The sequence below is a fragment of the Hippichthys cyanospilos genome, chromosome 1, assembly GCF_059441005.1.
Source record: "Hippichthys cyanospilos isolate Australia breed blue-spotted pipefish chromosome 1, RoL_Hcya_1.0, whole genome shotgun sequence".
Lineage (NCBI taxonomy): Eukaryota > Metazoa > Chordata > Actinopteri > Syngnathiformes > Syngnathidae > Hippichthys > Hippichthys cyanospilos.
Genome location: NC_142369.1, coordinates 7,078,100 through 7,145,658, shown reverse-complemented (window position 1 = coordinate 7,145,658; position 67,559 = coordinate 7,078,100). Strand labels below are relative to the sequence as shown.

Genomic DNA, 67,559 nt, shown 5'->3' with positions numbered 1-67,559 from the left:
ACACTCGGCCGAGCTGAAACGCTGTCTTGCTCCGCCAAGATGGCAGCGTTTTCGTCGCTCAGATAGCAGGCGGGACCTACCGGGGAGAGGTTTTTATTATCTATTGGACCTGACTTGCTTCATCTGGTGCAGTACTGAGTCATTCCAGAACAATCCTAAGCTAGTTAAAACTAGTTACCCCCTTTTGACAAATGGTCTAACCATGGGTCAGTTTTGCTTTGGCCACACATCCCTTCTATTTTTTTTTTTTTTTTTTAAAGATCTCTTGTTCTCATTAGTGTCCTGGGTGAGCTGGAATCCGTCCAAGCTGCCTGAGACCAAATGTCGCCATAAAAGGTCACTGTTAACTCATTCAATCCAAAAGATATAAATTAGAAGAATTGTGAAGAATTAACAGCTAAAGTAATAGATTGATTTAGGTACTTCACTCATTCAATGCCAGAGACTTACTGTATTTTCACATTTTTTAAGAGTCCAGACATTCAAATCCAGATAATTCATTCAATGCCTGGGACATATTTTCACTTTTTTTTTTTCCAATCCCTGATACTTACAAAATCGTGAAAATACGTCCCTGGCATTGACTGAGTTAAGTATCGGCAATATAGTAATTGATTACTTAAAGTACTGAATGTATTTTGAAAATTAAGTACTAATCAATTACTTTAGGTAATTAAGTACTGAAGTATTTGCTTTAGTTAACAAGAAGTAAGGTAATCAATTACTTTCGATACTTAAGTACTATTTTAATTGATTATATACAATATTAACTGTACTAATCAACTATCTTAGATAATTAGATAATTTTATCTGTACTCATGTTTTAAATTAATTGAATGCTTTTGCTACTAACATACTCAAGCAATTGATTAGGTGCCTTGGTATCTAAAGTAATTGATTAACGAATAAAAGTCATTGATTAATTCAATTATTACTTAAAGTTCATACTTCATTCATTAAGAACCAGCAATTTTTAGCCACTCCTTTAGCTAAACGCTTTTGGGGGGGGGAGGGTACATGGGATTATTAATGTATAGATTTAAAAAACGTAAAAATATGTTTTGGTGCTTGAATGTGTTAAAAATAATATTTGAACCTAGAAAATTTGCTATTGGTACTGGCATAAGATATTCACATACATAGACCCTCAGATATTTATGCGTTTCTAAAGGCCCGTTCCTCCTCCATCAACCAGGAGGCAGTATCGCGCTCTCAGTTTAATGTGAAAAGGTCACCGCATTTCTCATTTAAAATAAAAATTGGAAGACGGAAGATGAGCCTTTACCACAGAGTTTTTATTGTATGTATATTAAACAGAAGTCGAACATAAAGTCACGTATGACCCTAATTTGTTTCCCTCACGCTTGCTTTCATATGATTTGCTTTCACCCGGAACACACTATTTTTACTCTTTACTTCTCTTTCGATTGAAAAGAAATTCTGATCGCATGTTGATTCCCAGCTTGTGTAGAAGGTCGCATAAAGGCCTTTTTTTTTTTTTTTTCGTTTTCCACTTTTCAATTTAAATTTTTGACCCAGAAACTGGAAACTGCTCGTGTTTGAATTCAACGGGGATCGCAACACCGCCTCCTTGTGGACGGAGGAGGAACGGGCCTATCGACACAGGAATATCTGAAGACCTGTGTGTGTGAATACTTTGCAACACTGTGCTGTTTTCCTCAAAAATAATCTTAGGTCACAAGCAGAACTAAACTTTTACAAATGGCCCGTCATGATAAATGCAAATACATCAACAAGCGAAAATTGTGAATATATTTGAGCCAAATCCCCGCTCATAATCCCCTTCCTCATTCACCCAGTCTTCACCTCCGTTTATTTTGCTTCTCATGTGATACTCTCCCCTCTCTCTTTCCATTCCCTCCGTTGGCCCCACGCTGGCAAAACGCCACCAATCGAGTTAGGGCTTATCGCAGAGCTGATCTGGAAGCGCTGTTATGACATTGGAGCCCCGGTGCGAGCGCACCCGTCGTCTATTCCTGGCTTTTGTTTGGAAAAGGCGCTCTAAACTCGCCGTCGCACTCCCCGAGCACGTTGATGAACGTGGGAAGCGTGTGCACGATTGTTTCGAATTTTTCTTTTGGCCGCCGGAGTGCCACAAGGCTCTATGCTGGGGCACCATTGCTTGTCATGCCTCTGGAAAGTATTCATTGTTAAACTCCTATTCTGCTTCTCCCCTCCCCTCCTCCCCCACCTTGCAGTGCTCAACGGACCCCCCTTGTCTGTCAAGAAAGAGCGAGAAGGAGAGCTGCGACGAGAGCAACGTGGCGGCGAGGTCATCTGTATTGACGACTAGGTTAACGCTCCACTGACACGCACACACACATATTAGTATTCAAGCCACACTGAAAAGAAACAACGTTTATGCGATTAGAATTGAATTGTTCTCGCAAGATGGGTTTTTTTTTCTTTTTTTCTTATCAGTGTTCTTCTGCAGAAATATGAATTCTCTCTACACTTTATTTTCTTGTAAAAAAGAAGTGAATTCTTTTAAATAACGTTGCCTTTAATCCGAAAAACAAAACATGACTTTTGGTCTGGTATCATTACGACAACAAACATTAAGAAACAACTTTCTTCACTTAAATTATGAATTCATTGAAAATTTGTTCAGTCTTATTCTCAGGCTGATGTTTTTCCTAAATACAGTACTTCAAATGAAAAAAAATACATAACTTTTTAGATTAGTACTGTGAAATGCGTTTCTTAAAAAAAAAAAAACAATCTGACTTTATTCTCTTAAAACATGGGATTTTTATTTTTATTTTTTTTTTCTTGTGAAAATCCTACTTTCTTCCTGTAAGGATTTTTTTTTCAAAAACGTTCACTTTGTTCTCAAAAAATTCCAACTTCCCATAAATTAAAGTTCATCAAAATTACATTCAAATTCAATCCCCGTCTATCCTGTAAAAAAAAAAAAAAGCTTTAAAATATCCAATTTACTGTAATTCTGGCAATGTAATAACTTAATTCTGTTAAAATTTTGACTTTTTTTCTGTCATAATTTTTTTTTCACAAAAAATCTGACTATTTTCCCTTAGTTACATTTTTGTTTTTAAAAATACTATTTATATCTCAAAGAAATTCTCAAATTTCGTTTTTTCCAAAAGATTTATTTTTATTTAAAAAATGCTTTTATATTCTCTTGAAATTTGAACTTTATTCCCATAAATAATGACTTCACCCAAAAAAAAAAAATCAATTTTAATCTCTTTAAAAAATATGTTTTCTAAAAAAATGACTTGTATTTTTGGCAAGACGATAAGATCAACCCTGGTAAGACCTGGACTCTTTTTTTCTGCAATTAAAACAACTCTTTTAAGTGTGTGAAGAAAAAAAATCTGACTTTATTCTAAAATTATTTTTTTTCTATAAAAAATATAATTATATTCTCATAAAAAACCCTAACTTTATACTTGTAAAATATTATTTTTCTTCCAAAACAATTTTACAACAAATTTTCTAAAATGAATCCAACTTAATTCTGGAAAAGTCGGACTTTTGTCGTACCCCAAAAATACTCTAGTCTCTATAAAAATGTTGCTTAATTCTCCAAAGATTAAAATTCACTGTGATTCTTGTAAGACTTTCCGAAAAAAAAAAAAAAATCCATTATGTTCTTAATATTCGGACTTTTTCTTGAAATATCCGACTGAGTAATGTTTGTTTTTGCTTCTTTTTAGTGTGGCCCTAACACGCACACAAACACAAACACACACTTGCAGTTCTCCTGACTTCCTGTGCTTGTCTGCCTCAAACCATAATACTCCTCAATGAGCCTCCTCTTACTCTTCGGAGACTTACACTCGCGCACACACACACACACATGCAAACGCACAAACACATACCTCGCAAACACACACCTGTCACTCCAATAACGTCCTCCCGCTCAAAGCCGCATGCAAATTTCTGGCAGCATGCATCACTCATCAAAAACTGTACAGTTGGATCATGCTCTTTTCACCACAATGCTCCTTTCTGAATGTTTTTGATGCTTTTCGCAAACAAATCAGTGTTAGCCTACATTCCCCACACACATACACACTTCTTCGTTCTCCTTCATAGATGTCACCTATTTTTTTTTTTTTCTACGTCGTAATGAGGATCAAACGAAGAAGTTTCCGAGTAACTTCAGAAGTAGCTTTCTCATGCCTCCATTTTAGATTTGAGGCTTGGCGATGTGCGCGCGCACACACTTCTACAGTAGATCTCAAATGTCTACACACCCTGATCAAATGCCAGAGATTTGATGACAAAAAAATGTCATGTTGATCCTACTGGGAAATCGGATCGGAGGTACTTTAAATGGTAGCGCATGATATTGAATGTGATTGGTTAATTCTGAACATCACCTGTTTCAGGGGGTGTGTACACCCCAACCACAGTTATTTTTACTTTTCACAAATTTAATTTAATTGGGTTGTACAGGTTGAAGGTCGCATTAATACTGAGAAAAGCTTTGAAATGATTTATACTGCCCTCATTTTGTATATCACAAAAACCTGGCCTTTAAACGGGTGTGTAGACTTTTTATATCCGCTGTTTATACCGGTGACAAATATATACACCTAACTATAACCATTTGCATTTGGTACACTTCATCGTGGAAAAAGACGACACAAAAAAGGCCTTATTGAAACATACAAAACGGACAAAGTGAATGGGAAAAAATATTCATTTCCATCAAAAATGATCACACTAAAATGTTGCGCCTACCCCCCGCCCCTCCCAAATAAGCACTTTGCTTTGTCTTTTTGTTTTTGTATTTTTTTTTTTTTTTAATCTTTCGTCACTATTCCTATCAAGTGTTGGCCGGCAATGAAAGTATTTACAAAAAATGACGCATCTCCTTATTTTTTGTTTTGTTTGTTTGTTTGTAATAAAACAGAATGAAATAAGATGCATGTTTGCTCTGCGGGTTTTTTTTTGTTTTTTTTTAGTTTGTTTGTTTTACGTGAAATGACAGGACGAGCTGGCACAAGTGCAACCGCTACTTTCATGTCAGTCTAGTAATTCCTCAACTGGAGTGCCACAAGGCTCAATGTTAGGGCCCCATTGCTTGTCGTACATGGAATATATTTAGACAGTTATAATTTTACTGCTTTATTTAAAAAAAAAATCCATCTATTCCTTGGTAATGTGGCATTTAAAAAAATTAATTGCTGTCAGTAATAAAAAGAAAAATAGATTTTCCTGGATATAAAAAATAAATCAATATATGAATCGTTGTGTTAGTTATTAGTAAATTAACTAAAAATGCAATTTAAGCATGACAAAGAAATTTTATTATCAAAATAAAATATTTTACAAACACATCTTTTTTTTTCCTACAAAAAAATCTGACCTGTATAGCCTGTATACAATATCAATACAACTTTAATGCTTTTTTTTGGGCTTTCCAAAAAAATCACCAATTTATTGCATTCAACATTTCTTTTTTGGCATCACCCCCCCCCCCCCCCCCCCAAAAAAAAAAAAAAAAACGCAAAGCATCCAGGCTTTTGCACAAGTACGAGCATGTCAACGCTGACCTTTATCAAAATAGGAATAAGAGCAAGGAAGTGTGCGTGTGCCAACTTAGACATTGCAGCTTCACATTGAGGAAGTGAAAACGGAGATGGCGGATTTTGTGCGAGCGCATGTGCTGACGGGGGGGGGGATATGAGGCGGTGTGCCGGGGGGCTTACTTTCAAATGTTTCAGAGGAGGACGGCAAGGAAATGAAAAGAGGATAAAAACGGTGACACGTTCCTTTTTGCAACATGTTGGGGAGGTTTGGGCCGGCACGCAGCCCGAGTGCCCAGGGCAAAGCCATGCGGCCAGCCCACAAAAACTACTTATAAACAAAGGAAAACCACGGCTGGAAATAACACACTTGTTTGGGTTGTGCAAGACTGGCGGACGGCAACCCGCTCGGGTTCGATTATCCTCCATTAGCGTGCTCGCTGTGGAGAAACATGATTGGAATGTTGCTTTTTTTTGGGGGGGGGTCCACTGTGTTCCAAATTATTAAGCGTAGGGATTTATTGCAACTTGAATCTTATAGGATTATATTTTTTCCATTTGAACAATTCATTGTCGTTAAAAACCTGAACTTTTTTCTATTAAAAATTATTGTCATTAAGTTACGACTTTTTACTTAGAAATCTGCTTTTTTTTTCCGAAAAATAAATCCTCAAAAAATATGACTTCATTTCTGTAGTTCGGGGGAGCTCAATGCATTGACCAATGGGTTATTGTTACTTGATCGCATTATATTGCATTTCATGGGGGGGGGCTCAACAATTTAACATCAATCGAGGGAACAAAAGTCAGTTGGGAGTCGTTGTTTCATTTTAGTTTTTTGTTGTTGTTGTTTTTTAGTGCCTTTAAGTCCCAAGATTAAAAAAAAAAAAAATATATATATATATATATATATATATATATATATATATATATATATATATATATATATATATATATATATATATGCGCATCCCTATTAATTATTGCCTGTGTCATTACTAAACAGTCATATTACTAAACATTGTTTGTGGAGATCCCCTCCTCTTCTGTAGATTGCAGGAGGTTGGTTGCTGGACAAGTAGATCTCGGGACAAAAAAAAAGTTTAGGCTCTGCTGTAGATTAAACACAACATTCGTTAGCTTTAACATTGCTAGTTTTTTCTTTCGAATGTATGACCTAGTTATTGTGGGGTTTTTTTAACCCTCGTAAGACCCAATTTTTATCTTCATAAGCTTACTTTTCAAATTTTATTGAAGTTAAAGAATCTATGCATCATATTAACTCTTATTAACTCATATTAACTCTAATTCTATTCCAAAGACATATTCCTATGTTTTTCAGTACAGGCATTCAATACCGGTTACTACTGTAATTCCCTAAATATAAGACACACTTTTCTTTCCCAAAAACGAAGGCCAAAATTATGACTAACTTTAAAAAACGGTAACTTAAAAATATATATATTTTCTTTAAATTGGACACCATTAAAAGAAAATTGATATGTAGGCCACAAAAGCCGAGTTTTGACGCACAGATTTGCATTATTGTATCGGCCATATTCTTACTTACGATAATTACCATAAACGGGACGAGCGAGAGGGCAAGCGCCAATTGGCTGTTAGCAGCGGGTCCGTGTTGCAGCTAACAGCGGCTCGTGTTGGGTTAGGTTGTTACGGCATTATTTTCAATAAAAGAAGCGAGCAGACTGAACCAACGTCCGAGTCCGTACTTGTTCACATACAGGAAAATAACTAAAACGGAGAGGATCATGTAAAACTCAACTTATGGGATTTATGGAAAGAACCTGAAAAGAAAATATAAAGAGTTTACAAGAGATGAGGTTTATTCTTACATTGTTGCCAAAGTGTTGGTGCGTTTTATAAACAGTAACATAGAAAATACCAGAATTTGACCCTAAAATTATACATGTGTCTTTAAGTAGGTGAATTATGGTATTTTCAAATTTTTTCAAATGTTCGGCTCAAGGAGGGTATAAAATGGCTTGAACTAAATGATTTGATTAATCAATATCTTCATTTAATTAAGTATTGACGTAATCAGTTACTTTAGGGACTTAAATACTAAACTAACCTAAAGGTAGTGCTTAATTACCTAAAGTAATTGTTATTTTTACTTAATTGCCTAAAATAATTGATTACCTTAGTCCATAATTCTTTTGTTACCAGCCGTTTTCAGAACCTCCTTTGGGCAAAAATTGGAAAAAAAAAGTATAAATAAGTACCAGGACCTTAAATTGAATGTCTGTACTCTTGAAAATTGGAGGGATATGTCTTTGAATGAATATGAAGCATACATGACTTAAATTATTTTATTTTTTTATATGTGTGATGGATACCAATGAGGCTTTTGTGGCTTTGCTTGAAAAAGGAGGAAAAACTGCACCCTCCCCTGACCTCAACTCTATTGAGAGTCTATCTTAGAAAATGACCAAAAGTGCATCATCTTAATATTTTGGAACACAGTGTGTTTCACGATTTAAGTGGCCCGATCGTAGCTTAAAAAAAAAAAAAAAAATCCCTTTTGTTCCACAAGCACTCGTGGTTTGATTGATAAAACGGCAGTCAAAAATATCAACAAAAAAAAAATGAAGAGACGTGACGACTCCCAAAAAAAGATTAAACGATCCACTTTGATGTTAGAAAAAAAAGTGGTGGATAAAAATCACATCTGTACGATGTCCAAAATGTTTCCAATTTGTACACAGTCAGTATCCAAAAAAGGAAGTTGCACCAACGGCGTGATCCGACTTCCTGTTTCCCCGTCGGCCACATAGCGAGAGCGCGTCGGCGCGCCTTCGGCTTCCCTCCCCCCCGAAAAAACGAGCGTCCGCGGGAAGAAGCGTCGCCGGGGCCGCACTTGAGGGACTCGGGCCCCTCCCTCGGGAGGCGTCAGTTGACTTTAAAGATGCTGAAGACGTGAGGCGAGGCCGATGGGTTGCCCACCGTGTGTAGCCGGAAGGACGGGCCCGTGACGGCGTGCAGCTGGGTGCCCTTGTCCAGTCGCAGGAGGCCCGACACCTGGCACGGTTTCAGGAAGTGCGACGGGTGCGGCCCGGCCGACGGGGTGGTCCCGTAGCCCTCCATGCATTGCAGCTTTTGGGGCCTCTGCCCGCCCGTCACTACGTCCAGCTTGACGTACTGCGACTCCTGCTCGTTGAACAGAACCTGCGGACCGACGCCATTATGGCACGTTTGAGCCGAACCGCACTTTGGAGTTTATCTATCGCCGCAAAGCATTCTGGGATGACTCCAAATTTGCGCTGCGCCTTCCGCGACTGATCCGATACACTTTGGAGCGGAGGCGAAGCTTCGCGGTGGCCGGGAGTGGCCACGCCCACTTCTCGTCACTCGCCGGCCACCCTCGAAACTTACATATGTGAGGTTTTTTTTGTTTTTTTAACAATAATCGAGAAACTCCTCTCAATTACCAAGCTGACTATAAATAACATTATTATCGATAAAAATTGCGTAAGTATACCTAAGTATCCTTTTGAACATTAACAAAAAAAAACAATATAACTTTCACAGCTGTTATTTTTTACAGCGTTAATACAGGTTACAGCTTAGTCTCAAACAGAAAAAAATAACCAAGTGCAGCATCAAAGTGCCAGAAATTAAGTCAAAAAAGGCAAAATCTTATTTTGTCGCAATTACACTTCACGTGACAAAAACAAAGCCTTTTCCCTGGTGTCATCCACGCCACGCCCCACTATTTGAGAAACACTGGTATAATTGATGCTTATTGAAATGCATTGAGTGGAAAGAGACGGAAATTTATACTTTATAACTTTTTAAAAATTCATCGGTCAATTAATTGGTAATCACTTTTTTTCTGCCAAAAAACATCATCATCGGGCCCTAATTTTTAACTATCTTGAAACCTGGCATTTGTTTTTCTTAACTTCTCCAGGCAGGCGCAGATTTGCAACAATTAAATTCAAACTATTCCGTATTTTTGGAGTCATTTTCTACTCAGAAGTAAAAACAAAAAAAAGTACTAAAATTCCACATAAGCCTGAGAGGGTTAACTTTATATCATTTAAAATTCTGAAATTTTATTTCATAAATTATTTCCTGACTGTGCATGCCACCCTTAACTGAGGTGTCGTAACAACCTGCTCACCCCATAAAAATATTTTGATTTGGAGCTACATTTGGATATGAGCCAATAGAATGGGACCACTTGGTGAAATTTTCGATATTTTTAGTTTGTTGTACACAGAGAAACAACACGCTGAAATCCAAGGTCGAAATCTCGCTTAGTTTTTATAAATTAATTTTTTAAACTCAATAGCTCTGGAAATTTCTGTTTTGAGAAAAACACCAACATTTTTGCAGCATAATATTCCGTTTATTCTGTAATTCATGCTCCAAAACGGTGAATTTTGTAAAAAGTGGCATGAAAAATCAACCGACGACTCTTCACTTGTCTTCGAGATCGCTTCTTAGATTTTCATCCTTTTCTGGCTCTCTTCAAAAATTTGCACTTTCACCAAGTGGTCCCCTCTTATTCACCCGTACCCTTTTTTTAGTGGTATCGCTACGCAAATTTTTCTTTCGCAACTCACATCTCTTTTATATCCGCCTCATCTGTTTGAAAATTACATTATTGAAGGCAATCATCCATTTAAAACCTAAAATAAAAGGAGTCATTGGCACATTGTAACAATAAATTCCTTCACGTTCCAATTGATTTGCTTTCAATTTGAAAAGCCAACCGCACTGTTCCGGGCAAGCCATTATAAAGCATTCAAATAGATTTGCTGATACCTGTAGAAACCTTGTCACAAATATTCCATCTTGGACAGTTTGATTTTTTTTTTTTTTTTTTGTCAAGCTGCTGTTGAGGGAATGTTTCGGGGGTGTTACCTGACAGAAGAGGAAATAGACGCCCGGCCTCTCCACCACAAAGGTGCCTTCCTCCTTGTTGTAGCTGACGGCTTTGCTCATGTTGAGCACGCGTTCCTCCCAGCCTTTGATCACGCCTCCTTCCCCCACTGAGACCACAGCAAGGGCAGTGTCGGACAAGTCGCGCGCAGCCGGTCCCTCCGAGGTACCCCCATTCTTACCTTGCTGAGAGGAGACTTTGGTGACTGTCAGGAAGGAAAAGCAAAGTTAATTAAGATCTTTTTGGAGGGGAATGATTTCTGCAGACGCTAACGTGAGACGAGGCATCTGCCAGGCCACTTACTCTCGAAATGAGACGCCGCTTTCTTGCCGTTTCCGTGCTTCCCGCGCAGCGTCCCCCCTTTTTTGCCGGGGCAGACAGAACGTGAGTGTGACAAAGAAAACACTCCTGCGGTCCCACATGCGAATCTGTCTCCCAACGCCGTTCTCATTTGCCGCCCATCTCGTCGCCTTAACACGCTTAGCAGATGGCCAAAGGATTTCCCGTCACGTGCTTTTGCTATATTTCCTAAAACTGTTCTTTTCATCATCGGAGCGTGCCGGCCGCTCGCGGGGAGTCCAAAAAAAGATGGAGTGGAGGAGACCAAAGCATCCAATGTAAACGGAATAAGAGAGATGAAGTGCTGGAAAAGGGTGTCCAAAAGGCGCTCCGTCGCCAGGCCGTTAATTCACTAAAGCTGGTCACAAAAATACTCAAAAAAAACAAAAAGTACCGATCTAACTCCTCGTCCATTGATTATAGCGTTTCATATTAACGTAGCAACACTCGAGCTACAATTTTATTGTGTGGGGCTAGCAACGCTAATGTTAAAATTACACGTAGTTTTGCTAGCGATTAGCATTAGCGGTCATCAGATGAACTCGCTGGACGCATTCTTGTTTATGTTGTGATTAAAGTTTATATTTGTTTTGGGATTTTACTTAATTAGTTTTAAACTTTAGTTTTTTTAAATTAGTTTAAATTATTAAGAGTAATTTTGTGCAATATTATGAGCCTTTATCTCATTCTGTGCCATGAACCAGAATTTTCATCTTTTAAAATAGTAACAACAAAAAGAAGTAATAAAATTCTGGTCAAACATGTTTTTTTGTGTAGAAGAACTGACACCCTTGACTAATGCTTACCTAATACAGTATAAGCCAATTGAGCACTGTAGTGCTAACTGTGACCATTGGATGGCAGTGTTTCCACACTTACGACACAGCTATTACCTACATCAATTCTAACTGAAGAAGTCAATCTTGCAAATTGCATCACCCATATTTACATAGACATAGCTCACAATATTCAGTTGTACTTGAAAGGTGAGTGAAAATGATAACTATATTGGCCCTCAAAACTTTCCTTTGCCACTGAAAAAGTTAATTGGTTAAGGTTTTTATTAGCTTTAGTATTTATTTTTTTTAATATTTGGAGTATGTGTTGAAGATGAAAAAGGTCACTAAGGATTGTTATAAAGTTCAAATGTGTGTCCACATTACACAATGTCAAAATTACCTTTAAAAGTTGTTCGTATTAGTTGTAGGTTGTTTTTAATATATACTTGTCATAAGTAAGATTTTTTTTTTTTAAATCCTGATAAGCTTTGTGTCAAACAGTAAAGTGCAATTCCAAAAACGTCTGTTTGACCTTGCTTCTTCTGTATGGCCCAATAGTATGAACAAAATAAATTATTTGAAGTAACCCGAGGGGGGTTTATAGCTTCAGTCAAGCTCCTGCAACATTTTGTTTGATATTCCAAAATGGCTTTCTAAATTATTTTCTCAGCTCCCCTTATTTATTAGCCTAGCCCCCCCAGGGATAGAAAAATTCCAAAGCTGTCCCTGAATAAACCCCTAAAGCTCATTTATCATAACAAATGACAAAGATGCAAACAAAGAATATTACAATGTGATGTGTTTTTTTAAAGCAATTTGGGGACTATTTATGCTAACTGCTTGGCTGTCAGTGACGATTTCCATTATATTAGCATTAAGCTAGCTGCAGGCATTTTTACAGCAAGGTGGGGAGTTCTTTTTAAATACACAAAGTGTAATTCTTTTCATGTTTATTTTGTCTGTAAACTGCAACTGGAAGAGGCATTAAAGAGATTGACCTTTTTTTTTTTTTTCACGAATTGCCCACCCCGCGGTGCCAAGGGTTCACTCCCGGACGTAATCATCAAGCCACCCGCAAAACGGCCGCTATAAATACCGCAATGATAGGTCATCAAATATCCCTGCTTTCACAACAAATCATAGCTGTGGGCGTCGCGACAACCCCCCCCCCCCCCCAGAAAAGAAAAATCAATCCGACGGCCCAAAAGCGTGCAACAAGGTCTCGTTCCCGAGCCAGCTGGTTTTCTGGGCTGCGAGGCCGCTCCGGTCAGACCTGTAATTTCTGCCACAGCCGTCCAGCTGCCTACTGCTTCCTGTGTCGACTTTTAGCTGCGGCCCTTGTGGCGCGCGGCCTAAAAAGACGTGTGGATTGTGCGTGCCTGCGTGAGTGCGTGTACCGTCTCGCTTCACTCTCTGGCCGACGAGGAGCTCTCGTTTCTCCAGAATGAGCTGCACGATGGCCTTCCTCTGAGTGTTGACCTGTGCAGACACAGACACGCGCACACACACCAGATGAACAAGTGTGCACCCCTCGCTTCGATATCCCCCCCCCCCATGCACGTATTTTAGTGCCTGGCCTCACTCGCGATGTCTTTCTGGGAAAGAAAGGAGATTTGCGAAGCCAGCAGAGTTAAAAATGCTTGGCGGGGGGGCCTACTGGAGGAAAAGTGTGTGTGTGTGTGTGTGTGTGTGTGTGTGTGTGTGCGTCTGTTTATGCGCGCACGCTGAAACGGAAAGCGACCGTCAATCTCCTTGCGATGAATGTTCCAAGCATCGGCGCTCAGCGTGTCTCGAGCGAGGTGAGCTGCAGGACACAGTTGGCCCCCCATGCTGTGATTTGTACACCCTGACGAGTGTTGCACTGGGTCAAGGGTGTTCAAACTCGGTCCTCGAAGGTCGGCATCTTGCATGTACAACAGGTTCCTTTCCCCGACACACCTGATTCAAATGATCGGTGTCATTATCAGGCTTCTGTTGAGCTTGCAGATGATCTGATCATTTCAATCAGGTGTGCCGGGGAAAGTGGAAAACACGCAGGTTACCAGCCCTCAAGGGCAGAATTTGGACAACCCTGTACTATACTGTAAGTATTCGTTGTAAGAAGCGCTCACATCAACAGAAATCAAAAAGGCTTATTAAGGAAAGTTTTATCACATTTTTTATGCACACTTAATTGTAAATTCTTTTTCTATTGAGCAGAAAAGAAACCAACATTGCCTGAGCATGGTTAGAAAGAGGCTGAGGTGGGGCATCGTTACTGCAGTGAAATGCTGAATCCCTTCTCAGCTTGGCCTGGCATATTAAGGAAAGTTTGTTTGTAGTTGTCACAGATGTTTTAATCTCAATCATTATTGTGAAGCCCAACAAATGGGGAATGGCATGACATGCTTACTGGCTTACAATGTTGAAATATTTAAAAACTTAAAGGCATGTCAAGAAAACAGAAAAAATGTCAAGGCCTCTTGCAAAGGCTCATTAGGAAAAGCAAGAAAGGACAAGCAATTCCAGGCCAGCTTTGGTGGCATAAAACCTGGAATCAAGTTGGAAAATCATATTAAGGAACAAGCAAACAAGGAGCCGGGGCTCCTTGTTTAAGGAATGTTAAAGAAAGAAAGAATAAAAAAAGAAATGTCATCTTAAAACCGTCCAATTGCTTATCAAGGAAACAGCAACAAAAACAAAAATGAGTGCCAGGGCTCCTTACAAAGGTGTATTAAGGAAAAAGCAAGAAAAAACGAGGCAATGCCAGGGCATCCTTAGTGTATAAATTATTGAATCCTTCCAAAAATTGAAAAGGCATGTTAAGAAAACTGGACAAAATAGCCAAGGCCCCTTGGAAAGGTGGCTTAATGAAAGTGCAAGAAAAAAAAGTATTTGCAGGTTACCCTTACTGCATTAAAATATGTATTCTATTCAAATTTTTGAAAGGCATACAAAGGAAAGAGAAAAGAAATACCAGGGTGCCTTGTTAATGCATGTTGGGGGGGAAAGGCAATACCAAGTCATCCTTACTATCGTTAAAACTTTGTGAAACCTTTCCAGAACCTAGAAAGGCGCCTCCAGGAAACAGCAGCAAAAAAAGCACTGCTAGGTCTCCTAGTAAAGGTGCATTATGGAGGAATGCCAGAGCATAAGGTCTTGAATCATTTCAGAACTTGGAAGAAGACATACTAAGAAAAAAAAGCAGAAAAAAGAGACAAGAGCTCCTTGGTAAGGCATGTTAAGGAAAGCCCAAGAAAGACCAGGTAATGCCAGAGCATCTTTACTGGCATGAAATAGGAAATCCCTCTGGAACTTGGAAGGGTATATCAAAAAAATAATTAGGCGATTTCGGGGCATAATTGCGACCATAAAATCTTGAATGCTTTCAGAACTTGAAAATGTGTAAGAAGAGAAGAACAAAAAAGGCCAAGGCTCCTTGGTAAGGCATGTTAAGGAAACAAAAAGAAAGAGCAAACAATACCAGGGCATCTTTACTGGCATAAAATATTGAAACCCTTCATGACTTGGAAAGACATATCAAGGAAAAAGAAGAGGGCAGGGCCAGGGCTGCTTGGAGAGGCATACTCTGGAAAGATCATAAGAAAATTAAAACCCAGGACTCCTTGTTAACGCATCTTAAAAAAGTCCAGATAAAACAGGCAATGCCAGAGTACCCTTTCTGGTATTAAAACTTGAAATCTGCTAGAACTTGGAAATGCATTTTAAGTAAACTTCATCAATAAAAGTAGTGCCAGTGCTGCTTGTACAGGCATCTTTGGGGGGAAAGCAAAAAAGAAAAACAGACACTGCCAGGGCATCCTTAAGTCTGAAATCCGTTCAAAACTTGGAAAGGCATATTAAGGAAAGAGACAAAAAAAAAAGCAGAGCTCCTTGTTAAGGCATGTTGAGGAAACATCCTTACTGGTGTAAAATATTAATTTCTTTCCTAATTTCGAGAGACATTAAGGTAAGTGCAAAAAAGCAACACCGGGGCTTCCTGCAAAGGCATATCAAGGACAATTTCAATTCAATTACAAAAAAATGTCAGAGCATCAATATAGCAGAGCTGTGGAATACTTGGAAGTCGATCCTTTTAGTAGTCAAACTTGGAAAGGCATACTAAGGAAAGTTTGCATTTGTCATGGAGAGGGACATAAATTCTTTTGCAGAGCAAGAAAATCCTTTTGGAAAGGCGTATTGAGGAAAGTTCGTTGGCATTCGTGACTCAGGCTTAAATGTAAATTCAAATTTGGATTTAGGCAAAATAAACAAAAATAATTTGAGGCTTTCCGGTAAACTGAGATTTAAAAAAACAAAACAAACAAAAGACAATAAAAGCGTGGGTTCGAGAGTGGGAAATGTGCATTTAAAAACCACCACACATCCCCCACGACGATTCCCGTAACCGCACGCACGAGTTAAGTTGCATAACCGCGTTTGAAAAAAAAAAAAAAAAAAAAAAAAGTTGATCATAGTTTGTGTTGCTGTTGTTGTGGCTCCGACCTGCTCGAGGCGCTCCTGGAGGATGTGGAAGGACTGGGACAGGTCCCGCGTCTGGCGCCAGGTCCACGCCGTGAAGAGCGCGCTGCAGGCGGCCACGGACAGAGCCAGCAGGGCCAGCGAAGCCCACAGCGCCCGGAGCTTACGCCGCCGCGGGGCGATCCGATGCATGCTGACTCAGTCGCCGCCGCAGCCGCCGCCGCCGCCGCCGACGATCATCCCACGGTGGTGCGCTTTAGCTCCGAACATCCACGGCGCACTCCAGCCCCCCCCTCCCGCGTCCCCCCACCGGCACCCTGGCCCGCCGCGGCTGCTTAATGAACGCGCGTGGGCCGCTAATTGACGAGTAGCATCCGGCCGACTGTTGCATCCGTCTCGCGGCGTCTCGGTTCCCCCTCTGGGCTTGTGATCGCTGGGGGTGTCCCCCCTCTTGTCTTTATTAAGACTGCGCGCGCATGAGCAGCGAACGACCGGGGGGGCTCCCGAGTTGAGATCTGACGCCGAGAGCCTCGTCCTCCCCTCCTGTGTCTCGCTGCGCCGCACTTTTTTCTTTTTTCTTTCCTTGCTTTTCTTTTCTTTCTCTTTTTTTTTATATCTAATCAACCGGACTGGATGAGGAGCGTTTGGCAGTTCCTAAAGTGGCCACGCGAGGGGGGTATAATGTAAGGTAAGAATCCAATTTCTCTGCCTCACCTCACCATTCACATACAAATATTACTAGTTTTTCTAGGAGTCAAACGTTACTTAAAATATTACGTTTTTTCTACACCTTATTTGTCCTCGCACAATTTTAGAGGTGAAAAACTTTTGCTCAGAGAAGTTCGAGTTTGGTTTAACATGTTTTACTTAATTTTTTGTAAAGAGTTTATTTATTTTTAAAATGTTTATTTTAATTATTTACTTATTGTGTTTTTTATCTCAACATTTGAAATGCGTTTATATGTATAATAAAAACAATCAATCAAAAAGCCACCCGCATAGTGTACTGTACATACACGTTAGATATCTTTTGTGTGGGACTTCTTGCAAAAAAATAAAAAGTGTGATTAGTCAAAGCTTTTTCAACATATCCCCGTGAACTTTGTTCTGTTATTATGAAATGTTTAGTTTCTCTCATATTACGAATCTAATCCAGTAAAATGACATCATACTTGAAATATGTAAGTGAAAAATGACATTTTCTCATAATAATACTGTAAAAGTCATGTGCCACACCATATTTCTAGATTGTAACGCCTCGCAAATTCTAATTTAATTTTTTGTAAACGTATTGTACCACTTTTTTTTGGTTATTATATTTAAAATTCTTGCCAAATACGTCACATTTTATAAGAATGGGATTTCATATTTTTATCGCTTTATTTTTGTGTGTTGAGGAAGAGTCCAAATTTTCTAGCAACTTTAAAGTTTTTGCAAGTACTGTATACATTTTCCACCATTTTAGGATTTCATTCTTTTACATTTAATAAAGCTCTTGTAATATTATATACTTATACTGTAACTCTTTTCTCGTTAAAGCCACTAGAGGGCAGTGTTTCCACAGAAAACGTAATATTATGATTTTATTTTTTGTAAATATACATTTTCCACAATATTGGGATTTCATTGCGTGACGCCTAGATGAGTTCTTGTAACATTCAATTCAGAAATTGCACATACATGTTTCTCGTTAAAGCCACTAGAGGGCAGTGTTGCCATGGAAAAAAACCCAATACGTGGGGATTTGAGCCGCATTGACGTGTTAAAAAAAAGTTTGTTTTACAATCTCTCTTTTGCTCCTATTTTTGTGCTCTTTCTCTTCTAAGCTAGCTCTTTTTCTTCTCCTTTCTACCTTGAGCCTCTTTTTTCTTTGCTTATACTCTTCTTTCGCTTTGAGTGTGTTACGCATGTCTCCTTTATAGGCAGACAAAACGCGGTTTACAATCTCAGTAGCCCGAGGCTAAAAATATCCACGTGTGTGTGTGTGTGCGTCGTCACAGTGCGTGTCAATTGTATCATCGAGTGGGTGGGGAGGAAACGAGGAATTTTCTAAGGCTGCCTTCAAATTCCCACTCCTGCGTAGACTCCTGCCTGCCTGCCTGTTGCTATAAATAGCCCACGTGCGTCTCCTGAAGGCTGACAAGTGTGTTTTTTTTCGTCGAAATCTCGCAGATGCCGGCGATGACGTCCGCACGGACGCACTCGCCGCAGGTATTAGTCAGCCAGCGTCAAATGAACCCGACTGAAATCACAAAAGTACTTCGTATTCTTTCGTAAAGGAAGTCGACGCCGTTTCTTCCTGTTTAGTCTGGCTGCCGATTGGTCCTCACCAAGGGTCTGATGGCCATCAGGAATTTCGGGAAACTCCCGAAAAGCTGTTTCTGTCCATGTCAGTCGCAGAAAAACTTTGTCAAATTTGGGTTACCATTTATCCATTTTAACCATCAACCTCGATCTGATCATCCCTAACACACAATTATCAAAAATGTCTGATAGTTGGAGCCTACCAAGAGCATTGGTCACAGTGTGAAGCCTCGCATGGTTGAGTAAATCTGTTTCAGACGGGCAAACAGGAAATGAAGTCATTTCCATTTTTTTTCCTCAGCATCTTTCGCTTTAAGATCACTAAAAAAGGGGTGGAGGAAAGCAGACATGCTGTCATTCTATATACACCACGAACGCCCTTATTTGGAAATGTGCGTCCCTGTTTTCACTGTCAGCAAGTGAGTCATGTGACTCCTCCAAGAGGAGGGGTAAAGAATGAAAGGCATAATATTATACGAGGACAAAGTTAGCGTTTTGAAGTTCACTTGTTAAATATGAACTTCTTCCCTCGTGAGAATCGACTTGAGCGTAATTTTCGTTGTACTGCTGCTTCTTTTTTTTTAAAGGTGATATTATTAGATCACAACTTTTTTGACAAAAAGATTCTCAGAGCATTTTGTCATAATATATTTAGGTTTAAAAAATCTTACTTCTTCCTTCCTGTAACATTGTTAGTTTTTTCAATTTTCACAAAAATTACACATTTTTTCACTCAGTTTTCTCATAACAAATTTGACCTTTCCCCCCCTTGGAAAAATCTTATTTTAGTCTCATGAGATTTTCCAACAAATATATTTCTGGAAAATTGTTATATTTTCATGAAATAATCTTGACCTAAAACAGTGCTTCTCAATTATATTTTGCCAAGCCCCCCAGGAAAGAAAACTTTTTGCACCTCCTCCCACTTGACGAGCTGACTATAAATAGGATTATTATCTATAAAAATGTAAAAGTATATCTAAACCTATATCCTCTTTAACATAAAAACGATATAAATCAACTTAAAACAACTTTTAATTATTTTTTTACAGTGTTTATATGGGTTATAGCTTAGTCTAAAACAGAAAAAAGTAAGCAAGTGCATCAAAGTGCCTGAAACTAAAAAAATAAAAACTGAAAATTCTTATTTTATTGCAATTACACTTCACATGACAGAAACAAATCTTTTTCCCTGGTCATCCCAGCGTCACCACCTTAAAAAAAAATACGTCTCTGGCATTGAAAGAGTTAAGAGGCATTCCATCAACAGTTTTTCTCAAAGATACAACATAATTCTTACAAGATTGCCCTTTTTTATTCCGTTATTCTCAATATTGTGTTTCTTTTCTCCCTTTGTTTGCATGAAACTTGACGAACTTGTTCAGGAACCAGATGGACGTCTCAATGGGTCACTTGAACTGCGTGTTCCACTTTTTTAGCGGAGAGTTATCGGTATGTTCTGTGAACGTGCGTTTGTCTCACTAAATGCCAAATATTTAATTTACAGCCCCTCGGAAAGAGGAACTAAATGATGAACATGGGCTTGGTGATAAATGTTGATGGATGGGCTGGGCAAAATTTTGTACACAGGGACCTACAACTCTTTTATGGATAAAGTAACAAAAATGTTTGTATAAATGATGTTTGTGTTTCCCAGAGAGGGATTATTAAACCTATTTTTGGATTTTAAACTACTTTAATCATTTTGTTGAGGACTTCCTGAAGGCCTGTGTCAGAGTGTGAGTTTTGAGAAGTTTTGGGTGGTTCCGCGTTTTAAAGCGGGTTACGCCCTTCGTCATAACAATCCAGCAGTACAGACACTACTCCCAGAAAATTTGGAATATTCAAGTGTGATCCAAATGTATTTACAGTGTTGTTACACGTTAGAGTTGAACCAGGTATGCTTGCTAGCTTTAAGCTAACATATAACTTGAAACGTCTTAGAAATGCTAATGGACTTCACATATGTTATGGTAGTCAGATAAAACCTTCAAATAACTGCAACTTTACACCCAACCCGAGCAGTATCATGCACAAAAAGAAAACAAAAACATAAATATTCTATTATTAAACCCAAAAATGTTCAACCAAACAATATAATTGTGTGCTAACAAAAGCCCACTAGCTTAATGCTAACATGACAATGTAAAATGCCCTGGAATTGCTATTGGAAATGACAGTAATATTGATGTTACAGTAAACGAGACGTCAAACATTTGCATTGTTTAAATTGTTGACACATTTCAAATGGCAAGACTAAACAAATTATTATTTCTTGGTGTTGTCATTGATGCAAAACTAAGATGGAAACCACAGATAGAAAATATTATGCTCATACTCTATGACAGTCCAAAAAGCACAAATAACATAAAGTATATAATAAGCAACCTTGCCACAGTACTCAGAAGTTCTTCGGTATCAAAAAGTTTAAGGGGTGTTGACTACTCCAAAAATGTTTTATAGTCTTTTTTAAGAGTCCCGACTTTTAATCCCAGGTACTTACCCGTACTTATACGTACAGTATGTAGTATTTTTTTTTGTCAAGTGTTTGGCTTGAGGAGACTTTATATGTAGGTGTACTTTTAGTTGGTAAAGTACCAAAGTGATTGATTATTTACGTACTAGGAGTACTTAAGTAATGTATTAATTTAGATACTAAAAGCACCAAAGTAATTGAGTACTTTAGGTACTTGAAGTGAGGAAAACCCTCTTTTTTAATTAAAGTTTTTAAGTCATGAAAAAGTAAATAATAGTTTTAATGTATAAAGTGATTACTTTAACCCTTGTGGCATTGTTACAAATTATCTAAATTTCTTTGATTTTGTGTATGATATCTTAAAAGAATCAATGGGAAGAAAAACACTAGGGAGCTGAAATTTTCAGAAGGTGATTAAAACATGTAAAATTTCAAGTCGCAACATTTCTGAAATTTCTATGTGATTGCAGCTGGACGGGCAAGATTTTGTCAAAAAAAATAATCAGTCCAAATTTTTAACCATATAAAACCATTATAATGACAATTCGAGAGATGCATTTTAATAGGGTTTATGACATTGATTTTCCTGCGATTTTTGCAACATTCTGTTGAGTGGCGGTCAAACTATGTTAGCAAACAGAAAATTCTTTGTTGACTTGTGTTCCACTTCGAAACAGTAAGTGGCAGTAGAGACCAGTTCATGGATATGGCTTCACAGACTACAAAGACAGACCATACCATTTTTCAATTTTTTATGGGTTTTAATAAATTAAACCTACATATGTTAGTGGATAGAACTGATGCCACTGAATAATTTGAGCGGTTGCAGGTAAAAAATATTCATTACGCCTTTTAAAGCATTTACAAAATTAGGGAAAAAATGCAATGTGTATAGTGTGTAAAGTGTGTGCACAAGGGTTAATAAATTAAAATAATTGATTACTTTAGTACGTTATTTAGTATCAACCATTTTTAGAAACTCTTTGAGCCAAACACTTGAAAAAAAAGGAAAATTATATGAATGGGTACGTGAGATTGAATGACTGGATTCTTAAAAAAAAACAAAAAACAAACAACAAAACCCCATACAATTATGTCTTTGGACATCCTTTTGTAATGTTTTTTTTGCTCACTAAATCAAAATGAAATCAAACACTTGGGCCTACTACGCAACTGTATTTTATTGCTAAAAAAGCAGCTACGTATTTTTATGAGGTGGTCTCGGCATGTAAAGTTTTAATAACCGCATTAGAGCAAGGTTTGACTGTAGCACATTTATGTTCATCCTGACATTTCATCCAACTTTTTGGGAGTAGGGTGTGATGACTCGGGGGTTGGGCTGCCGGTCCGAAACGCTTCCATGACGTTGACAGTGAGCGCGGCGAGCAAGAATGGTTCCAGTGTGCACCGGCGCGGCACCGCGGCGGGTGTGACGTCCGAAGGCCTTAAATGTTTTTGGGCCGGGGCCGAACCCAGGAAGAAAACAGGGGCCCTACTGTTTGGCCACATCAGGCACTCGCATACACACAGAGGCGGGTTTGAGTTGGCACTGCTCAAAGGTAACGCTTTATAAAATGTTTTTCTGGGCACTAAAAATAGATAGGGATAAGCCGAGCATCCATTTTCTATTGGGTTTGTCCTCTTTGGGGTCAGAGGTGAACTGGAGCCTCTCAGCTGATTTTGGGTTAGATGTGGCATACATCACGAACTGGTCAATCTGTGGGCTCATACAGGATAAATTAAATATAAATAATAATAAATTAATACAATTTGGGTCAACATGTGTGATTTAATCGTTCTTTCTTGTTAAGTGTGCAGACATTCAGTAAAGCATTAACAGAGACAAACTTGACAAGACCAAGAAGAAAGGGAGAGGGGTAAACTATGTAAGGTCTGAAATCATAACAACTACTTTGTGTTTTGCTTTTTCAACACGAGATAATTTAAGCAACAAATAAAAAAAAAAAAAGCAATCGTTTTTGTATCTTTGGCTTGCATCGAACTCAAAACAAACGTTATGTTTTCCCCGCATCCCCTCCGCCTCACATCAATGTGGTAGCGCCCACTCTTAGGTTCTGGTTTCTCTGACGCAGGTGCGCGTTCACGCATGGCAAGCGCGCGCCAACGTCGTTTAAAACAGCCGCGACCGGAACAGAATCCAGCACATGAACTTACACAGATAGAATAGCGCTATCGATGAATAGTGTAGCGCCTTAAGCGTGTGTGTAACTAAACCGAGAAGTTTTATAGTCAAAGTCAGGATTTTTAATTTTTCGTAAGGCGCGTTTAAGCTTAGTGCACTCCGCGTTTCACGGTGAGGCGTTCACGGACATCGTTTGCATGAGACTTTCAGACAGGTAAGAAAGTACAGATTTTTACAATTGCTCTAATGTTTCTCGCACACACGACGCATGTCACACGTTTCACTCTGCACAATTCGCTTTAGTGGTTCGATAGTTCGTTCGTTTTAGATTAAAGGAAAATGTAGACCTCGTTTTTTTCATTGCATTTCACTAATTAACCCGCACACACAAATGATTAATACAGATAAATGCATTGCGAACCCCACCTCTATTCTCGGTTATGTGGGACAAAACTGTTTTGTGGAGTTTTTAAAGTGATTTGAGGAATTTCATTCAGACAATGATGCTAAGTTACCATCTTGGAGCATCAAGGTGTCACTGTACTCTCAGGAGTGTCATTTGGGATTAAGTCAGTACTTCAGCAATCGTTTGGGATCTAGGTTTTCAATAACAATATGGGAACGCTGAGACGTTTGGACTAAAAAATTACTTTGCCACCATCTTGGTGTAAAGGAATTATGTCGGAATGACTCGAGGAGTTTGGTTCACATTAGGTGGGAGAAGCTGCATTTATGTAGTGCAGAAGGAAATTGTAGCTCTTGTTTTGCAATACAGCTGTCCTGTTGTGTCAAAATGTTTGCTTAGTGTTCAAGAATGACACACTAGCAGAAGCATGCCATTGTTTTGGAGAACACAAATATTTCAGGGGTTTGGGTAGGGGGGATGCAAAGCTGTTTCCTGCATTGGTCTCTGCTAACAATGGTCAAAAGTTCGCGTCTGAACTAACGTCTGAGCAGGGATATTTGAAGAATGGTGGGCGAAAAAGGGTCAAAGTTACAGAGACACAATGGAGAAGAGGTTTGGAAATTACGAGACAATGGCCATTTGATCGTTACGTAAGACTTGAGGTCAAGCAAGGTTTTAAACCATGGTCAGACCCCCTGCTTTAAACTAAACAGCCACGAGTCATTGAACCCCCCCCCCAAAAAAAAAAAAAATTGTATAAAACAATATATAGATAGCACAATTCAGCACAGCTCCTTGGCAACAAGATGGCGCCAAAATAATACTTAAAAAAATGCAAGTGTTTTGGCACACTCTTGTAAGCAGGGAACTAGGTTGAAGTAGGGGAGGAGCTTCATTTAGGCCTGAGGTGTCAAACTCATTTTTGTCGCGGGCCATTATGTAGCGAGAACTTCCTTCATTGGGCCGATATGTTGAGGAAACCAAGTTAAATTGTCTCATAATATTATTACCGTACACAACAAATTGATGGCTTAGTTGTTTTGAAATCAGAAGTAAAGCAGCCTAGTTTGTTCATTTATTGTTTACATTACTGTAACAGAACAAACCAAAAAATCTCAACTTTAATTTTCATTATGCACGATAAGCTAAAGTTTTGGAACAGAATTTAGCAAGGGTCATGGAAACTTACATGATTTGCGTTCACGGGCCACATAAAATGAGGTGGCGGGCCGGATTTGGCCCACGGGCCTTGAGTTTGACCCCTGTGATTTAGGCCATAGCCATGTCTAATAGGAAAGTGTGCTCTGCCAGCATTTCATAAACTAAATACAAACCTATTTGGGTGGTTGCACTGTACAATTTGTTATATATATATATATATATATATATATATAAATGAACACAAATGCAGACACTTGAGCTCATATTTTCTGTCTGTCTTGCAGGCAAAAGCAGCGAATGCTAATGCGGCTCTGCCTGTCTGTAGAAGGAAGCCAGCCAAAAACGGGCCAAGGGAAGACACATTTTCATTTCGGCGCCATGTCCCTGGGCACGTTCCACCTCATGCAGACCCTGAAGAACTCGCCGGCCGCCCTACGCCGGCGTTTTCGCCGCGACCGCACCGAGTCGCTGTCCCACGGCGACCCGCTCTTTAAGGTCCACTACCTCGGCACGGAGAAGATCTTCTCGCTGGAGCGGGAGCAAGCGCGGGACGCCATCGGCCGGCTGCTGGCGGGCGTGGCCAGCGGCAAGAAGCTGAGCAAGGACCACGCCCTGGTGGTGCGGCCCCGTTACGTGGAGGTCAAGGAGCTGAGCACGGGCCGGCAGCTCACCAAGACCTACCTGCAGGACATCGCGTACTGCGCCGCCGACGCCGACCGTCCCAACGTCTTCCTCTACATCTGCAAGCACCAAGGCCAGCAGCTGCAGTGCCGCGTTTTCTGGTGCAACCGGGCCGAGCGGGCGCGCGACATGACCAGCTGCCTCGCCCGCTCCTTCCAGCGGGCGCTGAGCGACTGGCAGAGGGAGGGCTCGGACGCTTCGCCCGGCGCCGACGGCGCCTCCGTTGAATCCTCCGCCGCCGCCGCCAAGAGCGCTACGCTTCCTGCTAGCCTGGGCAAAGGTGAGCGCTCGGGGTTCCAAAGCATTGGACCCTAACCCCCCCCCCCCCCCCCCCCCCCCCCCCCCGCTTATTCAAAACACATTTATAATATAAATGTAAATTAAAACCTTGTTTTTCCCGACACTAAATTGCTGGCCATAGTCACCTTACGTCAAAAGTTTGGAAACGCCTTGAATTTCACAGTGCCTTAGACATATTACGGGCTCTAAGAACAAAAATTATATATGTAATAAAAGACATTTAATTAACGTTTTTAACTTAAGAAAATCATTCCTTATGTGTTGCTGAAGCGTCTGGATTGCTGTCATATTAATTTCAATAACATGTTTCCAAACTTTTGACTGCTACTGGGCATTTGCAAATTAGATCAATCTTTTGTGTGCATTTTATATCGTCAACCACATAGCATAATTGCCTTCGTCGTTCGTCAATATTTTTGTAGAATGATAAACCATTTTTAGTTCAAATGATAAAGGGGGAGGCAGCTCGGTGCCGCTCTGGTTAGCACGCCCGCCTCACAGTTAAGGGACTCGTGTTCGAATCCAACTGGATCCGGCCTTCCTGTGTGGAGTTTGCATGTTCTCCCCGAGCCCGTGTGGGTTCTCTCTGGGCACTCTGGTTTCCTCCCACATTCCAAAATACATGCATGGCAGCTTTATTTCACAAGGATAACTGGCTTTATAATATGGATGGATGGATGGATGATGTTTTTTTTTTTTTTATAAAACGATATTTTAATTCAGTCACAATATTGAGGATAAAGGAATTATGATGAACATCATTTTTGAAATTGTTCAATTCTTCTGTAACTTAAGATCGCTTGTAATACCGATTATCCCATTGATTAATGGGATAAAAAAACTACCCAGAATTATTTTGAAATAACGTGCATGTGAGATGTAGTCACTGCGACTTTTCCTGTCCCTAATCGGCACCTGTGTCTTTCCACACTCAGTACGCTGGAGGAAGAGAGGCTCCGTGTCCCGAAGTCCCCTCCGAGCCATCGGCAGACGAGGGTCCGCCTCTGACAGCTGGAGTTGAGCCACGCCCCCGCCCCCACCCCTCCCTCCCCATCAACCCTCCGGACTTTATGGATCAGTGAGTCATGTGTCGTTTTACGGATCTGATATTCCAAACACGTATCATCCCGGAACACAGGGAGCGCTGTCACTTCCTCTTTTCCCATCAATGAGTGTACAAAGACACCACGGTTTAGTGCCCCCCCCCCCCTCCCCGCTTGAGCAGCTGTGGCATTATGTTTACAAGTTTTACATTTCAACGACAAAATGTTGAATATTCCACATTTTAATTTTTTTAACTGAGCATTTTTTTCACCTGTGCCACTAAAGGTATTTTTGGTTGTTTTAAAATGTAATGTCTTTACAAAGAGCACACAAGTGCCTGCTTAAAGGTGTAGTTTTTTTATCAATGTGCTGTTGTTGTAATTATCTCCATATTTATAATACAATATGTATTAAAATGTTTTTATACAGTTGTTTTTTTTTTTTTTTTTAATCCAAGCGTGGTCACATGCTTTCAGGCAAATATTTAACGACCAAAGATCCACTTTCCGCAAGCTCAGCTTTAGATGTTACATTTGGCCTGCGGTGTGTGTCGAGGGTTGCTCAAGGGGCAAAAATGTTCCTAAAAGCGTCTGTTGAGTTTTTAACTCTGTCATGTGACAAGCTTCCCATGGTCTTAAACCTCCTGTTACATTTGTTTGCATGAACAGCAGTAACTTACCTGGGTCACTTTGACCCGAGGCGTATTTAGTGACCCGAACGTGTCCAAAATGTGTATAATCCAAATCCAATGTTTTGTTTTAACCAATGATATAAGTTCATTTCTCAGGAACAGCAATAATATCCCTGGGTCAAAATGACCCGGCGGTGTGAGCATTTATCCAAAAGTGTCAAAAAATGATTGATTTCTGATTGGGAAGCCACTCACAAAGAAACAAAGATAACACGTCATTTATACTCCTGTGTTATGTAAAAGTAATAACATCTTGGGTCAAAATGACCCAAGGGCTCATGCATAATTATCCAAAACCCTCAGAGACCATTTGCGTGAACATCCTTCAAACTAACAAATCTTGCAATGCCTTTTTCCCCCCATCATAAACAGAAATAACATTTATGGATCATTTTGACCTAGGTTTTTCTTATTAAAAAAGTGAAAGCATTTGGGTACGTTGATCAACCCTAACCCCAAAGCAGAAGTACTGAAAATTTTATTTCAACACTAGCTTTATAACCTTAGCCCTAATGTGTGTATATATATATATATATATATATATATATATATATATATATATATATATATATATATATATATATATATACACATATATATATATGTATGTGTGTGTGTGTGTGTGTATATATTATATATATGTGTATATATATATATATATATATATACTTTAATATACGTAAATAAAATGGGCCTCCGTCCTATTTTTAGCAGCAGTATGTATGGCATTCGTATCTGCGTATTCAAAACATAAACCATAACTGAATATTGTGCAAACAAACACATTTCCCACACAGCATTTGAAATTCTAAAATACCTGCGGTCAAATTTATTTGCCCTTCAAGACAATCTTCCCTTTCTCTATCTAGGAACCTGACGCAACAGCGCCACTCCAAGGATACATGTTAAAAGTGGCATTATCGTGAAAATAAATAATAAAAAAAACAAAAACAAACTCAAAACGCTTATTTTACTGTGATTCCAGGCGAGTAATATAGTCAGCAACAAGTTAATCGTGAAGAGTCTGAAAAGTTGCTCAGTACAGCAACCTATTGGCTGCTTGTGCTTTTATGAGCTGGCTCCTCTTTCTCAGCCGCAGCGTAAGCCACAGGTGTCTGACTCCAGTCCTCGAGGGACGGTGTCCTGCAAGTTTTCAAACCCTCTCCCTCAAAACACACCTGAGTCAAATGATTAGCTTCATTTTCAAGTCCCTGCTAATGAGCTAAACATTTCAATCAGGTGCGTTGGGAAGAGGCAACCGGAAAACATGCCCGATACCGGCTCTCAAGGACTAGCGTTCGATTATGATGTAAGCAGAGACTGAACTATGGGAGTTGCCAGAAAAAAAAAATACAATATGTGACATTAAATTGAGTTCATGAAACACATGTGGAAATGTCCAAGTCCTGCTTTGTGGACGTCTTCTTAAGCCGCTGCAGCTCCAAGAGCGTTTGGACGTGGAGACGGCGTAGAGGCTTCACCTCCTCCAGCACTAAAAAAAAGGAGAAAAACGTTACAATCATTCAAAAATTGATTACCAACCCCCCCCCCTTTTTTTTTTTAACATTTGACACCGATACTCTGCAGAATCATGGCACCTTTGTCGTAGTGCAACTCATCACGATTTCCGCAGACGACATAAGTCTCCAGGAAGTTGAGGAGCGCTCCGGTGGCTAGGAAGCGCTCTGGCACAGGAAGGCTTTGGATGTAGCGCATGTCCAAGGCAAAGGGATTGGAGGGGAAGGGCACCGTGCAGAGACTCACCAGCTCGCTGACCACGTCCCACACACGAATACCTTAAAAAAAAAAAAAGTACTAAGGTTGAATGTGGGCTGGAGTGGATCCAACTATTCTTTTATCTTATTTGCAAATGTAATTTTAGATGCCATCAAAATTTGCCTACGCTAATCAGTTAGCAATTACGCTTCCCATCAGCACACTCGCAATTATCATTTGAGGGCAATAAATACTACCATTGAGTTGTACATGTACATATGTACATTATACATATAAACGTGTCTTAAAAGTCACTTAAAGATGATACTTCAACAATATTCTATGTAAAGTTGCGAGCAGACCTCCATGTTAGCCATTTTGAGGTCATTAACTTCCTGTTTTTCTTCAAGTTCTTGACAAACACTGGCAGAGCATGTTTTGTACTTGACTGCCACCTACTGATAAAACCCAAGAACCTAAAATGGAGCCACTATAGATTATTTGTAGTTACAGGTTATATTCTCTGATAATTCAGCCTTTGTGTATTCTAGAAGTGTCTTTACTTTGGGAAGCTCCATGTGCTAATATTGTCTATAATGTAAGACCGCTAACTAATGAATCAGAAGTAAACATAAGGACACAAAACGCATCAGGCATTTGGCCACTGGGTAGTGCACCAACACAAGCATCGTATGTCAAGTTGGTCTTTGCGCATATTTTTTCCCTCCAAAGTACTGCTGTAGTGCGCATTTTCCAGTTCGCATTAAATGAGCATCAGTTTATTTTTGACGCTCGTATTTAATTGGAAGTCACCCCAAACTTGTCTTTTGGGGAACTCTCCAAGAAAGGTCCATATAAAAAAACGGTAGCACGAAAATGTTTCCAGCAGAGCTTCGAGACTGATATTTTTAGCCGACCGATATTTAAAGTCGACTTACCCGACATGGTCAACTTCACCCCCCTCAGCTTAGGCAAATCTCTTTAAGAACTTTCTCCATGCCGTTTTCCATACCTCCGTTCTGCCAGTCTGTGATTGACTTGAGCTTCATGGGCGTGTCCCTAACCATGGAGTCCGTGCCCTGGATGCTGACAAGACGCTCGTGGTTGGAGCGAATCCAAGCGTGGGGACGACCGTACTTCACGTACCCGGCCAGTAAAAACAAGGTGCAGTTCACTTCCTGGCAAAGGGTATGTTTTGAGAAAATAATTCTCAAATGGTGGACTAAAAATGTACCTAATACAAATAGTGTTATCTTTGGTCATCTACGGTAATTGTTCCATTTCAGGCAGTCAATTTATTTTATTAATTGAAAACTTCTAATTCGGTGTTGTTGTTTTTGTAGCACTGAAAAATGTTCTTAATTTTATATCAATACTTAAAGAAATATAGATGAAATTGTTTTGATGAAATTACATGGCATAGAATTTTAATTCAAAATTTGGAACTATATATATATATATATATATATATATATATATATATATATATATATACACAATTGCTTTTTAAGAACTTGTTCATTCTTACTGAAAAGAGCACTTTCATAAAAAAGTATTTTGTATCATTGTGATATTTAAGCTGTATTCACTTTTTGGAGCCATCCTGCTTGGAAGGTTTTCCGACAGTCACGTTCAACATGTGAGCATGTTTAAAAATATACATGTTTTTAAATGCTATTTTGGAACTTGAACTTTGTGTGAAAAGACATGTCTTACAGGCACTGCCATCTCACGCTCGCTGGGGGAGGCTGGCAGTAGATGTTCCTCGCTGCTGGGCTCCCTAGGAGCAAAAAAAACAAAGTGCTAAAAAAAAAAAAAAAGTTGTCAAATGCTGGTCACATGACATCCAAATTCCTGGTAGAGGTTCAGACCGATCAGCACAACCAGGTGAGAATAACTGCACACACCTGGCAGTGCGCTTTGGAGTGGCTGGCGCTGGGCCCAGAGGTTCTTCAGGCAGGGGGGAGCTGGCTCTGCTGGCCAGACTGAGGGAGCTGCTGCTAGGTGAAGAACCATCACTGCTGCTGGAGATGCTACTCGACGAGGCTCTGGATACGGCAAAGCCTGGCGAGCGCCAGCCCTGAAAGGTGAGTGAAATTAATTCTTATACAGAAGTCTATTGGAGGAAGACGTCTTTTTTTTTTTTTGTTCTAGATGTCTGACCAGATCTTCGTTGACAACAGTCAGCAGCAGCTCCTCTTTTCCTCTCAACCAAGGCTGGAAGTACTTAAAACCCTAAGGGAGAAGGTAAAAAGCTGTCAATGTAAACAAAACAGTGACCTGTAAATAACATTATTGCACCTGTAATGAACCCAACAAGGCCAGGTCAGCTAAAAAGTGCTGCAGCTTCCTCCGATGCTCCCTCTCTCGTTTCTGCACACAGAAATGAAATGATGAAACTCTTGGTCTGGTGCATCTGAAAACTGGAAATACAAACTGGCTTTTGTTTAGTCTGTGCCTAGACAACAAAACTTGATTCACCTAAAAAATGTATAAGAATCTCAAGCTCATAACACACATACACACTATATATATATATATATATATATATATATATATATATATATATATATATATATATATATACACACATACATACATATACACACGCATACACACGCACACACACACACACACACTTCCATACATTCAACGGTGAATACCGCTCCAAGATGGCGGCCAAAAGGCGCATGCGCACTATGGCGTTGCTGGTAAACGTACAGCGACGCTAAACTACATCTCGCCTTTGCGTATCCTTGCAAGCCGTTATTTCAGAATAAATCTTGCGAGTTAAAGAAAAAGAATGATTCCTACAAAATGAATGAAAATAAACGCGACATTGAAGCTACTCGAGTTGAGCATCCAGGCCGGCAACGCCCCCCCCCCCATTTGATTCATTCCAGGCCAGTGAAACGATTTAAAAACGTAATAATGCATGCTCCATTACAAATTAATTATGCTTTTTTTTTTTTTAGCAAAGACACACAAAAAACAGTAGTATGACTTACACTGACGGTAGTCATCACACCTTTTTGTACTGCGGTTGTTGAAGCGACTTCCGCTGATGCCTTTTAGGCCAGTAGCGCCCCTTGAGGCCATCGCGATTAGTGCAGTATTTTCTTGCGTTTCATTGACAACATATTTTTATTCGTATAATTATCACAAATAATTGCGTTATCAAAGTAGTTATGAAATGTAATATTAATAATGATAAAACTGTAACAATCTGACTTAAATCCTCTCTTTTATTCAATGAGTGTGCAGGAATCAAAGCATCAATGCAAAATCATCATACAGTATTCCTCAAAAACAAACAAACAAAAAAATATCTTCACTGAAGACAACTTAGAAATTTCCGGAGTCGAAGGAAACAAAGAAGGTTCGGATTTCTTTGGCTGAAATGGTCACTGAGAACGTATCGTTTCCAAAGTGCCTGGGACTTCTCTTCTCTGCAAAAAAAAAAAAAAAAAATATATAAATATATATAAATATCAAAAGAAAGGAGCACTTGGGACGTGTGGATCCAAACACCCAGTGCCGAAATGAAAGTCTTACTTAGATCTTTACTATCTGCTGTTTTCCACGTCCACCTACGCAGGCTGCCCACATCCCAAGTTCCTGTCAGGGAACGCTCCTCCATGGCCGACACTTCCCCGACGCCTCGCAGCACATCCTGCGAACGGCAGTAAATTAAAAACATCCCACTGTTTAAGTCTAATAATCCTGTCTTACGACCACCTTCAAATTGATGGTGACCGGCTTTGATAGCTCAGGGTCTTCTCCTTCCTCGAACAGATGCATGATTCTCAACAGAACCCGGTCGTGGTCCGGCTCAGGCTGCAGGTTTTTGCCTGAATGCACATGAGCGCAGTTGTTTGCGCCACCTCAAAATTTGGTCACTGGAAATAAGCCAACTCGGCTGACCTGAACGCGGGGTGTAGTTCCAGCCGGGGATGCTGAGACTGAGCAGGTGGAGGTTGGGCGGAAACGCCACGCTCCCGGCGTGAGGATTTCTTTGATGCTTCTTCTCCTCCCAGCACAGCTCTAAGACCAAGGCAAATATGCAAAGTGGTGAAAATGAGCCAATTTCGCACTATTTGTTTGGCACACGTGGTTTCACTTTGGTAGCAATTGTAACAAAAGTTTCTCGGATCACTTCAAAGTGCCCAAAATGAAGCTAAAATGGCCACTGTCAAGCAAAATGGCAGACTACCTTCAAACATGGCCTCTTGAGACTTTTTTGGTGGATCTAGTTTTTTTTTTTAACATTTGAATGACTCATTAATCATTGTGGCATCAAGTGACAAATTATGGACGTTCCTTTTTTTCTTTTTAATATCATAAAAGAATCAATGGGGGGAAAAAAACACCAGGGAGCTGAAATTTCCAGAAATTATTAAAAGGTAAAATCTCAAAATGAGCGATTCTGACATTTCCATGTGATTGTAGCTGGACGTGCGAGAATTTGTGTACAAAAATAATTATTGTCCATATTTTGCACCGTATAAACAATTATAATTAACATTTTTTAGATGCATTTTTAAAGGATTTACAACATTGATTTTTCTGCGATCTTTGTGACATTCCGATGAGCGGGGGTCAAACTATGTCAGCAAACATAAAATTATTTGACTTGTATTTCACCTCAAGACCGTAGGCGGCGGAAGGGACTGGTTAACGGCTATGTCTTAAAATGTCATCGTCACTTCACAGGCTACAAAGATAAACCATATCATTTTTCATTTTTTTTGCAGGTGTTGATAAATTAATGTATGGATAGAACTGATGTGACTGAACGATTTGAGTGGTTGAAGGAAAAAAAATTACGCCTTTAAAAGCATTTGCAAAATTAGGAAAAATCTGCAATGTATAAAGTTTGCAAAGCGTGTGTAAAAGGGTTAAGAAAGTCCAAACTACTGTAGTACTCACATGGCAACCATTTTAAAATGGCTGCCTTTCAGTGGCCTTTCAGACACGACATCTTGAGAATTTTATTTATTTTATTTTTTTGTGGCTCTAGTCATGATAGACATCTCTGCTGAATATTATGTTGCTAAGTTAAACAGGCTTCAGGGTCAAATTTTCAAAAAGACCCCTAGAAAAGACTAAATGAATCCACAAACGGTGACTTTAAACGAAAGTAGAAGACCTTACGGCGCCTTGAGACCTTTTTTGTGTCTCTATTCATGATAGACATGACTAACAAGCGCTGTGTTGGTAACATTAAAGCAGCTTCAGGGGCTAAATTTCCTAGAAATTTCGAAGACCCCCTAGAACTGGGCAAAAATACCCTAAACCAGCAAATGCAAACAAAAATAGCAGCAATATCTTTTCCAACTGAAAATACTAAAACATTTTCTGGGCCTCTTCATGATAGACAAGCCTGCCAAATATCGCGTTGCTAAGTGCAAGTTTCAAATCGCTAAATTAACCATGGCGTCTGAATTCCTCTAGGACCTTTGAAACCACAAACCAAAGAGGGCTTCTTTCTGAAATTTGAAAACTTGAGGTAGGCTCTCACGTGGCAGGTCGATCGGCATGACGACAGGTCTGTGCTGTAGCTCTATCGCCTCCCTCTGGTAAATTTTGGAAGCGACACCCTTGGAGGCCAAACTCATGCGCAGTGTGGGGCGGACCACCGAGCTATCATTGAGAGTCAGATTGTAGCCGAGATTCCAGGGCAGGTTGTTCCACAGGCGCCTATGGAGCATGACCTGGAGAGGAGAGGACAAATAGGAGGGGATGTCATGTCTTTGCGGCGTCCAAGGGACAAGACAAGACTTCTACCTCGAGTTGTCCGCTGGCTTGGCTGGACACGCCGTGCGCACGGTCGCCGACCAGCACCAGTCGGCTGAGCTCGTCCTCGATGTAGGCCGCGCGAACCATAGGGAAATAATTCTGTAAAATTGCCATTGTGGATTATGAGGAGCCAGACATTACTACGTGTCTGGTAAGTTAAAATTTGTTTAAAATGTGTGGAAAAGGGTAAAATAAATATGGTCGCAAATCACAGATTTTAATATTTTGCTTGAGTGTCCCTTACAATGAACGGAGTATTTTGATACCATTCTCTGGCATCTTGGTGTCAAGGAATTAAGTTGAGGTGAGCTTAGCATTTCATAGAAACCCCCAAAAACACTTGGCATGATCATTGCTTCATGGAACTATGTTGAAGTCCATTGAGGAATTTCATTTAATCAAAAGTAGTAGTACTTTGTCCCCGTATTGTGGCATCTTGGTGTCAAGGATCTATATTGGAATGAAATGAGTTTAATTTAGACAACAATAACACTTTGTTTTCATTTTATCAAAGAACTAGGTTGGAATTGGTTGAGGACTTTCACGTGAACAAAAGTAGTGCTTTGCTGCCATATTAAATGATCTTAGAATCAATGAAGTACTGTACGTTGGAATGAGCCTAGGCATTTCATTTGGACAAAAACAGCACTCTGTCATTGTCTTAATGTCAAGGAACTACGTTGAAGTCGGTTGAATCAATTAATTTAAACAAAATTAGTGCTTTATGTTCAAGTAAGTTGAGGAACTTCATTTAGACGAAATATTACTTTGTCATTTGTGTTTCAAGGAAATATGTTGACGTCAGTGAAGGTGTCGCATTTAAACAAAAGTAGTGCTTTGCCGCCATCTTAATATCAAGCAACTAATGTGAAGTGAGTTGAGGATTTTCATTTTGCCAAAAATAGTACCTTGTTGTAGTCTTTGTATCAAGGAACTATGTTGAGGTTAGTTGAGAACTTTCATTTCAACAAAAGTAGGATTTTGCCTCCATCCTTTGACATCTTAGTGTCATGGAACAATGTTGAAACGAGTTGAGTTGAATTTAGGCAAACTTAGTATGTTGCTGTCATCTTTGCCGGGAAGAATTTTTAGAAATTGATTGAGGCGTTTGATTTAAAACAAAGTAATGTCTTGTGATATCCTAGTGTCAGAGAACTTCATGGACACGAGCTGTCTTTTAAATAGACAATAGTCAATTTTTGTCATCTTTGGGACAAGGAACTATAATGAAGGCAGTGGAGGAGTTTCATTAACTCAAAGGATTGTGCTATTCTAACCTTTATGTGGCATCTTGGCGTCGAGGAACTATGTAGAAGCGAGTTGCGGAATTTCATTTTGACAAATATAGTGCTTTCCTATCACTTCATGCCATCTTAAAACAAGACGCTATCTTGAAGTGACTTGAGTTCCATTTAGACAAAATTTGTGATTTGCAGCCTTCTCGTGGCAGCTTTTGAATACTTTTAGTGGGTGCATAAATCACAGTTATCACGGAATGTTTTGCAAGTATTTTCGTTAGAACCTACTCGCGCTAATGTGTTGTTTACGAACTCTCGATGCGTCCTCTTCATCATCTGGTAGCCGTTGTTGTCCGTATAGAACGTCCTGCCGCTCTTCAAAGACGAGCTGGTCCTAAGGACGACCTCGGCGTTGACTGGCAGCGGCCCCAGTGAGTAGGTCTGCTCCAGCCCGTGACACCGCACCTTGCTCCCAAAGCATTCTGGGACGCGGGTGACCATGGAGAAAGCGTAGTCTTCGTCGCTTTCGTTTCTAGATGGAACGGTACAGCCGGTTTGAATATGAGTGGATGAGAAAATGGCCGTTTCTGACACGCACCTGTAGAAATACTGTCTGATCTCGGTGATGATGTCACCGGGGATGATCTCCATTCGCACGGCCTCGTACGCCCGCGCAGCTGAAGCGTTGGCGCTGAAGATGTAGTTGTCCGAAATGGGCCCTGCTTTCACGTCACCGTTTGCACGGTATTCCCAAAAATCCTGAGTCACAAGTACCTGTCTTTTGTCTTGCCTGTTGAAGACACACAAGATAACATGGAGCCCAGTGGCCGCTTTTGGTGGTACTTGAAGGAACCAAAAAAAAACAAACATGCAAAAATCCTGGAATAGTTAACGAATTAATCAACATTTTCAGGAAAATACAAGTTTATACAACAAATTTTATGTTCAGTAGGTTATTCAATTTCATTATTTTAAAAAGCCGGATTCTCCCCCATAATAGAATGGTTTGACCCAACTTGCCATATGCCACCTCTCGTTACCTGTCATATTAATGATTTATTTTTGTGAACACATCTCTATGATGAGGACACTTTAATTTCAACCTTTTTCTGTGGACAAATATTTATTCATATTTATTTCTTTTTGAGAGCAGGTCTGACATTTTATATTTATTTTTTGTTGTGGACAAATGTTTACGAACAATTAAGTTATTGATGTATTTTTTCGAACAGATCTGTAATGTTATCCCAAAAGCTTTATGTTTAATATTTTTCCGTGGACAAATATTTATTATAGTTTCTTTTTGAGAACAGGTCTGACACTTTTTGTTGATTATGTTTTGTAGACACTTTAGCTTCCTGTTATTTATAATTAAGTTAATTATATAGTTTTGTGAACAGATCTCTACTGCAATCTCAGAAGAGGACACTTTATGTTCAATATATTATAAACAATTATTTATAGCTTATAATTTATATTTTAATAATTATGTTTTTTTATATATATAACATATCTCTTCTATGATCTAAAAGAAGACACTATGTTGATTTTTTTTTTTTTTTTTGTCGGCCAACACAAATGAAGTTTGAAATGTTCGAAAGATTAATAAATCACAGATGACATGTTTTAAGAGTTTGTTATTTTTTTTTACCCAAAAATGCTTTGCACTGGTGAAGGGGTACTTGGCTGAAAACATATTTAACAGGGGGTACATCACAAAAAAAACAGCTAGAAAACCACTGGTCTAGATAAACAGGCAAAACAGCGGAAAGCATCTGTAACAGCCCCCTAAATTTCTCTAAAATCCTGAAAATTCTTGCCTGTTTAAGATTTAAAATAGAAAAATATGTGCCTTATAAGGGCCGTTTTGCCTGTTTAGACTATCAGCCGAAAGCGAGCGCTGTGCCCAGTAAAGGGTTAAACAGAGTGAGTGGCTTACAGATGTGTTATGCTGTGCAGCAAATTGGTGTCCTGGTCATACATGAGCTTGTAACACTCGCTCAGAACCGGCAGCAGCCTCCTACCCACTTTCCTTGGGTCCTGGACGCTGCGCATTTCAAATTGAACACCTCTGGCTTGGAATGCGCCGCCACACTTGGACCTTCCCATGCACGACTTTTCCGAGAACTTGATCAAGTATTTGCGTTGCTGAAAACCTCCGAGGTCGGCAAGGATGAACAGGTCGTAGGTGACGTTGGATGAGGCAGCTCTTTGGATCTGTGAAACAAAAGCAAACATAGCAAGCATCCTGGTTGGTAAAGCTTCTTGAGAGTTTTTTTGTGGGGCTACCCATAATAAACATGTCTACCAAATTTTATGTTGCTAAGAGAAACTGTCTTTAGGGGAAGATTTTGCAAAGCATTCAAAGAACCTCTAAAGGTGGATCAAAAGGCTGTGGATCAAATAGCCGACTTTCTGAGTACCGCAACAAAATCTCTTATGACATTTTTGGGGGATCTACTCAAGATAGACATTAAAAAGACCCTAAAATGGCGTTCTACATGCTGTGATTTACCTGCGCGGGCACAGGTTGCTTCCATTCATCGTAGACACGTGCAAACGGAAACTTCACGGTGACGTTGATGATAGTCGAGATGTTCCACGCCATTGGGTTGTAAACAATGAGGTGTTGCTCCAAATTAGCATTTGCTTAAAAATAAATGAACAAAAACAAACAAACAAACAAATAAAAAAACAAATAAATAAAAAGCATTGTGTTGCAAGCTAAAACAAAAACTGCACAAACCTTTTTTGTAGTTGCAGGGGTTTCTGAGGATGTTGATGTTGTGAGGCAGCAAGAAGATGGCCGCCAGAAGCTCCTCACCACCCATCATGGCCTGTGTGAGGTGTTCCAGGTACATGTCTGCTACTTTTGGGGACTCTGTGCCAGTGATGCCATCGTGGTGCTGGACCTACAAATAACACACACAGTCAGCATAAAAAGAAGGGATATGTTTTTAATAAGTTTAAAACGTTTAATACTATAAATTAGACGTATTAAAACTTTTCATCGATTATTCGATTAAAAAAACTCACTTATTATGTGGTCTGGATAAAGTAATAGAAGTGTTATTCTTGTGCCACCTTGTGGTATGTAAGTGTAAAGGCGCTATGATGAGGAAATTCATTTACACAGAATTTGTACTTTATCGCCAATTTGATGTTACGTAATTGGCTTAAAGTGAGTTGAAAAGTTTTATTCAAACAAAAATAGTGCTTTACTGCAATTATGGCATCAAGGAGCTCTGTTGGCGTGAATTACAAAGTTTCGTTTGGACAAAAATAGTATTTTGCCATCATGTTGGTGTCAAGGAATTGTAGTGAAGTGAGATAAGGCTCTTTAATTTGACAAAAATAGTGATCTGCTGCCATCTTGGTATCAAAAGAACAGTCGAACTGTTTTCTTTGCCTACTTTATTATTTGCTTGATTGTGGAATGTAGTCTGCTCGGGTAATTGAACAGAGTGAGAATTACATTGTGTAGTATTACTAAGCATGTGACAATAATCTTGAATTAAAATTTCATTTAGAGAAAAAAATGTGCTTTGCTGCTATCTTGTGGCATTAAACATTGTGTTGACGTGATTTACAAAGTTTTGTTTGGACATAAAAATAGTGCTTGGCCACCATGTTGCGGCCTCTCGGTGTCAAAAAACTGTATTGAAGTGAGATAAGGAGCTTCATTTAGACCTTTGTGGCCATCAGTGTCAAGGAATTATATTAAAGTTTCATTATAAAATAGTGCTTTGGTGCTAGCTGGTGGCACTTTGGCATCAAGGAGTTTTATTTTGACAACAATAGTGAGTTACCACTATCTTTTGGCATCTATACACAAGCAAAAATATTTTTAGGGGCTTTTAACAAGAAATGAAGAATAACAATAATAACAATAACAAGTATCGCATCAGGCCGATACCTGGCCTTCTTTCAAGATAACAATTCTTGCGACGCAGGCACCACTAGTGTCGGCCATTCTCTAAAAGATTATGAAGTGATAATTAAATATTAGAAGAATAGAAAATTGCCATTAATTTTTAAGGATGTCCAGATCCTAATCACTTGCTCAGAAATCGGACCCAATCACGTCATTTTCGTCAAATCTTTAGGAATGTATAGGTCTTGCATCATTTTTATGGGATATTGAGTGTATCAAAATGTACTAGCCATATTTATCCTTAGTATTTGTATTGGTATCGGTCTGAAAAAGCGGTAATGAACACCCCGTTTCGATTACTTGTGGATTTGTCAGTTCGTCAGTGTTATCCCATCAAAATATATTTACAAACGTGTGAGTAAAATGTAAAGTGAAAAAATGTAAACTTTTTATATACATATATATTGTGCAATATTTTACCTCCGAGACAGCCCAGCGTAGAGCTCTTAGCTTAGCAAGCGCCCAATCTTTAGTAACAGGTCCATCTGGATAGTTGATGCGGTATCGCGTGAAGAGAGTCTCCGCCGCACGAAGTTGGGCGCTGGCTCTCCTCGCCACTCCTTTTAGAATGTTCCGAGAGGCGTAAAAGCCCGTCCACGCCTGGTGGGAATCTACCAAAATTGCATTTTTGAAAAAGGCTTCATCCTCATAAGATGATGTTTATTAAAGTAGCGTTCCGAGTGTTGTGTTTATTACCTGTAGAATAAGGCAGGAAGTCTTGATTTTCGCGCACCTCCCAGACAAGCTGCGAGTCGTGTACAGCTTGGAAATATTCGCTGAGTGTGGCATACTGAACAGTGACCCCAAAATCTTTACTGTTCTTGTTGATGTAGTCCATCAACGGGTCCATGTTGGCAAACTGCACGGACGAGTTGTAAAATTGCTTGTCGCAGCCCTGAAACGCAATTGGACGAGTTAGCTTCACGCAGCGAAACTTTTAAGGAGGCAAAAGTGCAGCGCTGTCGTCACCCATGGCCACAGAACGTGGTTGGTGCGAAACCAGTCGGCCCTCTGCTTGATGTTGTCCACCATGGTGCTGGCGTAAGCATGCACCGTCTCCTTGGTGACGGGCAAGCTCATGTTCGGGTACACGCCGTCTTTCGGGGGGTCGGGGAACAAGGCCACACCGTTCCAGTAGAAGCCTGAGCTGAAAAAGCGATCGTTTTTTGTCAAAAAAAAAGATTTTTTTTCGCATTACTAAATGCGATATAAGTAACCACCCCTAGATGGTAGCATTGGCTAAATCAGGAATAAGCAACTTAAATGTGGAGGGAGCCACATTAAAAAAAAAAAAAAAAAAAAAAAATATATATATATATATATATATATATATATATATATATATATATATATATATATATATATATATATATATATATATATATATATATATATTAGTGCGACTGTAGGGGGCACATAGAACCTTTTAACGACAAACAGCTATTTTAAATATGAGTAAAATACGTGCATAGACACAAAATATGTGCTGCTAATGTAGTTTTTTAATGCATGAGAGCTGTCACTATTGAATAATTTTAGAATTGATTTTTCTTTTGAATTTTCCATTGATTTATCAAATAATCTGATAAAATTCTATTTTTCAAGCATCTTGCAAAACGATTTTCCCGATTAGTTTATTTACCAATTATTGTTGTTTAGTATTTAGTATTGTTTTGTGATTTATATACTAAATGACACTTAGGTTGCAAAAAATGGCTAATTTTTGAGAGAAAGCACACTTTTTTTTAAAATAAAAAATGTAATAAACATTGATAGATACAACCATTTAAAAAAATATAAAGTTAAAATAAAATGTGCCATACTTTTCATGAATTTTAACTTGGGCTGTCACTACAATGTATTGGAAATTATTATTATATTGAATATTCTATTGATTGATTAAATAAAATGAATTATCTATTACAAAACTTTTTTAATTAAGAGTTTATTCTCAACTACTCGCGAGAAACTAATACATTTATAAAAAACATTTTTTAATTTGCTGTGCCATGCTGAAGGCTCAGGTAACAACCAATTACAGTTAAGCTGTGAACATCACATGACAAACAGATGAGCCATGATTGGTCATTACCTGAACCTTGATCATGGGTGACATCATTTTCAGTCGCCAGCAAGTGGGAAAATGTGATTTTAAAGGTATTATTTGTACATAAAAAAAAATTGTTATCGAAATCATTATAGAGAAAAATACTTTTTACTGGTAAATAGTAGCTAAATAAGTTTTCCTTCAAACGAGCGTCTGATCTGTGCTCAAAATCAGCCACGCAAACCCGAAGCACCAACGCACACAAGCTGTCAAGTCTTAAAGACTTAAAAAAAAAAGTAATTGTGTGCACTGATGGCTGACCACGAGGTGCTCTAAAGCAAGCAAGCATCTGAGTTTAGCACTGAGGGACTGGTGACGAGTGGAGAGATTACCTGTTGGAGAATGGCAGGTATGACGGTGTGCAGTAGCTGAATTGGTCCATGGTGTGAGTGAAGATCTGCTGCTGCTCTTGCAAAGAGGCAGAACCTCTCCACACAAACTGCAATTTCTGTTTTGTAACACAAAAAAAGGTCAAGCCAACTCACAACTTGGTTTGAATACATGCGCATTGCCGGGACCTTCGTCTTCTGCATGGCGTCTTTCAGGTCGTAGTCAACACGGGAGATGAGATGAGCGTGAAAGCCGGCCAGGGCGAAGAGCACTGGCGTAGCGGCGGAAGCCCCGAAGGGATCGACGCCCCACGAGAAGCGAGGTCGCACGCCGAACGTCTCAAAGAGGAAGCCGTGGCCTTCTGGAGAGGCAAGGACGCAAAGTCATCAGCACTGATGGTCGCCGCGGTGGGAAACAAATGGCGCGACCTGTCAGTTGCAGCAGCAAATCATCGAGATCCGTAACGGCTTCGTCGGGCATCACTTGACCGCCCAGGACAAACTCAAGGCGGCCATCTTTCACAAGCTGACGAACCTGGTGGGGAAGACGAGATAGGTTGAGTCTTTGTTACATAAATATGTACGCATCACATATCTACTTTGGGCGCGTATTCTTTTCTAAATTCTATAATCTTTAAGCAATTTGAACTATTTATTATCACAGTTCACCATTTGACACTAATATTTTATTGACTAATAACATGCCACAATATAGTAGAAAAGCACTGCTTTTGTTAAAATGAACTTCCTCAACACGGGTCACCATCGTTTCTTTGCACCCCTTAAGAGGTTCATAGTTGCAGATACATGCCACAAGATGACAGTAAGGCACTACTATTTACGAAGGACGAAATTAAACTCCTCAACTCATTTGAAGCAAAGCATTACTTTTGTCTAAATAAAACTCCTAGTTCGTTCTTTGTGCAAAGTTATAACGGATACTGCATACGACAGACAGTAGAAACAAAAGTTTTGTGTACAGACGTGCATTTCAGTCAATAAATTATTTTTTCTGTAGCTGTACTTCCATCTTCCCCATCTGCCCGTTGTAAATGTATTTGTTTACAATACATCAGCATCACATCACATATTACGGAGAAGGAGAATATTTTAGTTTTGCATCTTTATCTTACCATTTTCATGACTTGTGCCAGCTCCTTACCTGTTTCTTTTGGTTGCCAGAGGCCACATGATCCCACCACAGTCGAAAGAATTCCTGTTCCACGGCAATAAATCTGCGATTCGTATCCTTGGAAAGCTCCTCCGTCACACTCGTGTACACGTTGGCAGCATAGGCGTGCATACTCTCCTGTGGAAAGCACATTTGTAGTCGATTTAAAAAAATAATATAAACAGCTACACACCTACCTGGATGGTGTACACCCATCCGACGTCCATGTGACTGTGCGGGATAACAAACGTCTGAATTGGCTCGGTTGTATCTGCCAATAGACCTGAGCACGAAATCCAGTGAAACATGATGAGTAAAAGGTGCATTTTAATATATAATATCCATTGATTGGAACGCGCAACAGTGCAAAACAAGCCACGACTTTCGTGTTATTGTTGTGATGCATCACGAGACGCTCTACGGAAACCCAAAAAGGTTAAACTGATCATTTTGCGTTTGGTTTCCTTTTCACCCGGAAGCATTTACTAGGACATGCTGCACATTTGGAGGTGAACTTTTTTCTTCAGTAAAGAAATTAGAATTATGTCCAAAAACAGGAAAATAGCGTTCATATTCGGAGGGTTTGTAGTAGCTGTTGCTGCTACGTTTTACCCCATTTTCTTCTACCCACTCGCCCACAAAAACGAGTACAGTAAGTGGCTAACAGTTATTCTTGTTGTACCTCGCTTACCTTTTTTACGTCACTAAAAATGTGGGTGAAAAAACTTTGGATTGGGTTTATTTTAACGAGTTTGTCTTAAAATTTCATTTACTTATGTTTATTCTCAACGTTGTGAGTTAGTAGCCATTAGAAACATGTTAGCTCTCTGACGATTGGAAATTACAAAGTGCACGTGATTCAATTTAAATTATACTTTTTTTTTTAATTGTTTCGTTCTCCCTCTCACTTCAGGAGAAGTCCAGAAAGTCAACCGGGCAGGAATCGATCAGGCTGACGTGCAGCCCGTCGGTAAGAGCTCAGATGACACTATTCATGATTTTGATATTATTTGCTTTTAATTTACAATACAAGGAACCATACCCTCCAACGAGTAGAAAGTATTTGCTGCCTTAAAGGTTTGCAACTACAAAGCACTACAGTTGTCTAAGTGAAACTCCTCAACTCACTTCAACATATTTTGTGACGTCTTGAGATAGATTTGATCTTGCAACGTTAAAATAATTCTCCATCACAATTAGGAGCTGACTATTGTTTTATTTCCTCAGGTGTGAAGATTTGGTCGGACCCATTCAAGAAGTGATTGCGATGAACGTAGCTCAGCGTGTGAGTGAGCCAATGATTTGTTATTGTATTAGTTGGGTTTTTTTTTGCGTTCAAGGGCACACACTATGAAAAAAAGGACGTTTAATTGGGTCAGCTCACTGGAAGGGTGGTTCGCACATCTGCCTCGCCGCGATGAGGTTCAGGTTTGAAAAGGTGTGAATGTGAATGGTTGTGGACGCGTCCTAGTCTAAATTACATGATCAGCGCTCCTGTGTGGAGTTTCTCTGCCATAACTTCGCTGCTTCATTGACCGAAAAATCCTTAGCCATTTTAAAGGTGATATTTTTGTGTGTATACAAATAATCTGCTGTGCTTGTCCACTCATCATGTTTGAAATTAAACAACTTCAGTCAGTAAACATTTTACTGTCTGCCCATTTATTAACTTGTGCATTCAAGAAAACTAGTTTGTTCTGTAATAGCGGGTCAAGTTTAGATAATCGCACCTCCACATTAAGTTTTCTTACCCTTGTCTTGGAAACTGGGACGAGTGAAACTTCAGAGGCCACTTTCATGCCACATCTGGACTTCACTCTTCTATCAAAGCCACAAGGTAAGCAGAGCTGCATTTAGTTGTAGTTATTTAGTTATTGTATTTTACCAAAGGTAAAGGTAATTACAAGCATTGCTTGTTTCAAAATTATTTGCTTCTATTTTGGCAATTATAACAAAATATGAATGTATGTATTTTGCAATATACTGTATATATATATATATATATATATATATATATATATATATATATATATATATATATATATATATATATATATATATATACCTATAATGTCTTTTATTTGCTTGTTTTGGGGATTTTTTTTTAAATGTAATCTTTACCTTTTTTATTTATTTAAAATCATTTGTATTAGATTTTATTCATTGCAGCAACTTCCAAGTTACTAGGTGCGCAGTGGTTTTCAAACGTTTTACACCAAATAACGCTTTCACATAATTTATTTTGTTTTGAGCAAATGCAGCAGTCAGCATGTTTTTCAGCACTACACTTAAAGAAAGGAAAATTAAAATAACATAGTTAATATTGAGTACTGATTTATAATTGCCCTTAAAAGATCTAAATGTTGTAGCTCTTTTGACATTTTTGGTCAAATAAACATTTGAAGAATTAAATGTACATTTGTAGGTGGCTCGGTGGGGCAGTGGTTAGCATGTCCGTCTCACAGTTAAAGGAACAGAGTTCAAATCCATCTGCCAAATACGCATACAAGTGTTTTAGACCTACTAAATTGTCCTTAGGTGTGTGTGGGTGCGTGAATGGTTGTTCATCTCTGTGCCCTGCAATTGGCTGGCAACCAGTTCAGGGTGTCCCCTGAAGTCAGCTGGGATAGGCACCAGCAAGCCTGCAACCCTTGTGAGGATAAGCGGCTCTAGAAAAATTTTGTACGGATGGATGGATGTTCACTTGTAAAGTTAAATAAAACTGAACTGTACTTTGGCAGATATTCTTTTTCATACCACTAGAGGGAGCTCTTGCTTAACTGACATTGTGGAAGAGAAGCGTGTCCTGTTATTGTCCACGGGGACAAGCCGTCTCATTGAAAAACAATAGCTGCGGGGAGGAGGGGGTGAGAGCAACGGTTATTGGAGTAATAATTAAGCCATATTTGTTTGTGGTGGGACTTGGTGAGCAATAGTTTATGCAGCATTTTACATATCATTGTTTTTGTGAATAATTTTTTGAGAAAAAGAAGCGGTAAGGTGTCCAAATGGAGTCTTCACGCAGGCTGAAGAGACCTTGTGTGACTAAAAGCAGAGAAATTCCAAAATTGCCCCTCCCCTCCCCCCGTTTCTGCTTTTGCGGTTTCCTGACATTGAGCAGCATCCCTCGGAGGAAAGATGGATCGGAGAGAGATGAAGAAAGAGCTCAAGCATGTGTTTATGTTCTTTCGTGCACTTCCATCTTTCCGTGTAGCCTGTACTTTGGTTTGGGACTCTCGGGCCGGCCGCCAGCCGAAGGCGCGGGGCCGCGCTCCTCCTCCATCCACAAACAGCTCCATTGTTTATGCGAGCGTGTTATTGTTGGGCCGCGCTCCGAAACGAGAGAAAACTCCTGAGCCCGGCCTGAAAATTCCTCTCATTCCCCCGCTGGTGTTTTCCAGATTCCTCAAGCGACGGCTCCCGCGAGCCGAGGGGGAAATTGAAGCGAGCGGCAGGAGGAAGGGAAGCGCATTCTTGAGGCGACGCGTCACCTACGCGGAGCGCACAGACGCACGCTCTGTGTTGCATTTTTGGCCTCGCCGGCCTGTGCAGCGCTTGCTGTTTGATGACGTCTCGCTATTAGCGCCGCCAGCTCAACTCTTGCAGAAAGTACCTGCGAGCGATATTTCGGTAAAATGACAACTATTTTTTGACGCAATTACCATTGTCACATTGTTAAATATTTGACTTGGAAATATCACAATACAGTCGAGCACAAACTGTGTTTGAGTCGTTTAACCTTTAGCGGGTATTAGTCACCTTGAGCAAGTTGCTTTGAAAAATATTCGTTTGAGTGATTAACAAAAGCGCTAATCACAATGACCACTCGCTAATTCACCGCCGCTAGCTAATGACGCCTGACAAATAATTTCATATCTAATAACATGCATTTTTCGACTTTTTTGTCTCCTAATACAACAGACTAACATCCACCTTGTAATTTTCACATTAACGTCCTTCTCAGGACGCCATTATGGAGCTGGAAGCCGCTCACTTGAACAACAATAGCTTATCCGATGACCGTTCGTAGGTTTGTCAACGTTTTCATCTGGTTTAGGATGAAAAAAAATCTGTGGGGAACAGCAGAGCGTGGCTTGAAAAGTTTGGCTGCGGTTGAGCAAGCTCCAAATGAGGTGAGCAGGAAATTGTCGAGCGCGGCGTCGAGTTTGCCAGGATCCTGTCGCACGCGGGCCTGCGGCCGCATTTGGAGCTGTGCAGGAAATGTTTAAGCAATTAGCTCCTGAGTTTAAAATGTTGGAAAGGAGTTCTTATTTCCTCCATCATTTTTTTTTTTTTTTTTTTTTTTTCACTGCAGAGGAAAATCTTTGTTATGCACAGACCTCATCTTTCCAGTCTAGGAGCCGGTTCCACTGCAGAAGCAAAGGCATTCTTGATCTTTTTTTTTTTTTTTTCTTCTACTTGAGGTACGCACGTTCCGGATGCCAACCAGCTTTCAGTTTCTTAGCATGGTACATTACACTAGGGAACATTTTGAAAAATAAATTCAGACTCAGATTTGACTGAATTGGCTTATTAATCCCCAAACTGCAGTTGAGTGTTCATCAGGTACATTTTTTTTCTTCACAGCTGAGCCTAAATTTGATTAGCTATAGTTCGTTAGACGCTAGCTGATGCCGATTGGATTAATCTACAGATTTGTGGCAACTTGGTTGTGCAGCCACAATTGAGACAGTGAGGTGAGCGGTGTATGCGGCTCCCACTATAGGTCAGTAATATCAATATCAAAGACAGAAATCTAGCGTTGGTGCAATTGAGAGGATTAGAGCTGGGTTTTCTCTTAACCTTGTAACAAGGGGCAACACTTTTAATACAATTTTGTTTATGTTTTGTGAAGTTTGCAATGCTCGTAGATATTCTACCATTGTGTTGTATTCACATACACAGTTTTTTAAAGGAAACAAGGCTACTTTAGATCAAGAAGTTGTTATGATGGAGAAAAATCAAGATCACTTTTCAGTCCCGCTCCCGTTTTCTCAAAATGGTCCCGTCTTGCTTTACTGAGTTGATCCATCCCTACAGTTCTGCCAGGTTCCTCAAGTCAGCTAACCATTGGCTCTTGGGGGTTCCAAAGTCAAAGTCTCCAGCTTTCTCGATCAAGAATTGTGCTACCGAACTTTAGAATGAACTCCCAATAAATAGCTTCAGTTGTCCATTTTTAAAACCTAACTTCAAATCCATTTTCTCGTTTGGCATTCAACACAAAATCGTCTCAGGTTAGGTTCAATCATCAAGCATTCAGTCAGTGTAGCCTGGAAGGACTCGGAACGCTGTCACTGGACCAGAAGAAGATTGAGGAAAAATCTTGAAATGCCCCAGAATCCCGACACGCACAATTTGTGTAGCACTCCAAGATGAATTTCACACCGGAACTTTCCAACATGGATCCCGAGTCAAATGTGGTTTGTCCGTAGCAGATTCCAGGGAGGAATCCTTGGGCGGCACCGGCCCAAAATTAGTGTCTGCCATTTTATGTCGGAATCATTGGGACTTAGGACGAGCCATCACAAAGATGCTGGTTTTGGCTCGAGGAGGTTTAGAAGGAAAACCAAGCGTGTACTTGTGGCTTGTGGAGTTCTGATGCACTTTACTGCACGCTTGACTCGCTTTCACTAGCTGGCGTGCTGCTTGGAACAAGCAATGGCTCTTTTTTTTTTTTTTTTAATCCAATTATAATTTATTTGGAAAAGCTGTCATGTTAAAAACTCATCTTCTATTTTTTTCTTATGTTTCTCTTTTATTTCTGCCGCTGCTTCATTTTCTTCTATTCCTGCCTTGTCTTCACCTTCATCTTCTGTTTGTTCTTGCGCTTCTACACTTTTTATTCTGCTGCTTCGGCTACTTAATCTTTATTTGGAAAACTATCCATTCGGGGACATATAGGATCGTCCACACCAAATTCATCTGGCCGTGGACTTCCATGACGTGCGGTAATAGATTTCCAGGCTGGGATGAGGCGCTTTGGGGGCGGTTACGCAGTGTTTTTTGGAGGGGGGGTTAGAGAAGCATCTGCCTAAGTCAACACACAGCATTGCGGAGGAATTGCGTTCTGGAACGTAATAGTGTAACCAGAGCGTCTGTTTGGGAATAGCCCGAAGGGTCTGTGCTCATTCGGTTGTCCCAAAATCTCTCTTGCTTGCAATTTGAGGAGAGAGAGAACGTGTCCGTTTGTGAGCGTGTGTGTGTGTGTGTGTGTGTGTGTAACAGGGGGAAGTAGATGGTGCTTGCAGGACGACAAGGTCAGGCAAACAAGTCTCAGGAAACTTGATATGTACCTCGCCGGCACAGACGCGGACACACTTTCTTTCATTCTTTCTTGCCTTTGCGGTGCACTGAAAAGTCAAAAAAACTTTGCAATTGCTCACTTCCTTTGGAAAATATCAAGTATTCCGTTTCAGTTATTGGAAACAATAGACAATTAATCAGGTTTGTGCTGTAAAGAGTTGTAGTCAATATCATACCAACCGAGGCCGAGATATTATTGAGACTAGGAAGTATGAGATTGAGACCCAGAATTTTAGAAGTGGAGACCAAGATTTTTGGAAGTCAAGGCTGAGACAAGACCAAGACATTTGGATGTGGAGACCGAGACAAATCCAAGACTTTTGGAAGTCAAGACAGAGACAAGTACAAAACATTTTGAAGTCAAGACAGAGACAAATCCAAAACCTTTAGAAGACAAGGCTGAGGCAAGACTTTTAGAAGGCAAGACTGAGAAAAGACCAAAACTTTTGCAGGTTGAGACCAAGACAAAAGCAAAACTTTTGGAGGTCGAGACCAAGACAAAATCAAGATTTTTGGAGGTTGAGACAGAGACAAAACCAAGACTTTTGGAGGTCGAGGCAAAGACAAAACCAAGACATTGAAGGTCGAGGCCAAGACAAAACCATAACCTGGAGATCAAGACTGTTTATAATGAAAAAGTTTATATCAAAATAAAATACCAAAAAGACAACAAAATGTGCAGTATCTTTTTTTCTTTGCATCTTCAACAAATTCTGATTAATAATACTGTTTAAATAATTTCGTTTTTGAAATCGAACCAAATCAAATTTAAACAGGCAACACTAAGAAGCATAGCAACCGTATTCTGCTTCTCTTTTCTTCTCTCTTGACCTGTTTTGCACAAACATCCCAAGTCCGCCCTAAGCGAGACCAAGACAAGCGAGTTAAAATGGCTTTGATTTCGATACAAGACAGAGAACCTCAAAAATGTTCTCAATACCGGTCCGAGGACCAAAACCGATCTCGAGATCTACTGTACAACGCAAGTGCTGGATATGAACCTCATTTGCTTCTTCCTTAATTCTTCTGTCTTCTGCTTCTTATTTATGTTTCTTCTGCTTCCTCCTCCTTCCAATTTTTCCTTATTCCTAAGCGAACCAAACCCTTTTCCCAGTCGTTATTCTCATCCGTCACAGTCGTGAGCCAAACTTGCCGAGGCGCCGGAACACCTGCCAAGAAGAAATCCGCTTCTCTTCTTGTCGCGGCGTCGCACGCTTCCTTCATCTTATCCATTTTCCACCCTCCCCGAAGGCCTTGCCACCCCATCCCCCCCCCCCCCCCCCCCCCCCCCCCCCCGCGTCTTCCCTCTTCCTCATCTATCAGGCTCACTTTGTGCCTCTCTGTCTCCAACTTATCGCCTCCCGTCTCCTGTCCTCTTTCTCCGGGATGGCCTAGAGAATGCGGATTGGCAGGATGCCCGGACTCTCCCCTCAGCTCCCCCCGCCCCCCCCTGTCGCGAAACAGCACGTCTGGACCATCGCCCGGACTGCATAGACAGATACAGGCACGCAGATGTGAGCCCTTAATGTGCACGCGAATGGATGAATGTCCAGCAAGGCCCCTAGCAATTAGCCTTTGAATGTGACTCAAGTGTCAAATGCTGCCCCCCCCCCCCCTTTTCATTTGAAGAGACAACATGAGGAAGCCCTGCATAAATAATTGCAGGCGATACACTCATCATATATTTACAGATATTTTAAATGTGACAACATCAAGGCTCTTGTCGAAGCCAACTTTATCGAGTCCAAAAGGTCCAAGTCGAAATGAGATCAAGACAGATAAACTATTTTCACGACTGCAAAAGTTTGACGTAAAAGTCTGAAATCGTCCTCATCCAAAACCTTCAGGCTGGTTTATGTTTGCTTGTTTTTCTTTCAAATTGTACAAACCTTTTGTTGGATGATATGATTTGAAAGAAAATAACCAGCGTGCTTTGGCGCTAGCAGTTAGGTTAACCAATTAGATGGCTGTTTTTATAATCTGACAAACATGATTTCAAGTTTTGGGGTCAATTTGATTGTCTCAAGTTTTTTGCAGCCTTTTTTTTTCTTGTTTTTTCTTCCTGGAATCCCCTGCATTTAGCTCCATCCATCTTCACATAACCTCTGACCACCTTCCCCGTCTCTGGCTGAAAAAAAAATTATCCCCAGCCAGCAATAGGGTTCACAGTGGGGATCATGTGTTCAGAATGACACGCAGTGTTAGTTTTCTATCAAATATTGTGATTTATCTTTCGGCAAAAAAACTTTGGACTGACTAGACCAGTGCTTCTCGATTATATTTTGCCAAGCCCCCCCCGGGAAAGAGAAAACCTTTCGGTCGCCCCTACACACACACACACACAAACACATACACTAAAAATCAACTTTCAACAACTGTTTATTATTTTTTTTAGCGTTTATGCAGGTTACAGCTTAGTCTAAAGCAGAAAAAAACAAGTGCAATTTTGTTGCAATTACACTTCCCATGACAAAAACAAAGCATTTTCCTGGGGTCACCCCCCCCCCCCCCTAAATAGAGCCCTTTAAAATTGTACTTTTGCCAACATGTAATAAATAGTAGACAGAAAAAAATTACCATATTTAAGAGGGAAGGAATTTGAATTGGAGATGACAACGCACACATGATTAGAAGGTGCACTGTTGATTTTTTTTTTAATTAATAAGTTTTATGTGAACCTTATAGTCCAAAACATAAGGTACACATAGTCTTTGATTCAGAATTTTTGGATAAAATCCAAATCACTCTTAAGTACCCTGCTGGTTAATCACTCAGGAATGATTTTTTTTTGGAGATATCTTCTCATCAGTCTTTTGCTTTTGCCTCGATATATATACGAACCCCTCTTAACTGGATCCAATACAGCAGCATATATTCTTTGGATTGACGTTACCAAATATGGTCCCTAGTACAGTAGTCAAGGCTGGAAAGACAAGCGTAGTGAGCGGTTGCAGCTCTGTTCTGCAGATGTGCTACCAACGAGGTCGACAGCGCGCGCTCGCTTTTGTGGTTTTCCTCCAATGAGCTCACCGCCCTCTTAAAAATAACAGCGGTGACATCACTGTTTTTTGGCCCGGCCAGCCCGTCAGCCCGCCGCTGAGCGGAAACAAAAAAAAAAAAGCGAGGTAAGATGGTTTTTATTTAAAGGTAATAAGGTTTCTTAATGGGCACGGCGAGGGGAAGGAGAGGGCGAGGCCGGACAGAGTGCAGACATATCCACGTATAAATAGATATTCTGTGGTCGTCAAACTCGTTGGTTGTCAGTGTCAACCAATATTTGACTTTCATCGGAGCGGATTAGCTTCTGGATCTGTGGTCGGCCGGCCTGCTTTCGCGTATCATTCACAGCAGCGGACAGCTATTCGAAAGCTGATTTCTTCTACATGCGAGTCTAACAAAGTAGTTCCTTCTGTAGCTTTTATGCCTTTGTGTTTCTGTGCGGTTTTTGATACCGGAATTCTGCATCAGTCACTGCTGTTGACTCGATTTTCACAAAGAGTTTCTCTCTGTAGGTATGAAAACTAATGTCGGTGGGGCTTCGGTCACAAAAGTGGACAGCTATTCAAAAGTTGTTTTCTCCTCTATGGATCTGTCGTGAGTGGGCGGCAGGGTGAAAAGCAGTTAGGACGTCCGCCTCGCAGTTCAGAGGTCCCAGGTTCGATTCCGACTCGAGACTTCCTGTGTGGAAATTGCGTGTTCTCCCCGTGCCTAGGTCTCTCTCACAAACCCCAAAACAGGCACGGGAAATTGCCCGTAAGTGTATTTGGGAGTGTGAGTTGTCGTTTGTGGGCCCTGCGATTGGCAACTAGTTTATGGTTGGGATACGCTTGTGACCCTAGTGAGAACATGTGGCTAGAGAAAATGAATGCAGTTGTGATGTTAGGGTTGTTTGTGAGTCTCTACAGTAGACCTCTTGTCAAGATCTGTTTCCTTGGCGTCAGTTTTGCATCAGTCACTGCAATCAAAGGATATCTGAAAGCAGTTATCTTCATTAGATGTGATTTTTGATGTCAGAATCAGGCATCCGTCCCTGCAGTTGAACAATTTTCAGAAGCTGTTGTAGTTCTCGAGATCAGGCTTGGTCTTGAAAATGTTTTTAAGACATCTTTTAATCAGAGATATTTTTATTATTTATAGTTGCTCTTGTCTCATTCTGGGACAGAGCAGACCCTTTTCATCTCATTTTGCCTCAGTATAGGACTTATTCAATGACTGGCGTTTTGGTAGGTCATGCTTCTTCAGCAGCCTCAGGAAGCTCAGCAGCTGATTTAAAATTTATAGCCATTAGTCTTAATGTAAAACTAATGCATCAATCACTACAGTTGACCGGTTTTCAGAAGCCGCTTCCATCTAAATGTTTCAGTCTCTACATTGGCCAGCGATTCAAAAGCTAATCTGATACCAACAGAATGAAACCGCTTTGTATTGTATTGTATTTTATTCCTTGAACTTTTTTGACATGCTACTCCTCTACATTGATCCATCAATTCCCTCCATTCCAACTTCAATGTCTTCCAAAACTTCATGCCAGGTGTTCTTGCCGTTTTTCACATTCCAAAAATTCACAGTTTTTGAAAAATTTAAAATTTTCACCCCCAAATTCCTCATTTTTTACAATTGAGGCCTCAGTATTCATTTGCCATTCATTTCAGTGGCACAATCAATATTACATATTTACAACGTTCCAGTTTGAGATTCTAAACATTCACCTCATTCTTTTCATCTTGGGAATTATTTTCAACACAGCAACATTTTGCACATATCAAAAATTCTCCAGTTTTCACTCCAAAATTCCATCATCATCATTATTATTATTATATATTCATTCAAGATTACTCACTCCTCCCTGAACACACCATGAGCCGATTCAAACCATTCTTCTTTCAACATATTCAGCTCATTCAAGTTCATTATATTAATTATATTATTATATTATATTATTTAATTATATTAATAATTCCACATCATTCCACATCCTTCAATGTTAGTTTTATCTGCCTTCACACACAATTTCTTCAGAAATTGCATTCTCTCGTATTTTGATATGTCTGTCCAGGTACAAGCAAAAACATTAGCATGTTTATCGTTATGCGCGGTTAAAAATGTGCCTTTGACTTTTTTTTCATAATGCAAAATACTTCCACATCATTCCACATCCTTCAATGTTAGTTTTATCTGCCTCCACACACAATTTCTTCAGAAACTGCATTCTCTCGTATTTTGACGTCTGCCCAGGTACAAGCAAAAACATTAGCATGTTTATCGTTTAACCTTGAGAGGGTTAACGCCACCCCCTCCTCCCCCTTTGAAGTGATGTCATGTTCAGTGATGGGTGGGGGCATTTTGGGGAGCGTGTGTGTGTGTGTGTGTGTGTGGGGGGGGGGGGGGTGTTGGGGGAGGAGGATGAGGGGGATCCTATTTGTTTGTTTTGCCCTCCAGACGTGTCCGAGAGCAGATTAAGGGATTTGGCTCAGGGGCTTGGGGGTGGGAGGGGTGGTAGGCACAAGCGTACAAGGGGGAGACTTGAGAACTCCTTCGCACGCCTGCTTGACAGTCACGCACAAGAAAAACACCCGTAGTGAGATACCGCTCCCAGCCGTCTGATCTTCTCTTGTTTTAGCACTAATCTGCCCCATCCACCCCTTAAACGTAAGCACCCAGAGAATTAGGGACCCTATGGCAGGGGACTCTGGCACGCGAAGAATGCTTCCTGTAACGTTGTTGCTTTTCATCAATCGGCGGAATCACAAGGCCGCTCCGTATGCCTCTGCCAAGGCCAAAAATACTCAAAAATGATGCTTCACTGAACAGATGTACAGAAATGTGGTATTTTTTTTATATGACGCTGCCAAGAGTATTTTAAACATAAACAGTGAGGGATTGCCAAAACGTTGCGCGGTTAAAAATGTGCCTTTGACTTTTTTTTCATAAAAGTAAAAAGTTTAATTACAGCCATTTCCTCTGTTTAACATTTATAGATATACTGTATTTAAAACTTTTTTTCAACATTTTTTTCCAATGTTGCTAGACAAGCCCTTGGGTATTTATTTTAAACTTAAGAAAAACATGGGCTTATTCAAAAATAAAAAGTCTATTTTTTTGTTTTTCTTCATCCAATTATTCCTCTGTTACAGCATATAAAATTGAAAATAACAAAAGACACATTTTCATATAATGTATTGCTATCCATTTTAATTTTTTGGAAAATGTTAACCTTTTTATTTACCATGTTATTATAATGCTGTTACATGAATTTGCCCAGTTTAATATGTTCTATATTATAGAAACTGTCTTTTTGAAAATATTGACATTTTTAAATATTATAAATAAAGAAATCAAAACATGTTTCGATCTTTTTGCTTGGCTTTCATTAACACTGATAAATATGTCTTTTTTTTCACAAAACAAAGTTTAAATATGCCAATTTTCGCTATTAATTTAAAATGTAATATTTTACATTTATGTATTTACTTTTCCTAGACCTACAGTCATTGTGCGTTGATATTCAGACCAACATACGCAAAGCCAAGCTCAAATTCAAGCGCGGGTTGCTGAGGCCCGGCCCATATACACTGGTGTAGTTCTTTTGTAATGTATATCAAGTTCACCGGGGTCCTTTTCATCTGACGGTCCATTGTTTTTTTTTTTTGTTTTTTTTTTTTCTTTTGGGGGGGGGGGGGCACAGGGCAGCCCGGCGTTCCACACCCCTCGACACGGGAGCAGGTTGGCTGGTGATTGTTTTATGGAAATGCGCGCGGGCCTGACCGGGTGTCTGCCATGCGAGGCTGGAAGGGCGGGGAGACTAGCGTTTTGTGTTAGGGGAGGAAGGGGTGGGGGGGTTGTGATGTGACGCCGACCCCGGCAAACGCCCCTGACCCTGAGCAGATGGTGAGGCAGGGTCTCTCTTCTGAGGCGGAATGAATCGCGTGTGCCGTGTCACTTTATTGTCTGCAACCCTCCCCTCGCCTCCATCCCTCGCCCCAAAACAAACCTCATCATGCAACCCCAAGACTCCCCCCCACCGACACCCCTCTTTTACTCACCTTTGCTTAGAAAAAGAGACATCCTTTATTTGTCCTGCATGTGCCAATTTCCTTTGCACGCTTGATTTTCTTACAGAACCATGTCAAGAACCGGTCAAAAACCATGTCAAGGACCAATTCAAAACCAATCAAGACAAAAAGCAAAGCAAAAGCTAGTCAGTAACCATGTTAAGGACCAAATAAAAAAGTAGCCTAACCTAACTCTAACCCAAAAGCCCCTCGTACCCTGTGATAACCAATCAAGAATCTAGTTTTAAAAAAATAAAAGAAAACCAATTTTGCACAGTCAGAAGACAGTCAAGAACCTATCAAGGACTGAGTAAAAAAAAAAAAAAAAAATTAAAAAAAAAACAGTCAGGAACCACTTCAAAAACAATTCAAGCTGTCACCAACTCGCTAGGAATGAAATCAAGAAAACAATTAAAAACTCATCAAAGAACCATTTAGAAAAGAGAAAAAACAAGTCAACAACCACATAAACAAAACAAGTTCGACTAGTCAGAAATTATGTTAAAATGTCAGTTTGAAAATCAAATCAAGAAGCAGTCAAAATGCGAAGGAATAAGTTCTGTAAAGACCTGTTAACCAAGTTAACGACTAAGTCAAAACCAATCAAGATCCAATTATAGTCTCAATTTCAAAACAGGTGGAAAACTAGTCAAGGACAACTTCAAGAAGCAATATCACTGATTTCAAAACCCTTCAAAAGCCCTTATATCATAGGTATCGAAGTCTAGTCCTCAAAGGCCGGTATCCTGCATGTTTTTCGGTTTTCTCGCCCCAACGCATCTGATTGAAATAATTTGGTTATTAGCAAGCTTGAAAATTATCCTAATCATCTGAATCAGGTGTGTTTGAGAAAAAAGGTTTCAAACCATTCAGGAGAACGGCCCTCTAGGACTGCATTTTGACACCTGTGTCTTATTGATTTATTTTTTGTGATTCCACCCTGACTTGTGGTACTTGACTGGCTTCTGACTTGTTTTTCAATTTGGGTCTTGACTGGTCTTGAAACTGGTCTTTCCCACTTGGTTCTTTACTTTGGATTTGACACGAATAAATGGTCCAACACTTGATTTTTGATGTTGCTTTTCATTAGTTCTTGATTTGTTTCTGAAGATGGTTAATGATTTTTTAAATTTATTTTTAGTATCTTTTGTTTTTGAAGTGACTGATCCTAACCAGTTAATGACCTGATTCTTGACTTTGGTTCACTGCGATAGTTCTGCTCCTTGGAATCACCAGTCCTTGCTCAAGGGCATCTCGGGGGCAGGCCAACCATCCGGCAACCGTTCCAGCCTTCACATTCCACGCTGAGTCTCTTTTTATGTCCGGATGGGGTCTGGAACCCCCACACGGACATCCAATGTCCTCCTTCTTCACTCATTCATTCATTCACGTGCTTCCATTCATGGCTTCTTTTAGCCGCACACTCATTCACAGGTTTGCCCACTTGCCGAGGCTTTATCGGGGGGACAATTAAGGCACCTGCGTTTCTAAAGCGGCCCCCGGACCCCCAACTCATTCAATGCCCGCCGCCCCACTTCCTCGCCTGCTCGCTGGTCCTTTCATCCCCTCGCTCATGTGCGGAAGAGTGGCCGCTGCGGCTCCTTTTACACAGAAAATGCTTCATTCAATTCAATTGGGTGCCACTTTTTGGGGATCACTGAGATTTTTCTTTCAATGATAGCTTGGAAGTATTCATGTTTCGTTTTGTATTGAATTTAATGCGTCAAACATATTTTAATGTTTACAGTAATTTTGTTGTATTTTATTCTAAATTTTAATAAAGCGATACAGTAAAATTTTTAAAGATTTAATCACCGGTAGTCCTTTTGGATTAAAATAACATAACAGCATTTAAAATGCCAAAAAAATGTGCAATTATAGAGAAAATGTTAAACTTTGTAAGGGATTTTTCACATATTTTTGAATTATTTGAATTATTACTTGAATTATTCATGATTAATTAAATGACAAAAAAAGGAAAAAAGGTAACATTTTGTTTGAAATTTTTAATTTCAAGAAAACTTTTTTAAGTGGTAAAAATGCATATTTTCTACATGTAAAAGTATCACACCCTTTGGAAGGATCGTCGTTTGATAAAAGTATGAATTTTTATTGAAAAATTATATCGGAAACAAAAGTGTACTTATTAGTGGAAAATTGTCAGACTTTTTGAGTGAGTAAGCATCACTTTTAGGCAGAAGGCATCAGTTTTAAGAGAAAACTCTTGAAATAAAATTTAGGTTTTAATTTGAAAGAAAAAGTTCAAAAGCAAATTTCACAATTGTATCACCGTAACTGTGGCAATATTTGTAATTTTTGGCAAAGGCTTTTCGCTCACTATATGCATGTGCGTCTTATGTTGTCTTTCCATGTGTTGCGCCACCGTTTGTCTTCGTCAACACCGAAGCTATTCCTGAAATCATCTAAAGTGTTTTCCACTGTTTGCTAACATCAAGCTTAGCAAACTTTATTATGATAAACTATTTTACTGCATTTTACTTGATAATTGTTAAAAAAAAAAAAAACAACATACGCACAAGTGTTCATATTTCCATCATAAGTAAAGGAGTGTCTATATATTAAAAAAAAAAAAAAACACACATAAAGATCCATATGTTGGGGTGTAATCTAGCAGGGGTTCACTGTCCAATCTGGGAATTGGTTCTCAAAATAAATGTGTATCATACAAGGCCTCCCTCCCTCTCTTTTTCGACAAAGGGTCAGGGGGTCCCCTCCCCCATTCTAATCAGCAGTCCTCTTCCTGCGAGACCCCCATCCGCCCCTCCCCTTTCTCCCCCAGACAGACAGCCCAGGCGATGGAGGGAGGAGGGAGTTTGCAAGGAGGGTCATGGCCTCAGCAGTGCAGTCACTTGGCCACAGACTGAGCGTGTGCTTGTGTGTTGCAATCTTCCTCCCTGACACTTCCTTTATACTAGGGGTGGCAACGTAATCCGGCCCACAGAGCATAGTATTTTTCCATACAATTACATGAAATTTAAGGCAATTTTCCAGGAACTTTTCACTGCTTATTTATACAATACATCATAATAAAATGAAAAAAAACAACAACAACACACAAACACACACAACACATAAAAATGCTAACATGTGACCCACTGTGTGGATAAAAATATCAAATTTCTCCAAAAATACCTTCCTTAATAACTCTATTTTCATTTCCTAGTAGCCCAAATATGAAAATTATAGTCAACGTGTATGAAAATGATGCTAATGTGTTTTTATCTGTCTAGCTAGCTAGCGCATCCTGGTAAAGCTGTCAAGGAATAAGCCAAAGATCCTCACCCCAAACGACATTTCTTTATATAAATGCACACGGCTGACACATAACAATGGGGAAAAAGTGAATTGCCATAAATACTTTCCATCATTTTCATTGTAAATGCTTTATTGCATACGTAAAAGTGGCCAATTCTGCAGGTAGCTCCTGGAATATCAATTACTGGATTTTTTTCCATGTCACAACGCTGCCTGCGAGTTCTCTTTGGCAGCTTGAACTCACTGTGAACCGTGCCGGTGCGCAAAAGGAAAAACGTCTCCCCGATGTCCCCTTAAGTGTCTACGCAATGTCCGGGACGTCCTCACCTCAAGGTGTGCCACTACGGGGCGTCATTCTCCGGCGTGCAGTCCACCATTGTAATTCTAGTGGTGGCTACAGTCAATGATGTTTGGCCTAGTGTCTTTCGACCCATTGTTTGCTTCTTTGACACCTCTCGTTTCAGGAAGTCCGCCCATCTACCGACTCTTGCACTTTGTCTGGTCTGAATTGGTTGGTGGTTTGTCAAATCAAGTCCGTTTTTTTTTCGCTACGGGGAAAAAAAACAAACACAAAGCAGCTACCTCTCTTTGCTCATCCTCACCTCGCTTCCTCTTTGTCCAGGAGAAGCAACAGTAAATCAGGCCAGATGTCAGATTGTGAGCCTGGACAAGAAATTACTTTCTGAGTTCAACCCTCAACTCTAAGAGTGATATTTTTAATGATATTTTTCCTGGGAAAGTGGCAAATTGGCCGCCCTGGCAGATTCATATAAATGGGTGGATTTTGCAGATTCTTTTCATACTCCACAATCTCATTATTAATCAAAAGGCCATTGGCTTTAGAATAACGGAGGCCCAAAGAACCTATTATTGCAAGAAATTTGACTTGACATCCCCTTTAAGAGAAAGAATACTCTTATACAAATATTTTATGTAGCGGCGTGAGAAGATTATACACATTACAGCTGTGAAAAGAGACTTCCATTGGAATGTTTCCCTGTTTTGTCGCAATCTCCCTGTGAGCCACCATCTTAAGCAGGCAACTGGAGTGGCTTTATCGACTGAAGGCTTACGGCTTAGTCACGATTACTCCAGTTGGCAGCCTCGCTATCAGAACCAATTGTTTGGCCGCTAATGAGAGAATGGGATGGAAGGGTTCTGGATCCTTGAGCCTCAATAAGTTGCGCATGAGGAAAGGATGACCGTCAGTCAATGTTGGGGCACACATAGACAAACAATGTATTTTTCAGCATATTCCTCAATAAAAAAAATTCCACTCTAACACAGTTTCTTAGTGCCCCCGCCTCTCCACACATAGCTGCAGGCACCTAACAAATGAGAGCATTCACTGGCCACCAGTGTGGTCTCTGAGTATTTACTTTGAAGTCGGAAAGTCACCCACTCCAAGGGACGGCTACTGCGAACAAAGATGGCAAACAGATTTAAATGAGGGCTGTAGAAACTACAACAAATACAGGGGAAGACCTACATGAAGGTTTACGGCTTCCCGACCCCATCCAGATGAAGCAAAATGACCCAGGCTCTTCATTGTGGGACAGACAGATCACATCACAGGGGCACTTTGGAATGCAAGTTAAGTAAGGGAGAAGAGGCTCAAGCTTTAAAGCCTCGATGCCACTGGCCAAATAATGGCCCGCCTTGTACTTTCACTAAGGTTTGCCTGGTCATGGGACTCCCCAATGTGATGGCAAATGCACTAATCTGCCCTGTATGGCCCATTCACATGTGTTCGCACCATTGTTTCCCCATTTGAAACAGGAAGTACAATGTTGCCCGGGAGAATTGTGCTTCGTGTTGTTGAAAAACAACCTCTATTGCACCCCCCCCTTGACACATTGTATAATAACCCACTGGTCATTTAATCCATGTCTATAGGGCTTGTAATCATGAGTATAAATGTCCACCTCAAGTAAACAACCTTGTACAAATAAGTGTTGTAAACGAGCCTTTTCTTGACATATGGTCAAACCCATGTGCCACCTTTGCTCATCATCAACCCGTTTATATAGAGCCCGTCATCATGAAGCTAAATTTCCACTTCAGATGAACAACCCGGTCTATAAAAGTGTTCAAAACAATATTTTGCCTTCTTTTTGTCACATGGTTGTACCCATGTGCCAATTTAGTCCATCAATCAGTTTCTATATAGAGCTTGTCATTATTAGGGTAAATTTCCACTCCAAATGAACAATCAACTGTAAGTGTTGAAACAACTTTTTGTCACCTTTTTGACACATGGTCAAACCCATGTATCAATTATGACAAAGTCATCCATCAATTTCAATAGCGCTTATCTTCATTTGGAAAAAAAAAAAAAAAAACATTTCAAATGAAGTGCCTGGTCCATAAAAATGTTGATGACAACCTTTTTCTGGTTTCTTGACACATGGTCAAACCCATGTCAATTTTGCTCAATGGCACTTGTTCATATTGGGGTACATTTCCAGTTCAAATTAATAACCTGTTCTTCACAAGCATGAACAAAAAAAGTATGATTCCCTATTTTGACATATGGTCTATCCCATTGAGGCTAAGTTTTTTCGTTTCTGGTTCTTTGTTGCATGTCCCAAAATGCTAATAGCAATCTTTGGAGAATAATTTGTTTTTCTTTTTTTTCAAAGTAGAAGTCTTACAACAATAGTTTTATTTGGGGTGGAAATAATGAAGCTATCTTGCGAGAAAAAAAAAGTAGTTATTTTTCTTTGGTGGGGGCCTAATGAGACAATTAAAAAAAAGTAGCAATCTTAGGCAATGATTTCAAGGGGAAAAACACAAGAGCAAGCTTTCAAAATATATACTTTTTTGTAACTCAAACCTAGAAAGCTTTTGTGATTATTAAGTGATTATTTTAAGGAAGAAAAAAGTTGCAGTCTTAGGTAAATAGTCATTACTTCACTAGCAAGTTTTATAAATAAAGAATGCAATTTCACGTTCATTTTTAATAAAGAGTTATTTGTATTTTTTCCAAACATGTAACAAAGTATGGTAGTTTTAGGGGCTATAAAAGATTAATTGCACTTGAAGTCACTTAAGTGAGAGAATTTATTTGCTAAATGTAGTCAAAGCACCATTGTATTTTGAACAAAATTTACAGCAGTATAAAAAAAGCGAGTATCTCCTCTGATTTATAACCGGGTACACACGTGGGAAAAGCAAACGTGACCAAGTCTCGCGAGAGCGATCGCCTCCTCAGCGGTGGCCTATTGTGAGAGTTTTTCCAGCTCTCGCGCGATCTCGGAAGTTTCCCACGCCTGTTGTTGTGGCGTCTGCCCTTTTCGCTCACTCTCGCTCCCCCTCCTCGACAAAGTGTGGCCTCCCCTTCTCTTGAGTCTCCTAACCCACCCCCTTTCTCCCTTCTCCCTCGTCCCGACACCTCCATTCGGCATCTTGTTGCCTCGACGGATTGTCGGGGCTGCGGGGAGTAGCAAAAAAAAAAAAAAAGAGAAAAGGATATCGCGAGTATTGGAGTTTTGGTGAGAGTTTGTGGAAGATGGCGCCTGTTGTGACAGGGTGAGTCTGAGATTCGGGGGCTTGGTGTCGGGGAGTTGAAGTGAATCCGAATCTGAAAGCGTGGCTCCGCTGCAAATTTGTATGCTTGCGCCCGGCTCCGCGGTCACTTTCTCCGCCGCTTCGTTCACCACACAACGGCGTTTCTTTGTTCTAATGTGTTACGCGTTTTTTTTCTCCCCCACTGTTTGCGGCTGTGTTTAGTAAGCTAGCTTCCAGCGAGGTGTTAGCATGTATGCTAACCAGCTAATGAAAACGACAACAAAATCAAGGTACGGTTTGGGTGTGCGCTCTGGAAAACGTCCGGGTAAAACGGTTTCTCTGCGGCTTTGTTTTTCCGAGTGTGCTCTGGCGACGGAGCCGGGGAACGAGTAATATTTATGGGCATGGGGCTGTCCGATAATGGATGCCGGTTAGTAAGACCCAAGTGAATCACGTTGCTGCGGTGTAAACCCTATGAAAATGCAGTGTTTAAAGTGAATAGCCTTATTTTTGTTGGACAGATTTTTGGAATTTTACGAGTATTTTTGTGTGTGTATTTTTTTGTGGCTAAATAAATCTTACGACTGACAGTTTTTTTGTTTGTTTGTTTTTTTTAGAAATATAAAACTTGCAACCTTTATAGTAACCTTTCTGAAATAGTCCTCCTTTTAAGGGGGAAAATAATCTCACACAAATGAATTACCAATTTTACAAAATATTTTTTTTCGGCGGGGATTGATGTATTAATCTTACATAAGTTAAATTGCATAAGAATGTAGTATTATTATTTTTTTGAGAGAATTTTACAGAAAAATGTCATGTATTTAAGGTTAGATCGCTACAAAAAAGTAAAGAAAAAAACTTGTTATTTTAAAGCAAAAATTCTCAAATTATTTTTTTACGTAGCAACATTATTTGGAGAAAATGTGTATCAATGCTTCAAAAAATATAATGTATACCTATGTTTAAAAAAACAGTTTAATCTTGTGAGAGGTGTTTAAAGCATCCGTCTTGCAACATGGAGTTGTTTTTTTTTAGGTAAAAAAGTGTCACAGTCTTTCAAGTATCTACTGTAGTTTTTGAGGAGGTAAAGTAACATTTTGACTTTTCTTTTTGAGTGCATCTCAAGGGAGTGTTTTTTTCTACAAAAATTCATATTTATTGAGAAAAACATTTTATTACTATGAACTTCTTTTTCTATATTTGGGTGCTAAACATTTGGAGGAAAGTAGCAGAGTCGTGGAAATAGTCATTTAAAAAAAATCCCATGAAAATGTTTGGAGCGGGGGGAAAATGAAGCATTCTTAAAAGATAATTTTATAACCAATGAAGTAATATTTGTAGGTAAAAAAATCAATCCTATTCGAATTATTTTCTTTAACAAGCGTATATTTTTTTTTAGCAAAAAAATGGCAACATTACGAGAATATATGCGAGAGAAAAATTTAGCGATCTTCTGAAATTTTTGAGGAAGAAAGTAACATCCTTGTGAAAATGCCTTGAAATTTCCTCCCCCCAAGATGTACCATCATTATGATCATGTATTTTTACATCTCATGATCAGTCTGTGAGAACGAGTGACCTATAATGAAACCATGGGCTTCACTACTGTTTATTAAATTACTGCTTGTCTCTTACAAATATATTGATCCGTCAAATTTGTTATACAAAAAAAAATATATGCCATTAAAAAAATACGAACTCAAACAAATACAGAGTGCATCTAAGGACAAACGCCCCTGGTAATGTGCTAAATTTTGTGCTCAAAACCTGCTCACTTATTGCCTGCCACGAGGTAACACATCAGTGATATTTTCGCATGTCAACATTGAGCTTCTAATGAGAAACTTGTGATTGTGATCAATTGCAGGAAAATATGCAATAATTCATCAGGGAAGTGTCACATTTTTCCTTGTTGCTTTGGCACTTATGTGCTCTGATGTCGTACAGGCACAAAGCTATCTTAGACAATAATATGCTAGTCTCATTGAAAGTGTGTGTCAGTGTTTGTTCTTGTATGTGTGTGTGGAAGGGGTTTTTTTTTCAGTTAAAAGGGGGAGGGGGAGCATGTTAGGGGTCACTGGGGTCAGGTCTGGGTGGTGGGCCACCTGTCCAGATGATGTTTCTTGCTGTGTTTTTTTTTGTTACTGCGCGTGTAGAAAAAGTATGACCAAGGTGTAGTAGGGCCATGCTGAAAAGATTCTGCATTTTGAGGAAAGGAAAAAGTCACTCACAAAAAGTGTAAATTTATTAAGAGTTTTTTTTTTTTGGGGGGGGGGGCGCAATGTTGAGAGTACAGTATATTGTATTATTATTCTCAACAAGGGTAGCACTCATGAAAATGTTTGTATTATTTCAAGGAATAGGATGGATTTAATTGAATTTAATTTAGTGATCTAATGGAAATTGAGTGCACTTCCAAAGTAGTCCCCCTCCCCGGAATAAAGGGTAGCAATCTTTTGAAAATTATCAAAAAATAGTACAAATCTCACAAGAAGAGAAGAGCATATTTACTTCAAATTTAAAAATGTTGCAATATTAAAGTTGAAATATTTTTTTCTGGGCATTGTAGGAATCATGACTGATTTTCTTTCAAGAAAAATGGCAGCAATTTAATTAGATTTATTTTTTTAAAATCAGCGTAATTATGTCACACATGGCCTTTTATTTTTAGTGTTTTTATTCAGTTCCAGATCTGCACAAAACCTTTAGGTTTCTGCAAGAAAGCAAAAATTGTAGGAAAAATCTACTAGAACATCTAAATTCTAAAATTTACGGTTAATCAATGAGACTTCATATGAGGCAGGTGTGCTCTGACAGCCAATTAAAATGGATTTGAATTTGATTGGTTAATTCTGATCAAGGCATTAGCTAATTTGACACACCATGGTTTTAAAAAGCCAAGCCTTTCTTTCATAGTGAGTTATTTTATTTTCTTTGCGTCAGCATGCGCTTCTGGGCTTCCTTGGCTGCAGTTGATTGGGAACGCAAGTGCGCAGCTAGTGCCGTGGCACAACGGCAGTTTTGTGTGCACGCGCGTGAGTCCGTTCCCCGAGGGTCCTCTCCTCTTGCCGGCTTCCCTTTTCATGAAAGGAGAGGTTCAGAGAGAGCAGCAGATGTCGAAGCGCTGACCTTTATGGTGGCAGAGGCTCGGCCTGGAGCTAAAAGCCAGTCCCAGAACCCCCCACCTTGAGCCCCTTATCCATTCTGTCAAAAGTGCAAAAGTGCGGGAAGTTGCCCGTTTTGGGCGCCCTACTAATGGGTCACCAGTTTGTTGATTTATAGAGAGAGAATTGTCATTCATGTTGTATCCATTAATTGATATTTTTACTATGTGAAATGGCAAAAAAAAAAAAAAAAATCCTTAGCCATTCTGGACAAATTTTTTAATCAATTTAAGAAACCCAACAAACATTTATTTAAATAAATCTTAATTTATTAAATAAAATAAATCCAATCCCAAATGTTCAGACTGTAGTAATACATGCTGATTTATATAATAGCCATTCTTACCTTCTACTCAACTTGCTTGAATGGTAAACCACCCATCCAGCATTCTGCCCCTTGAGCAGAGTTTGTGTAAAATGACAAACTATTCTGAATAATTTGATCTATTGAACCAACTCTATTTCATATGACAGGTATAATGTATCTGCTGTTGCCTGGGAATTAATGTTAAAATTTCCCAAAAGAAAGGTCTTGTAATCAAATACTAAAACTTGATAATAAAAAAAAAAGAAAAAGCATCAATTTTTTCCTCCGAACCACAAAAAGACACTATGTTTTAGGTTTGGAATCATTTTACTCTTAAACACAGAGATAAACTGCACTGTGTTTTCTGCTGAGCTTTTCAGGTATTTCTTGTTACGCCCCTCCAAGGGGAAAAAAATTGTGTCCCCCCCAACTCT

General features: G+C 39.7%; 6 protein-coding genes across 8 annotated transcripts in view; 3 read left to right on the top strand and 3 right to left on the bottom strand.

Annotated features, from left to right (window-relative positions):
• Nucleotides 1–7,836: 7,836 nt before the first annotated feature.
• On the bottom strand, nucleotides 7,837–16,543 carry tnfsf12 (TNF superfamily member 12). The gene is made up of 6 exons (XM_088430718.1): nucleotides 16,035–16,543; nucleotides 12,947–13,028; nucleotides 10,735–10,791; nucleotides 10,613–10,636; nucleotides 10,413–10,540; nucleotides 7,837–8,708 (listed from the first exon to the last, which is right to left on the bottom strand). Exons 1-6 carry the CDS (start codon nucleotides 16,200–16,202, stop codon nucleotides 8,433–8,435), a joined length of 735 nt encoding a protein of 244 aa, XP_088286844.1. The 5' UTR covers nucleotides 16,203–16,543; the 3' UTR covers nucleotides 7,837–8,432.
• A 6,348-nt stretch (nucleotides 16,544–22,891) lies between these two features.
• On the top strand, nucleotides 22,892–26,953 carry LOC148428878 (low density lipoprotein receptor adapter protein 1). The gene is made up of 3 exons (XM_088424044.1): nucleotides 22,892–23,147; nucleotides 24,785–25,461; nucleotides 26,417–26,953. Exons 1-3 carry the CDS (start codon nucleotides 23,131–23,133, stop codon nucleotides 26,500–26,502), a joined length of 780 nt encoding a protein of 259 aa, XP_088280170.1. The 5' UTR covers nucleotides 22,892–23,130; the 3' UTR covers nucleotides 26,503–26,953.
• A 1,062-nt stretch (nucleotides 26,954–28,015) lies between these two features.
• On the bottom strand, nucleotides 28,016–32,028 carry LOC148428877 (uncharacterized). Of its 2 annotated transcripts, XR_015866448.1 has the most exons (9): nucleotides 31,941–32,028; nucleotides 31,234–31,305; nucleotides 31,096–31,167; nucleotides 30,840–31,012; nucleotides 30,649–30,712; nucleotides 29,945–30,110; nucleotides 28,981–29,012; nucleotides 28,815–28,901; nucleotides 28,016–28,708 (listed from the first exon to the last, which is right to left on the bottom strand). XR_015866448.1 is itself a non-coding variant. In XM_088421952.1 (8 exons), the coding sequence occupies exons 1-8, from the start codon at nucleotides 31,953–31,955 to the stop codon at nucleotides 28,593–28,595; spliced, it is 876 nt and encodes a 291-aa protein (XP_088278078.1). In that variant the 5' UTR covers nucleotides 31,956–32,028; the 3' UTR covers nucleotides 28,016–28,592. The 2 variants fall into 2 exon arrangements, 1 of the variants encoding a protein (XP_088278078.1); XM_088421952.1 differs by having other exon boundaries at nucleotides 28,815–29,012.
• Nucleotides 32,029–32,159: 131 nt separating this feature from the next.
• Nucleotides 32,160–43,916, bottom strand: man2b2 (mannosidase, alpha, class 2B, member 2). The gene is made up of 19 exons (XM_088420574.1): nucleotides 43,708–43,916; nucleotides 43,502–43,648; nucleotides 42,769–42,874; nucleotides 42,529–42,701; nucleotides 42,343–42,458; nucleotides 40,873–41,050; nucleotides 40,600–40,798; nucleotides 40,324–40,514; nucleotides 38,716–38,881; nucleotides 38,485–38,618; nucleotides 37,909–38,186; nucleotides 36,568–36,759; nucleotides 36,258–36,501; nucleotides 34,720–34,830; nucleotides 34,454–34,646; nucleotides 32,857–32,976; nucleotides 32,671–32,783; nucleotides 32,488–32,605; nucleotides 32,160–32,381 (listed from the first exon to the last, which is right to left on the bottom strand). The coding sequence occupies exons 1-19, from the start codon at nucleotides 43,834–43,836 to the stop codon at nucleotides 32,278–32,280; spliced, it is 3,012 nt and encodes a 1,003-aa protein (XP_088276700.1). The 5' UTR covers nucleotides 43,837–43,916; the 3' UTR covers nucleotides 32,160–32,277.
• A 60-nt stretch (nucleotides 43,917–43,976) lies between these two features.
• Nucleotides 43,977–45,153, top strand: smim20 (small integral membrane protein 20). Its single transcript, XM_088424699.1, has 3 exons — nucleotides 43,977–44,162; nucleotides 44,424–44,480; nucleotides 44,738–45,153. The coding sequence occupies exons 1-3, from the start codon at nucleotides 44,054–44,056 to the stop codon at nucleotides 44,770–44,772; spliced, it is 201 nt and encodes a 66-aa protein (XP_088280825.1). The 5' UTR covers nucleotides 43,977–44,053; the 3' UTR covers nucleotides 44,773–45,153.
• Nucleotides 45,154–63,470: 18,317 nt separating this feature from the next.
• The window catches only part of LOC148428874 (suppressor of hairless protein homolog), a 33,726-nt gene continuing 29,637 nt past the window's right edge, over nucleotides 63,471–67,559 (top strand). Inside the window, exon 1 of one of the 2 annotated variants that reach the window (XM_088404925.1) lies at nucleotides 63,471–63,672. In XM_088404925.1, coding sequence (XP_088261051.1) covers nucleotides 63,653–63,672 — 20 coding nt within the window. In that variant the 5' untranslated portion in view covers nucleotides 63,471–63,652. The other variant, XM_088404843.1, reaches the window with a different exon arrangement.

Coding starts and splice junctions, on each gene's coding strand:
- man2b2 (XM_088420574.1), bottom strand. CDS start 43,836: ATGCACCTTTTACTCATCATGTTTCACTGGATTTCGTGCTCAGGTCTA. Junction 42,875..43,501: donor CTGGCAACCAAAAGAAACAG/GTAAGGAGCTGG, acceptor CTTCCCCACCAG/GTTCGTCAGCTTGTGAAAGA. Junction 32,784..32,856: donor GAACTACACCCCGCGTTCAG/GTCAGCCGAGTT, acceptor ATGTGCATTCAG/GCAAAAACCTGCAGCCTGAG.
- LOC148428878 (XM_088424044.1), top strand. Junction 25,462..26,416: donor TCCTGCTAGCCTGGGCAAAG/GTGAGCGCTCGG, acceptor TTCCACACTCAG/TACGCTGGAGGAAGAGAGGC.
- tnfsf12 (XM_088430718.1), bottom strand. CDS start 16,202: ATGCATCGGATCGCCCCGCGGCGGCGTAAGCTCCGGGCGCTGTGGGCT. Junction 10,637..10,734: donor AGCGGCGTCTCATTTCGAGA/GTAAGTGGCCTG, acceptor CCTTCCTGACAG/TCACCAAAGTCTCCTCTCAG. Junction 10,541..10,612: donor CAAAGTCTCCTCTCAGCAAG/GTAAGAATGGGG, acceptor CTGTGGTCTCAG/TGGGGGAAGGAGGCGTGATC.
- LOC148428877 (XM_088421952.1), bottom strand. Junction 30,111..30,648: donor AGCGTGAGATGGCAGTGCCT/GTAAGACATGTC, acceptor ACCCTTTGCCAG/GAAGTGAACTGCACCTTGTT. Junction 28,709..28,814: donor TGAGTTGCACTACGACAAAG/GTGCCATGATTC, acceptor CCTTTTTTTTAG/TGCTGGAGGAGGTGAAGCCT.
- smim20 (XM_088424699.1), top strand. CDS start 44,054: ATGTCCAAAAACAGGAAAATAGCGTTCATATTCGGAGGGTTTGTAGTA. Junction 44,163..44,423: donor CGCCCACAAAAACGAGTACA/GTAAGTGGCTAA, acceptor CTCTCACTTCAG/GAGAAGTCCAGAAAGTCAAC. Junction 44,481..44,737: donor GGCTGACGTGCAGCCCGTCG/GTAAGAGCTCAG, acceptor TTATTTCCTCAG/GTGTGAAGATTTGGTCGGAC.